This window comes from Sceloporus occidentalis, unplaced genomic scaffold (assembly GCF_023333645.1).
Source record: "Sceloporus occidentalis isolate IW3139 unplaced genomic scaffold, rSceOcc1.0.p SCAF_160, whole genome shotgun sequence".
NCBI classification, from domain to species: domain Eukaryota; kingdom Metazoa; phylum Chordata; class Lepidosauria; order Squamata; family Phrynosomatidae; genus Sceloporus; species Sceloporus occidentalis.
In genome coordinates, this window is record NW_028317140.1 from 445,514 (window position 1) to 507,500 (window position 61,987).

The window sequence follows — 61,987 nt, forward strand, 5'->3', positions numbered from 1 at the left end:
TGAGACCCTTCTAGAACGTTCTGCCTGATAACACAAGAGCGTCGGAGGCATGACGTGTGCAACATTTACAACATTCCGACAATTAAAGAGAATACAGCCGGAAGGTATGTGGTATGCCACTCTGAGCCCCCCCAGATTTGCCCCCCGTGCTCCCACTAGGGAGTGTCTAGTGGGTGAACGTTTTTGCGATGCATGTAGATAAACCTCTGCTGGTGGACGGCACTTTCACTGGAGCTTCTATGGCCGAGCACCGGAAGGTCATGTGACGATCATAGAAGCCCCAGTGGAAGTTCCGGCAGCAGCAGAGGATGTCCCCAGACGCCCAACGGCTGCCAAAAAGGAATATCCAGGTCCCCTGTAGTGGTGCGTGGGGATGCTCCTCTCTGGCAGTCGGTGGACGTCTGCGCGACAACCTCCGCTGCTGCCGGTACTTCCGCCGGGGCTTTTATGGTGGAGCGCCAGCGTGACGTTACCTTCCAGAGCTCCATCATAGAAGCCCCAGCGGAAGGGATACACGTTATATATTATATGTTATCGCAATGGCGGGGATGGGATACCTATGAACTGCATTAACTGGCTGCATTAACTCACTTTCCATCGAAAGACACGTGACTGAATAACTTACAGGGGGTGGGAGGGGGCGCCCTTGCGGCTTCCGTCTCCCGCAGGCAGCCTGTCCATGTACCTGTATGGATAAGGCAGCCACAGTCATTTAGTGGATACAGCCCGCATACTCCGGGGCATAGGCTGTAACATATGACATTGATGCTTGAAAAAAAAAGGTCTTTTTTCAATTTTCATCAATTTTTTTAAAATTAGATGACAATTGTCCTGAAAAAAAATATGATATATATGAAACTTGCATGGGTTCACTAAATGAAGAGAATTACAGCTAAACACGAGCTCCGCCAAAGTGTCAAAACATCCTCGGTCACGAAAGGTAACAAAAAAAACCAGTCTGGTGCTTAAAGGGTTAATTGTCTTTTATTACGTTAAACAGTGTTTATTCTTCTGTCCAAATATCCTCAACATTGTCATCTATTAACAAGTCACAAGTATTTCTATGAAGCATGCGCAACGTCAAAAGAAGCCCTTACTTCTTATGACTGCAGAAAGTCTCTTTGGAAGAAACCACTTCGTGTTAGGAGGCGGGGTTGTGGAATAAAACACTGTCATTTGTGAAAGCGGCAGCTGTATTGGTATTTGGAAGCAGGACAGAACACCCCCATGGCCTTTGCACTGTGGTACAGCCTGCCCTGACTGTGATGTCATAGTGCTGTGACATCACAATGCTGTGATGTTCTGTAAAAGCGCATCCAGACACTCTGGTTGTTTCAGATTGTGAGCAGTAGCAGTACTGAGCATAACAGTTACCTGTCCACGACAGGGAGCGAAACTGAGCTTTCAATTGACTTTAAAAAGACAAAATAGGCAGAGATTAAAAGGCCTTCATTCGTGTGCACGCAATAGCCGGCACATAGGTGCGAGTCTCTGCACCTGAACATCTTTGACTGACCCCCGACAGGTACACGTTTCAGCCGTCATGGAGCGCACTTGCTCCGGCACTCCTAGCCCTGGCACAAGCAGCAGAATAACATTCACGCTGTTTGTGTTTGGCTGGGCGCTCTTATGCGGCGGATCTCTACTTTCTGTCTATGGGTTTGCGACATGCCAGTCCGACAGCTGTATCACCTACAAGGCGACGGGCCCGGTACTTGCCGGGATAGGGCTGGCATATTTAATGATGGCAGAGTTTACTGCCCAACGAGAGAGGAGAAGGAGGGAATTAGAAGGAGACCCGACGGATCCAGATAGCAGCCTCCTCTGCGGGAAAAGCCGGCAGTTTGTGCAGTTCGTAATACTCGGGATCCTGTTACTGGCTTGCGGGGTACTGATTAGTATCCCAGGACTTGTGTTTCCAGCCTGCAAGCCGGTATCCAACACAGACAAACCCCCTAAAGTCTGTGAAACTCCCTTACTGCAGACAATCGTAATCATACTAATCGTCTTGTGTTACTGCCTGGCTATCTGTCTGAGTAAAAACCGTCGGGACGGCGACTCTGAGGAGGACCCAGAAGCCTGCAGATATCAGCCGCTTCCTGTAAGTGTGGGTGACGAAGTCTTCACGGTCCCGTCAGCCCCACCTCCACCTTTTGCAGGAGGAGATGATTGGCCAATGAGCAGGGACCCTCCTTCCTACGACAGCGTCCTGTTTGAAAGGGGCGACCGTGATTCCGGCGGAAGCGACGGGGAAGACATACACACCGTTCCATGGCGATGGGGGCCGAGAATAGAATACATCAACGAGCCTATCCCTTCGGAGCCACCTCCAAGATATGAGGACATATGCCCTTCTCAGCCGGATCCTGAAGAGAGCTCATCATCATCATCATCGTATTACTCGTTTTCCCAATCATCGGAGTCGAGTGACTATGAGCTCGCACCAGGACCCTAAACGTTGAAAGACTGAACTATTGGGGGTTTTTTTTTCTAACATTTCGACTCAGTACAGAGTTTGAGCCGGAAGCGTCACCCAAAACATCACATCTGACAATATCCAGGTCTGCAGATAAAGGACTGAAATCAGACCGGGTTTTTGGTCAGTGCCGGCACCGTACATGACGCCTGTTGAAATGTTTTTTTCCCCCCCGTGAGACTTCCACCTTAAATAACGGATAAATAAAATGACATCTTTTCATGGTTGCCCCTCAAACAGTATCTGTGTGCGTTTGTGTGTGTGTTGGATATACCGCGTGTACGAGGTCACATTATCGTATGGAATCTATAACATAAATCTCTTACATGTGAGATCAATGTGTTTATATACATATACTCCATACACTCTGCTGGATCCACTCTGCTGTCCATCACCTTAAAGGGGGAGTCCTGCCCTAAGTCAGCACCGTGTTCTTTATCCCTGGAGCCAGGTTACCGGCTCTAGGCAAGATATTTCCATTCAAATACAGTTGGGTGCGTGATCCCTAATCACACCAGGCGCTGATGATTTGAGTCAGTCTTTGTCTGACTCATCAGAATGTTTTTTATAATTTATTTTTTTAAATGTTGCTTTTATCATACAGAGTGCACTATTATTATATTTATTATATTATTATTAATTATTATTATTTTTTTTTAATGCCATTTATTCTATATAACCCATTGGGGTGAGGGTTAGTTACGTTCATATTTACTTCTGTCGTTGCACCACCAATATCTGTCTTTTTATCTTGTTGAAGTGTGGGAACGTGGGATTCCCACAGAGTGTTGTAGCGCATGTACACTTTTACCTATTGTTTTCTCAATTTTGAATGTTCCTGTTATGTTTGTAGAATCTGCAAACAAATCTCTAGATTGCCATGATGGATAAAAGCTCCTAATGATAGTAATTGCCGCTACGTTCCTTTGCTGTAAGATTATTCCTCCCTATTAAGTTATCGCTCCCTTATAAGTGGCTGGTTGTTGTTGATTGGTTCGTGCAGCCGCTGTAAGGATGGTAGGAGGAGAAGGGATCTTCATGATGGGTATTATATATTAATATGATGGGTATCGGATATATTAATCTTTGTCACTTTTTGCCACAGATCTCATCCTCAATCACATAAAAAATCCCTTTAAACTAAAAATGTCCAAAAGAGATATATTTTTTGATTTATATCCAAAATATATATAAAATGATTCATTGTGTTAATAAAAGAAGTTCCATAAAACATCATCAGTTCCCCTTAATGAAAGTGTACAGAACAAAAGACCAACGAGGGGTACGCGTGTTCCAGGGTGCACTCCCCCCGAGGAGCCTACAAAGGACTCGTGACCCCGTGGGCGATCGCAAGCTATTCTATTATTTATATATATATGTATACTAGGGCTGCAACTAACGATTACTTTCATAATCTATTCGTTGGCCGATTATTTTTTCGGATAAAAAAAAAAAATGCACATTTTTCATTTATTTAAAATAAAAACGTATAATTTAAATTAAGATTTGTCATTAACACTTTCATCTCTTTATCACACTGGCATTTCTCTATCCGCCTTCTTATTTTACTGACATAATAATTAAAGCTATATTTTACAGGTACAAGAACCCAAAACACATTATTTCTCAAACTAAGCTTTACCAAAATACCCAAAAAAGTTTTACTAGTAAATATTAATTCATGTAAACTATTTTTTCATATTTAATAAAAACTATTATGGAGAAAAATGCCTCTTGTTTATATTTTCTTTTATTTGCCAACCTGACGCCAGTTATGCAATCTCACCCCCAGCTTGCCACTCTGCCTCAGAAATGCCTTATACCCCCCTATATGCCACTCTGTCCCCTGATATCCCTTATACCTCCTATATGCCACTCTATCCCCTGATATCCCTTATACCTCCTATATGCCACTCTCCCGCCCTGATATCCCTTATACCTCTTATATGCCACTCTCCCGCCCTGATATCCCTTATACCTCCTATATGCCACTCTCCCGCCCTGATATCCCTTATACCCCCCTATATGCCACTCTCCCTCCCTGATATCCCTTATACCCCCCTATATGCCACTCTATCCCCTGATATCCCTTATAGCCCCCTATATGCCACTCTATCCCCTGATATTCCTTATACCTCCTATATGCCACTCTCCCGCCCTGATATCCCTTATACCTCCTATATGCCACTCTCCCGCCCTGATATCCCTTATACCCCCCTATATGCCACTCTCCCTCCCTGATATCCCTTATACCCCCCTATATGCCACTCTGTCCCCTGATATCCCTTATACCCCCCTATATGCCACTCTATCCCCTGATGTGCCTTTTACCCCTTATATGCCACTGTGTCTCCTGATATGCCTTTAACCCCCTATATGCCATTGTGCCCCTAGATATGCCTTATACCCCTGATATGCCACTGTGCCCCCTGATATGCCTTATACCCCCGATATGCCAGTGTGCCCCTGATATGCCTTATACCCCCGATATGCCACTGTGCCCCCTGATATGCCTTATACCCCCGATATGCCACTGTGCTCCCTGAGATGCTTTATACCCCCTGACATAAGAAAAACTGACAGCGCTAAAATAGGTATAAAAATATGCTTTCATTAATATAGACAAAAAAAGAATAGATAATACACAATAAAATATAAATATATATATATAAATATATGGTCAATGGAAGGTCACGTGACGCCGGCGTTCAGTAACAGAAGCCCCAGCGGAAGTGGAAGGGAGAAGCAAAGTGGAGGGGAGGGGAGAAGCAGAGGATGTCTCCGCGCATGGCACGGACCCTCACCGGCTGACAGAAAGGAGAATCCAGGTCTCCAGCAGCGCTGCGGGGGATCTGGATTCTAGAATTATAACCCGATCTCTATTTGAGGCCGGATTATAGAGGAGGGGAGTTTCTCAAAAAAAAAACAAAGTGTATATTCCTACCGAACTGCATCCAGAGACGGGCGGCTTCTTGCACGGTGTTGATGTTTTATTATTCTCTGCCAGTCAGGAAGGCTCAGCTCAAAAACAACCGGGATGTCGCTGCCGGCCGGCGTCCTCCTTTTATACAAAACAAAAAATGACCCTTCAAACAGCTGATGTTGAGCCAGATATCCGGTGCGGACTTTCTATCGGAAAATAAGAATAGAGCTATTAGTATAAGAGTTTACCTGATCAAGGGACTACTGCATCAATATTAAACCAAATATAGAAAAAATATTTATTAAAGAATAACTGGATTCTAATACAAACGTAATAATTCCCTGAAACCAATATATATATTTATTATACACACATATATACATATATATAATATATCACACACACATATATATATAATATATCACACACACATATACATATATATCACACACATATATATATATATATATATATATATATATAATATATCACAGACACACACATATATATATATATATAATATATCACACACACACATATATATATATATATATATAATATATCACACATACATATATATATATAATATATCACACACACACACATATATATATAATATCACACACACACATATATATATATATATATATATATATATATATAATATATCACACACACACATATATATATATATAATATATCACACACACACACATATATATATACATATATATCACACACACATATATATATATATATCACACACACATATATATATATATATATCACACACACACATATATATATAATATATCACACACACACATATATATTTATATATTATATCACACACACACACACACACATATATATATATATATAATATATCACACACACACATATATATATATATACATATATATCACACACACACATATATATATATCACACACACACATATATATATAATAAATCACACACACACATATATATATATCACACACACACATATATATATATATATAATATATCACACACACACATATATATATATACATATATATATCACACACACACATATATATATATAATATATCACACACACACACAAATATATATATAATATATCACACACACACATATATATATAATATATCACACACACACATATATATATATATATATGTGGAATTAAGTCCAATAAGTCTTCTGCCTGATGGAAGTGAACCCCGGGGAGGAATAACACCAGATCTGCTAGGAATGGCCAGCGATGTCAGTGTCTTCTTTAATTATAAACAGAAATAGACGCCTGTGCCCCTTATAATAAGTGAAAATAATATATAAAATATTATATAACCTTAAATGGATCCTCCAGTTGGTATTAAAAAGATCCAGGTATAATCATAAAAAATAGTAAATAAATATTGTGTAGAATGAAATATAACTTAATGGTAGAGGAAGAATACTAAGGACGCCCCTTACAATATTAAGGGCATCGATACGCCCAATAAAAGGTAGAAGGGGCCCTCAGCATCAGCCAAGACCCCCTCTACAGCGTCCCCCACTCAGCTGCAACGAAATCGGGAATGGCTGAGTCGGCGTCTTTCCGTAATAATGAAAGAATTGCCCTGAAGATAAGAGGGTCCCTCGCAGTCAGGCGGACCTGCGGTGCTGGGGTCTTCCAGAGATGGTAGACGTCACCTGTGGAGCTGGAGCCAGTAGGCTTCTTCCTGCACCTTACTGAGAAGGTAGAGATGGTAGATCAGTGGAACGACGTTCCAGCAGAAGTGGTAGAGGGTAATACAGTAAGGGGATGGAAACATGCATTGGATATGACTATGAACGGGAACTAATCAGGAAAACAGGCAGAGCAGACGCCCGATTGGTTCTTATCTGCTCCCAAATACTACGTTTCCATCTCCATTGCTCCAAAACCACCCGGACCGTCGCCTGTCGGCTTCTCCTTGTGAGCGGCGATCGATATACTGTCACGGCATAAGATGTCCGGATGCTGAAGTCCTTTCTAGACACAAGAATTAACCGAAAATGTAAGGGGGGGCATTCAGCCGGCTTGGTGCCGATTTACACAAAATCAACTTGGAGGGCAGGAGACGTACTGGACTCCAACCGCCCCTCCCCCCAAAAGATACAAAATAACACTTATAGTAACGCTTATCACGCAATATAACAATGTAACAAAATTACTTCCCAGATCTGGATACTTCTGTAAGTAACGTTCCGGTTGCCGTCTCCTGCAGACTGGGAATCCCTTTTGGCCGCGCCGTCTCTATGATGCCTCCTCAGCCGGGAGACGGAACATGTTCTGGTCTCTGAGCCGGACTTCCCTGCGCTCTGGCCGCGGAAAATCGGCCATCTCTGCCGTATCCTCTTCGCTTTCAAAACCGACTGCAGGAGGCAAACTGGGAAAATAATTATTATTGGAGCTTTCTAATGTTCAGAGTTTCAATACTTTTATTAAACGAAAATAAAAATGAGTTGTTTCTCGATTTGTCTCTCTTTATACTTTTTTTCTCAGATGTAATTGTTGAATTTATTCCTGTTTACCCCTAATAAAAATAAGCGTGGGGTAAAACGGCATTCTCTGACCTTTTTAATTTCCCGCATGGCATTATAATTATGTTAATGATATAGCGCCATCATAGTCAATAAGGTTGTAAAAATGGTAAATACCGAGGTTGGCGTCCCCTACCTGCCACAACTACCCACATCACTTATCTGCCCAACCAGCCCATTTATACCATTTCTACACCTCGCCCTGCCAACAGCCTCTATTACACCTGGACTGCAGTTATATGATATTTACTGGGGCAATAAGACATAAAAACGCACCTTTCTTCAGTCCTGCACCGCTTTGTACAGTTTTGCAGTTAAATTTATAACAAAAGGGTGTTTTACCCCATAAAGACTCAATCATGTTTAACCAATATTCCTCTTTTTGTGTGTTTGTGTACCTGCCAAAGACTCAATTATTTCCAAGTTTAATATTCAACCATTTTCATGTTATTAAATAGGATTTATTAGCACCAAAATATAAAGAGTAAAACGCGGCCAGAATACGTCACGGGCCGGATATACAATAAGGCTGCTTAGCATTAAAGAAAAGTGGCTTTTATCTCATGTGGTTCTATGGGCTGATTATTTACGGCAGTGGAACTAAAGCCTTAATATCTAAAAGTCCAATTCCTCATTTACTGAAAGTCCCTGTAAGACATCGTCTGGTTCCCCGCAGGCCGTATGATACGGAGTCCGGGGGCTTCTAAAGGACATTGTCTGAAATAACAGAGACAGAACTCAGACAAACGGCGAATATGCAGCTGCCCGGCATATAAAGAAACCCCAAAAACAAACTTTTACTGTAATAATAGTGAAGGATTTTTAACACCACGACGAACAGGAGATTAAAAGAAGTTAGGGCTCAAAATTGGGACGCCACGAAAAGAGGCAAATCGGTAAAAATAATAGAAAGTAAGAGGATTTATGGGTTTTTCATGCGGGGAAACATTTATATGCAGCATTTAAATTCACCAAACATTAACACCCCGGTCATTTTATATGATGGATACAAAAATGCCCCATCAATAAATTAGAAGAAATCCACCAGAGTATTTACATCCATAAAGCAGAAGCACGGAACCCTCACTATGCGGGTGAGTGAATTGTGACATCATACATGTCTGTGACATCACAACACTGTAAAGCCGGAGCGCGCTCCTCTGCTTGCTCAGTGTAGTTGGGCGCTCGCACTTGTAAGCAGCTATTCATAGCGGACTTGAAGTGTTGTTACCAACGGCATCAGAGATTGAGGAGATTTAAAAGTAGAACCTTTTAAAAAGGAGAGCTATGGGGGACTGCTGTCTACTCCATGGACTGAGGTGGATTGTAAGGAGATGCTGCCCCAGAAAAGTGAGGACGTTTTTCAAAAGAGTCAAAACAGCTTTCACCAAAACCGCTAAAAAGACTGAGGGTCAGAACAAGGAGCACTTGGCCAGTACAGACCCGGTCAACAAAAGGAAGAAAGAGAGTAGCAGTAACAAGGAAGAAAGAGGAAAAGCGGGGAAGAGGACCAAGCGTACTGCTAATGAGAGGGAGGAGAGCAGCCTGTGCCTGAGGGCAAAGCAGACAACAAGATGCCCAAGAACCAGCACAGGTTTCTCCGAACCGTGTAGCTCCAACGAGAAAAACATCCAGGCTCTGGGGCAGCAGGAGAAAGAAGGAGCGGAGGAACATCTGGAGGAGCGCACAAGGGGAAAGGTTCCCGTTAAAAGACGCAGAAGTGAGGTAGAAAGTGGTGTTATTGCGAAAAATCATCGGAGCCTCCTCCCCATGACGCCCTCCGGCTTCATCTTCCATTCAGTGCTGGGACAAGGGTCATTCGGAAAAGTCATGTTGGCTTCTGTACCTAGAAGAGACTCTATGGTAGCGGTCAAAATCATCCGCAAGAAAGCCGCTAAGCCCCCGTCCCTACTGAAGGAGAGGAGGATCCTGGAGATGGCTCGGGACAGCCCGTTCCTGTGCCACGGATATGCAGGCTTCCAAACACAGACCTGCGCCTTATTCACGATGGAGTATATGGCTGGTGGGAGCCTCCGGTCGTATATGAAGAGGGTGGGCTGCCTCCCCGAGACCACAGCTGCATTTTATTCGGCTGAATTAATCTGCGGCATCCAGTTCCTCCACGCTCGGGGAGTTATACATCGGGACCTGAAGCCGGCAAACATCTTGCTTGACGGAGAGGGCCACGCCAAGATCTGCGATTTCGGTATTGTCGCAGAAGGCATTCTTGGAGCAGCAGAGACAACAGGACGCTGCGGAACATTCATGTACATGGCCCCCGAAATACATCTAAACCAAGCATACGGTGTTGCCGTGGACTGGTGGTCCTTCGGGGTGATTCTATTCCACATGCTTAACGGAAGGTTACCGTTCTATCGCGGTAACTGCAAGAAGGCAGCGTTGGATTCCATTGTAAATGAAAGCCCTCGGTACGTCAAAGACATCTCCGAAGACGCTGCGGACATCCTAAAGCATCTTCTGATGAAAGATCCTCAGCATCGCCTCTGGATCACAGGGGGTATCAGGCGGCATCCATTCTTTCAGGACATTAATTGGGAGGATATAGAGAGCCGCCGTTCAACCCCCCCGTACCGGCCGACACCAGCATCAGATCTCCGCTTGCAGACACTTCAGGAGATTCCATCAGTCTTGTTGAGCACAAAGGACTCGTCCTCTTCATCGTCCTCTTCCTCGTCATCGAGCAGCCAGAGTCTTTCTGGCTTTACCTTTGTGACTCCAGACTGGATGGCCTGAAGGATGGACTAAGCCCCGGCCAAAAGCTGAAAACATAATATTCAAGAAGGAATTTTTTCCCTAGTTTGTGGCAAAATTGGCATTCTCTGACCTTTTTAATTTCCCGCATGGCATTATAATTATGTTAATGATATAGCGCCATCATAGTCAATAAGGTTGTAAAAATGGTAAATACCGAGGTTGGCGTCCCCTACCTGCCACAACTACCCACATCACTTATCTGCCCAACCAGCCCATTTATACCATTTCTACACCTCGCCCTGCCAACAGCCTCTATTACACCTGGACTGCAGTTATATGATATTTACTGGGGCAATAAGACATAAAAACGCACCTTTCTTCAGTCCTGCACCGCTTTGTACAGTTTTGCAGTTAAATTTATAACAAAAGGGTGTTTTACCCCATAAAGACTCAATCATGTTTAACCAATATTCCTCTTTTTGTGTGTTTGTGTACCTGCCAAAGACTCAATTATTTCCAAGTTTAATATTCAACCATTTTCATGTTATTAAATAGGATTTATTAGCACCAAAATATAAAGAGTAAAACGCGGCCAGAATACGTCACGGGCCGGATATACAATAAGGCTGCTTAGCATTAAAGAAAAGTGGCTTTTATCTCATGTGGTTCTATGGGCTGATTATTTACGGCAGTGGAACTAAAGCCTTAATATCTAAAAGTCCAATTCCTCATTTACTGAAAGTCCCTGTAAGACATCGTCTGGTTCCCCGCAGGCCGTATGATACGGAGTCCGGGGGCTTCTAAAGGACATTGTCTGAAATAACAGAGACAGAACTCAGACAAACGGCGAATATGCAGCTGCCCGGCATATAAAGAAACCCCAAAAACAAACTTTTACTGTAATAATAGTGAAGGATTTTTAACACCACGACGAACAGGAGATTAAAAGAAGTTAGGGCTCAAAATTGGGACGCCACGAAAAGAGGCAAATCGGTAAAAATAATAGAAAGTAAGAGGATTTATGGGTTTTTCATGCGGGGAAACATTTATATGCAGCATTTAAATTCACCAAACATTAACACCCCGGTCATTTTATATGATGGATACAAAAATGCCCCATCAATAAATTAGAAGAAATCCACCAGAGTATTTACATCCATAAAGCAGAAGCACGGAACCCTCACTATGCGGGTGAGTGAATTGTGACATCATACATGTCTGTGACATCACAACACTGTAAAGCCGGAGCGCGCTCCTCTGCTTGCTCAGTGTAGTTGGGCGCTCGCACTTGTAAGCAGCTATTCATAGCGGACTTGAAGTGCTGTTACCAACGGCATCAGAGATTGAGGAGATTTAAAAGTAGAACCTTTTAAAAAGGAGAGCTATGGGGGACTGCTGTCTACTCCATGGACTGAGGTGGATTGTAAGGAGATGCTGCCCCAGAAAAGTGAGGACGTTTTTCAAAAGAGTCAAAACAGCTTTCACCAAAACCGCTAAAAAGACTGAGGGTCAGAACAAGGAGCACTTGGCCAGTAGAGACCCGGTCAACAAAAGGAAGAAAGAGAGTAGCAGTAACAAGGAAGAAAGAGGAAAAGCGGGGAAGAGGACCAAGCGTACTGCTAATGAGAGGGAGGAGAGCAGCCTGTGCCTGAGGGCAAAGCAGACAACAAGATGCCCAAGAACCAGCACAGGTTTCTCCGAACCGTGTAGCTCCAACGAGAAAAACATCCAGGCTCTGGGGCAGCAGGAGAAAGAAGGAGCGGAGGAACATCTGGAGGAGCGCACAAGGGGAAAGGTTCCCGTTAAAAGACGCAGAAGTGAGGTAGAAAGTGGTGTTATTGCGAAAAATCATCGGAGCCTCCTCCCCATGACGCCCTCCGGCTTCATCTTCCATTCAGTGCTGGGACAAGGGTCATTCGGAAAAGTCATGTTGGCTTCTGTACCTAGAAGAGACTCTATGGTAGCGGTCAAAATCATCCGCAAGAAAGCCGCTAAGCCCCCGTCCCTACTGAAGGAGAGGAGGATCCTGGAGATGGCTCGGGACAGCCCGTTCCTGTGCCACGGATATGCAGGCTTCCAAACACAGACCTGCGCCTTATTCACGATGGAGTATATGGCTGGTGGGAGCCTCCGGTCGTATATGAAGAGGGTGGGCCGCCTCCCCGAGACCACAGCTGCATTTTATTCGGCTGAATTAATCTGCGGCATCCAGTTCCTCCACGCTCGGGGAGTTATACATCGGGACCTGAAGCCGGCAAACATCTTGCTTGACGGAGAGGGCCACGCCAAGATCTGCGATTTCGGTATTGTCGCAGAAGGCATTCTTGGAGCAGCAGAGACAACAGGACGCTGCGGAACATTCATGTACATGGCCCCCGAAATACATCTAAACCAAGCATACGGTGTTGCCGTGGACTGGTGGTCCTTCGGGGTGATTCTATTCCACATGCTTAACGGAAGGTTACCGTTCTATCGCGGTAACTGCAAGAAGGCAGCGTTGGATTCCATTGTAAATGAAAGCCCTCGGTACGTCAAAGACATCTCCGAAGACGCTGCGGACATCCTAAAGCATCTTCTGATGAAAGATCCTCAGCATCGCCTCTGGATCACAGGGGGTATCAGGCGGCATCCATTCTTTCAGGACATTAATTGGGAGGATATAGAGAGCCGCCGTTCAACCCCCCCGTACCGGCCGACACCAGCATCAGATCTCCGCTTGCAGACACTTCAGGAGATTCCATCAGTCTTGTTGAGCACAAAGGACTCGTCCTCTTCATCGTCCTCTTCCTCGTCATCGAGCAGCCAGAGTCTTTCTGGCTTTACCTTTGTGACTCCAGACTGGATGGCCTGAAGGATGGACTAAGCCCCGGCCAAAAGCTGAAAACATAATATTCAAGAAGGAATTTTTTCCCTAGTTTGTGGCAAAATTGGAAAAAGACACAAACTAGGGTTTTTTTTCCTTCTTTCCAAATAACATCTTAACATCATAATAAATTCGAGAAACACCTACACTTTTTGTTCTCGTTTCCTTCGTGTTGTATAACTACAGCTGCCATTGTCCACAGATAATTCTACAGAACTATGACCTCACAAGAGAGATAGTATAGTGTGATTTATGGAGATAAGAATGGCCCAAATAAAAGTGAATTTTAAGTAATCCACTTAATGTGTCCCCAAATCTAATTTCATTCACCTGATATCATGTAATAGTGGCCTATTGATCTTTGTACACAGAAAACATTTTAAAAGAGGATTATGTTTTTCATTTACATTTTATTGCAACCGGATCTGAAATACCATTCAAAAGTTTGGGGTCACTGAGCTGTTTTCATGGAAAATAAGGACATTTCTGGCTGTAACATAATTGAAGAAAAATATATATACGTTTTAGGTATATATATATAGTGTGTGAAAAAATCCCAGTTAAACCCAAAAGTAATAAATGTGAATAATTCCAGATGGAAATAAATATATATATATGCGTATACTCCCTCCTTCTGTTCTCACTGCTGCCACCCAACAACAACACTCTGCAAACGCTGAGCAGTACCAAAGGAAATCCACTTGGGGGCGCTCATGTAAGACAAAAGGAAAGAAGAAAGACCATAATAGTGTAGACAATTTCAACCTATAATTCAGTGTTAAGGTCAATGGTTGCGCTCACAAAAATAATGTGATTTTCAAGCCTTTTCTCAATATTTCTTGTATTCCCAGGCAGAGACTAGAAAAGAGAAGCAGAAACCCAATGGTGCAGTGTATCAATCTGATGTGAAATAGGTAATATAACAATTGCACTCACATGGAGTTTTGCACACCCAACCATGCGCAAAAAAGCCTGATCATCTCCCAGTGGTTTCTTGTCTGTGTTCTTCTTTTCTCTGTAGGTTCCAATAAAGTGCCAGTGAATAAATAATGTATTTAAAATATATTTATTCCGGGACTGGCCCAGCTTTAATAAATAAATAAAATATATCCAATAAAAATACGTATATGAAACAATAAAAGTCCATATTAAGATCCTCAACGCATTTCGCCACCAAGGCTTCCTCAGGAGATATTCGTAGTAAGTTATTTTCTTCTAGATGTTCTTCCTTTTATGCAGTTCCGTCCCGTTTTTATCAGCGGCAGGAAAATTCTCCCATTGAAATCAGCGTTTTAATAAAATCTATATATGTGGAATAATGTGAAGCGCAGCAGCCTTAGAGTTCATGTTTCTTATATTAGTTAAAGCGCAGAGGTGATTGTAACCTGCGGTATACATGAGTAATAAGCATGGGGGCTTTTAGGGCTGTAGAACCCCGTTATACCCTCATACCCAGCAAACAACCTGAGTTCCTAGAAAAGAGGGACTGGCAAACGTGAACAGGGGCACTTGAGTGATAGGATATATAGCAACTACCATCACAGCCACATCTGCATGTTGGAGCGTCTGGAACAATCTCTCTAAAACGATGACGTTAAAGATAGTTTTAGAGTGTTCCAGGGTATTAGTGACCGGTTGAGTTATTTTGCTGACATCATTCCTTCTGCTATGTGGAGATTATTACATACAAACTGTGCAGCAAATAAAATAGTACCTGACGTCACAGCGCTTAACCACACTTGGTTGCTAGGCCGCCACTCGTCTCCTACGCGGACTCTATGGTGGGGGCGGGCTGTCCACAGACTCTGCTCCTGTCCTGTGGTGTGAACTAAAGATTTGTGTCTCGCTTGTTTAGAACTCAACATACTGGATTTGGCGTCTGGAGCGGCGAAGTGCAGCTAGCTCCGCCCACTCGTTCTCAGGAAGGGGACTCTGGTTACGGAAGTGAGGTGCTGATGTGAGAATGGTGGAGGCAGAGTAACCACAGAGGGACTGTCTCTCTGAGACACGGATAGTTGGGAATTGTGTGGCAGTAACTAAGCACTTATTTATGTGATACTCAGGTGTCAGGACTCCTAAAGTGTTACCTTTTCACCATCTCTCCCTGTCGTAATAATAACAAAATTAAACTATGTTTAAAAAAGTTTTTTTCCCCCTAAATATGGATATTTACAGCCCAGAATATCAATAGAAGCATAAACTCCCTTTATCTGCAGCCCTGGAGCCGCCGTTGCTGTCAGTCATGTGATATTTTGGGTGTCTTTTCCAGCTCAAACACCACACTGAGCTGACGCTTTATGGCAATGGTAATGAAGTCCGTTCCCCCACAGACTTTCATTAGTCGGAGAGTCAGCTGGGTGATTAAGACTGAGCCATTCTATTGTTCCCCACAGGCAGTATGATAAGGAGTCGGGGGGGTTTAGTAGATTGGGGATCAGATAACAGAGCGAGAATCGTACAAATGGCTGATATGCAGCTGCCTGAAAGCGTTATATAATGGGGAAGTCAGCGGACGGAGATCTCTACGGTGACGGGGCGGAACAAGATGCAGGTGGAGGGTATTAGGAGGATAGATTGTAAGCTTCTCTGAACAGGTGGCGTTTTAGTGAGTGTTTAACACTCTAAGTGCCAGCTATATATGTTGCACGTACATGGCCCAGAAGGGCTAAGAGCTAACAATATGTATAGTGGCACCGGGGGGTCCTCCCTCTGCAATCGCTACAGCCTTTCCTAGACTGTGACAATATACTGCGGACGGGGGGCTGTTAAAAAACAGACGGATCAGCGGTCTCTAGAAATATGAATGGAACCTGGTCAGGCTTTCTATGGCTGCCTGTTACCATGGTAACAGACTTTGTGGGAGGGGTTGTGAGATCAGGTGTCCGCCACACTGGTAAAACAGAAAAAAAATGCTGATCCCTACTACGATGCAGGGATTGTGAGGTCACAAGTGCCCCCCCCACTCACACACACACTTCCAGAAAGCCCCAATAAAAAGACTGGGGGGAAAAAATCAAATCACACAAACATTAATTTAGTAAAATGGTTTTTTATATATATATTTATTTTTAGCAAAGAAATGGGCTGACTATATTTTTGTTGACTTTGCCTCTCATCATCCCCAGCCAAATTACTGATGGGTGATGCGATGCTCAAAAACTGGGTGGGCCAGAGATGGCCAAAGGTTGGCGTGTTTGCGGGGATATGCATTTTCTGCCAGAATTTAACCCTTTCATATATGCCTCCCCTGCTGGTCTATGTCTACAATCTACATGTATTTAGACCGATACCTACGATAAGAGCTGTTTCAGGGGGTAAGATGGCACAGAGAGGCTGTTTGGGGAAAATTGGCACTGACAAAGTTGACTCTTTGTGGAACTTGTTGCTTGGTGAAGTTTTGGGGGGAGGCTACGCGTTACCGGCAAGCTACATCATACCGATATTGTCACGCTCGGTAAAAGTATATAAGTATGGTGTATGTATGGACACGTACTTCTGTAGGTTCAACGCTCGTTGCTGACTTCACTTCTTATATTCCAAAAAAAAATAATCTCACCCCAATACTGTAGACTAAATACTAGCTATAGGCAGAATCTTGTCTTTTGGCATAGGGTGGTAGATAAGTGGAACAGCCTCCCAGCAGAAGTGGTAGAGGTTAATACAGTGACTAATTAAGGTCTGAGAATCTGCCGGAATTATCCGTGTTTCTATATTTTTGTCATTTCCAGCTTTTCTGAAAGCCGCAGCCTAAGCGCTGGATCTTCTCAAAGCCGGCGGGGAAGCCTCTACATAACTCCGAGATGACGGCAAAGGACGGGGGTGAGATAACCGAGAAGATCCTGAGGCTCACTTTGGAGATTATCTGCGTGCTGACCGGAGAGGTGAGATACACCAGGGGCCACGATAGCCACGGGCCGCTCAGAGCCAGCTCCAGCGCCGCTGCTGCTCGTATTAACGTTACCCGCATTCTCAAGCAACCGAAGATATCAGATACCTTCCTCATTGTTCATAAAATATTATATTCTACAAATAGTTTTCTTCCATTTATTAACCATTTTCAATGATCTATAGCCCTGATAATAAGGCAATCAATCCTGCTACTGTCAGACCCCAATGCCCATCATCCACAATACTCTTTATTCAAGCCGGACCCTCTGTACCTGATATATCGGGTCGTCTTAGTCTGTCGGTTCTGGTTCTGTCAGACCGTTTGAATGTAGGGACTGTAAGAAGTGCTGCGGGAATTGTTGGCCTTAAATAAATAAAATATAATTATAATATATTTATATAAACATATAGTTTCAATGTTCTTTGAAGGATAGATGCACCCGATATCCTTCTAATTTTATGCGTCATTTTATGTGTCCCAATCTCTCTCCCAAATATTTTTTTATATATATTTTTTTATTGGTATATTTTATTTGTATGTATTTTTATTTTATATATTTTAAATATTTATATTATTTTATCATTTTTATTTTAATACATTTTGTTTTGCAGCAGTGTTGTAAGAGTTAATAAGTGGAAAAGCTGCAGGTTCTCAGTGTTATTTGTTACAGAGCACACGGTTTGCTTTATATTTGGATATAATTTAATGTTATAAAATCGATAGTTATTGAATCGGATGAATTGATGGAGAGACGTCTGGTTCTCTTTCTGTAGGATTATATTGTCGTGAGGAAGCTCGGCGTCAAAGACCGCAGTAGGTCCTGTAAAGAAAAGCTATGCGCGGCCCGGGGCCCCGTCCTGGACCCTCTTCCTAACTCACCCACTCGTAAAGACAACCTCCTGGAACCCGCAAGCAAAATGCTTCACGTGCTGACCAGGGAGGTGAGTTCAGCTCATGTGTGATGTCATCGTGCCGTCTGACCTGACCCAACGCATTCTTCTTCCTGTTTGTGGATGGCGTGTTTCAGGTGCCTGTGAGGTATGAGGCCGTGGCAGTGATTTTATCGATGGAGGAATGGGAATATTTAGAAGGACACAAGGACCTTTATAAGGATGTGATTATGGAAAAGAAATGGCCTCTCAATTCACGGGGTAAGTGTGCTTTTTTTGGGGACGTACTAAAAAGAATGACAAAATGGAATGCCCATAGACTATAATGGGGAGGAATGCCCATAGGCTATAATGGGGAGCATTGCCCATAGACTATAATGGGGAGGAATGCCCATAGACTATAATGGGGAGGAATGCCCATAGACTATAATGGGGAGCATTGCCCATAGACTATAATGGGGAGGAATGCCCATAGACTATAATGGAAGGGAAAAGAATAATTGATTTTTAAATAAAAGCTTAAGAAAAAGCATTTAGATCTTTGACACACATACTCCCCTAGTACACACATGTGATCTAAAAACTGGATATTTCAATATGCTGATTTAGACATGTGTTAAGCTGGACCAAACTAGGCTTATTCGGCTGTTAAAACATTGACAAATCAGCCCTGAATAATACATAAATAAATTGGTAACATTTATTTAAGGCTGTGATTATGAGTTTTAGATCCTGTCTGTGCTCGGGGAGAATGTGTGCCAAAGATCTAAATGCTATGTCTTAAAGTTTTTTTTCAAAATCAATTATTCTTTTCCCTTCCATTATAGTCTATGGGCATTCCTCCCCATTATAGTCTATGGGCATTCCTCCCCATTATAGTCTATGGGCATTCCTCCCCATTATAGTCTATGGGCATTCCTCCCCATTATAGTCTATGGGCATTCCATTTTGTCATTCGTTTTAGTATGTCCCCTCCCTCACCCTCCCTCCTCCAAACTTACCGGTGCTTTTGAGTCCCCGGCGCTTAGTCCGGACAGCGTGTAGAGCTCTACGTGACGCCCCACTCGGCTCCATTGACGTGCCGGCCCTGAACATGGCCATTTTCTCCACTGTTTCTCAGCAAATCTAAACCTGCCAGCGGTCAGCACCCAAATTTTTGAAAATTCTAAAGTTACAATACTATAATTTTCTGCCATGTAATGTGTTTTTGCACCTTGAGAAGTTTGTGATTCCGGGGGGTATTTGCTTGGCACATCTTGTATCTGGAAAAATCTACTCGAGGTCTTGTAACTCTACAATCTGTAAAAGACGGTTGGAAAAACGTTATTTCTTAAGGTTCTATCGTGTAGTTAATGAGGTTTCGTCGATCTGCAATGAGCGGTATCTTCACCTCCGTATATAACCCTGGCCTCTCTGCCTTCACAGGAATCGATGTCAACCCCGTTTTCCGCTACAGCGAGGATCAGCGTCCCACCACATTGCCCATCTGGCCTTTTGTGTTCCAGCATCACTTCAGCAAGCCCAAGACACGGCCTTTGCAGAGCCACTTCACCGCCAGCCTGTCCCAGCTCTATGGCCTGTCCGGCAGCCGATCGCCCAGCCAAAACAATGTCTGCGACACAAGGAGGCAACCGGCAGCAATGCCAAGGTGATCAATGTACCACAGAAGCTGTGCCTGGATGGGGTGACCACCAGCATCAAAGACGATCAAAATAGGAAGCCGGCTCCTGATACGACTCGTCCGTCTCCTTTGGGCAGTTACTCTGCCATCAGGAACAATGCCATGTTTTTCCAGAGCATGGTCTCTGGTTCTTCTAGTTCTCCTTCCCCAGAGAAAGCCAAGGAAACACAACCCCCCCGAAGCCAGTCTTGCCCACTTTCTGCCAACCTCTTGCCCTTCAGAGCATTGCCTGCCAGAGGGACTACCCTCCCAGGGGCTGCCAAACCAAATACGAAATTTCCCCCAAAAAGGAGGTTCAGAGGCCATAGCAAAGCGAGAGCCGCTGAAGGAACCAAGCATGGACTTCCCCCCCATTGCCTCCTTGCCTCTCCTGAACACGATCCTGCGCGAGAGCAGCCAAAACTTGCCTGCCAAGAGCAAAACTCCAAACTGAGCTCTGAGAATATCGCTCTGTTACGGCCGGTTAATGGTATGAGTTACTTCACCATCATTATATAAATATCAATTTGTACCTCGAGAACAAAAAGCCCCAATTTTGCCTCATTTTTGTAAAATACCTTTGGGTGGCTTTTAACATAGCCCCCTAAGCCTCTTACATGGTACATTCTGTGTGATTGCTTTCATTCTGAGTGACATACAGTATGACATCATTTTTATGAAATTGGTTCAGGATTAAAATCTCAAAGTGGACCAAAAAAACTCCCCACACACAGTACTCAAGAACATGTTAAAATAATGGTGATATGCTTTGTTTTATTGTTATATTGGTTCACCAAAAAAAAACTGCAGTTGCACAATTGAATAGATATATTAATAATTATTATTATCCAATATAGATAATAATAATAATAGTTTATGTAAATGATTGTTATTTAATAACAATAATTATTCCTTTATTATTAGAAGTAGTAGTAGTACTACTACTACTACTCATAATCATCCTTAAATTAATTGTAATGTATAATTATTATTATTAGTAGTACTAATACTACTACTACTATTACTACTAATAATAATCATGATTATCATTAAAAATTAAGTGTAAGGTATATTAGTAGTAGTAGTAATAGTAATACTACTACTACTATTACTACTACTAATAATAATCATCATCATACAAATCATTGTAGTGTATTATTATTACTATTATTATATTATTATTATTAGAATTATTATTATTGTCATTATTATTTTTAATATTAGTTTTTATTTCTGTAGCCCCAACAATTTGCGCAGCTTTTCTTACAGTCCCTACATTCAAAGATTCTGACCAAACTAGGACAGACTAAGACTACACATTACTTTAGGGAAAGAGAGCTCGACCCGCGAGCTTACAATCTAGATATCATGTATCTGTCGCTGTGATGTTTGTAAACGAACGGCTTTTCTTGTTCCAGTATCGGCACAAAGGCGACAATCAGGTCAACAACAGAACGGTGCAGGTGCTCAGCAAAGGACAGTAAGTGTCAGACGGCGTAAGAAACGCATCCGGATCATTCCGTTACATTACATTTATTTATATGGCGCCGGCAGATTCCGTAGCGCTGTTACATTACATTTACTTATATAGCACCGGCAGATTCGATGAAAAGAAGCCATATTGTTACTTCTGATATGTGCTGCTCGGTCTCGTACCCCGAGCGTTTCATTGGCGGTGGGGGCATGGATCGTTGTTCCTTGTGTCAAATAGGGGGCAGGTCACCAGGATAGGACATCATATCCCAATACACAGCCGCACAGAACCGCCGCACAGTGCGCAAATATAGGGACTGTCCCACGAAAAACAGGACAGTCTGGAGGCATGCGGCCCAACCATCGTGCCCCCTGTAGTCACCAACTTATGGTGGAGAAGAAACTTGAGGCGGGACGGTCGGCTGCGTTTTGTCCGAATTCATTCTGATAAAACCCGTTTTCTGAGACTACAGAATTTAATATTTTTCACAAAATGATCACAAAAGGCAGTTTTTTCAGAAATATTCTGTGTCGCTGGAAGGTTTAGGGGACAGAAAATGTCGATCGCTTTGTTTCTGCATCATTTTTTGCAGATTCGCCAATGAGAAATGGATGAATATCCAAGTCGGCGATATTATAAAACTGGAGAATAATAATTTTGTAACGGTGAGTTCAACGCCGTCTGGGGATATAGTTTCAATCCCCTCACTGTATTAACCTCTACCACTTCTGGGAATCTGTTCCACTCATCTACTACCCTCTCGGTAAAGTAAAACATCCTTACATTACATCTCAGCCTCTGATCCTCCCATCCTCCGATTCTAACATTTCGATTGGTGTGAGATATGATGCCCTCGGTTGTTTGTGTTATTTTGCCCCACGTGGGGATTTTTGTTTAAATGGCTCTATATGTTTTCAGGCAGATCTTCTGTTGCTGTCCAGCAGTGAACCCAACAGCTTGATCTACATAGAAACCGCGGAGCTTGACGGGTAACTTTCTCTTTTATTATTTGTCTGGAATTGGAGGCCCCGCTGCTTTGTATAAGGTGAGCCACCATTCCCCCGAAGAGCTTACAATCTAAAAGATGCAATTTTTCCCCCAGGGAAACCACCTTGAAGGTGAAACAATCGCTGACAATTACAGGAGATCTGGGCGAGAACTTACAGCGGATTCCGCAATTCGATGGTAGGTTTACAACGGAGAAACAAGCCTTCGATAGTAACAGAGTAACATACAGTATATACAAACTAACAGAGTAATATATATTAGGGCTGCAACTAACGATTATTTTCATAATCGATTAGTTGGCCGATTATTTTTTCGATTAATCGATTAATCGGGTAAAAAAAATAATAATAATAATTAAAGCTATATTTAAACAAGAACTCAAAAAATACCAAAAAAAGCTTTACTAGTAAATATTCATGTAAACTATTTTTGCCCAGTTATGCACATCTCACCCCCAGCTTGCCTCTCTGTCCCAGAAATGCATATCAGGAGGGGTATAAGGCATATCAGGGGACAGAGTGGCATATAGGAGGTATAAGGGGATACCTCCTATATGCCACTCTGTCCCCTGATATGCCTTATACCCCTCCTGATATGCCTTATAGCCCCCTATATGCCACTGATATGCCACTTTGTCCCCTAATATGCCACTGTGCCCCCTGATATGCATTATACCCCTCCTGATATGCCTTATAGCCCCCTATATTCCACTGATATGCCACTTTGTCCCCTGATATGCCTTATAGCCCCATATATATGCCACAGTGCCCCGATATGCCACTGTGCCCTCCTGATATACCTTATAGCCCCCTATATGCCTTTACCCTTGATATGCCACCATGCCCGATATGCCTTTTACCCCTATATGCCACTGAGATGCCACTGTGCCCCCTGATATGCCTTATAGCGCCTTCATGCCACTGTGCCCCCTGATACGCCTTATAGCCCCTTTATGCCACTGTCCCCCCTGATATGTCTTATGCCCCCCCGATATAAGAAAAACTGACATCACTAAAATTGTTTTTTTATATTTATTAAATATAGACAAAAAAAATACACAATACAATATAAATATATATAAATATATGGACAATAAATCAAATATTCTAGACATAAAAAAAAACCACAAATGCACATAATTAATAGATCCCGCAAAAATTCTACCTGCCCCACCAGGGGTTAATATATCAACAGAAGAAACACAGGGCAAATGAGCATAAAAATAAAGATAATACTTACCCAGTGCTGCTTACTTGTCCTGTTTTTCTTCTGTTGATATATTAACCCCTGGTGGGGCAGGTGGAAGTGGCAGTACACAGTGCACATCGCGCACTAAAATCCAAATCCCCAGCAGGCGCTGCAGCGGGACCTGGATCCTCTCCGGCAGCCGGTAGGGGTCTGTGTGATGCGCGCAGACAGCCGCTTCTCCCCTCCGCTTCCGTTGGGGCTTCCATGATGGAAGCCGGACCGGAAGGTCACGTGACGCCGGGTTCAGTAATAGAAGCCCCGGCGGAAGTGGAGGGGAGAAGCGGAAGGGGAGAAGCGGAGGATGTCTGCGCGTTTTGCACAGACCCTCACCGGGTGGCAGAGAGGATCCAGGTCTCCTGCAGCTCTGCGGGGGGTCTGGATTCTAGAGTTATAATCCGATCTCTATTTGAGATCGGATTATAGAAGGACGGGAGTTTTTCAGAGCGTTTGCTCTGAAAAACATAATTTTATAAATCGATAAAAATCGATTCAACTAATCGATTATGAAAATCGTTGACAACGATTTTCATAATCGATTATTATCGATTTTATCGATTCGTTGTTGCAGCCCTAGGGGACACATTAAGTGGATTACTTAAAATTCACTTTTATTTGGGCCATTCTTATCTCCATAAATCACACTATACTATCTCTCTTGTGAGGTCATAGTTCTGTAGAATTATCTGTGGACAATGGCAGCTGTAGTTATACAACACGAAGGAAACGAGAACAAAAAGTGTAGGTGTTTCTCGAATTTATTATGATGTTAAGATGTTATTTGGAAAGAAGGAAAAAAAACCCTAGTTTGTGTCTTTTTCCAATTTTGCCACAAACTAGGGAAAAAATTCCTTCTTGAATATTATGTTTTCAGCTTTTGGCCGGGGCTTAGTCCATCCTTCAGGCCATCCAGTCTGGAGTCACAAAGGTAAAGCCAGAAAGACTCTGGCTGCTCGATGACGAGGAAGAGGACGATGAAGAGGACGAGTCCTTTGTGCTCAACAAGACTGATGGAATCTCCTGAAGTGTCTGCAAGCGGAGATCTGATGCTGGTGTCGGCCGGTACGGGGGGGTTGAACGGCGGCTCTCTATATCCTCCCAATTAATGTCCTGAAAGAATGGATGCCGCCTGATACCCCCTGTGATCCAGAGGCGATGCTGAGGATCTTTCATCAGAAGATGCTTTAGGATGTCCGCAGCGTCTTCGGAGATGTCTTTGACGTACCGAGGGCTTTCATTTACAATGGAATCCAACGCTGCCTTCTTGCAGTTACCGCGATAGAACGGTAACCTTCCGTTAAGCATGTGGAATAGAATCACCCCGAAGGACCACCAGTCCACGGCAACACCGTATGCTTGGTTTAGATGTATTTCGGGGGCCATGTACATGAATGTTCCGCAGCGTCCTGTTGTCTCTGCTGCTCCAAGAATGCCTTCTGCGACAATACCGAAATCGCAGATCTTGGCGTGGCCCTCTCCGTCAAGCAAGATGTTTGCCGGCTTCAGGTCCCGATGTATAACTCCCCGAGCGTGGAGGAACTGGATGCCGCAGATTAATTCAGCCGAATAAAATGCAGCTGTGGTCTCGGGGAGGCAGCCCACCCTCTTCATATACGACCGGAGGCTCCCACCAGCCATATACTCCATCGTGAATAAGGCGCAGGTCTGTGTTTGGAAGCCTGCATATCCGTGGCACAGGAACGGGCTGTCCCGAGCCATCTCCAGGATCCTCCTCTCCTTCAGTAGGGACGGGGGCTTAGCGGCTTTCTTGCGGATGATTTTGACCGCTACCATAGAGTCTCTTCTAGGTACAGAAGCCAACATGACTTTTCCGAATGACCCTTGTCCCAGCACTGAATGGAAGATGAAGCCGGAGGGCGTCATGGGGAGGAGGCTCCGATGATTTTTCGCAATAACACCACTTTCTACCTCACTTCTGCGTCTTTTAACGGGAACCTTTCCCCTTGTGCGCTCCTCCAGATGTTCCTCCGCTCCTTCTTTCTCCTGCTGCCCCAGAGCCTGGATGTTTTTCTCGTTGGAGCTACACGGTTCGGAGAAACCTGTGCTGGTTCTTGGGCATCTTGTTGTCTGCTTTGCCCTCAGGCACAGGCTGCTCTCCTCCCTCTCATTAGCAGTACGCTTGGTCCTCTTCCCCGCTTTTCCTCTTTCTTCCTTGTTACTGCTACTCTCTTTCTTCCTTTTGTTGACCGGGTCTGTACTGGCCAAGTGCTCCTTGTTCTGACCCTCAGTCTTTTTAGCGGTTTTGGTGAAAGCTGTTTTGACTCTTTTGAAAAACGTCCTCACTTTTCTGGGGCAGCATCTCCTTACAATCCACCTCAGTCCATGGAGTAGACAGCAGTCCCCCATAGCTCTCCTTTTTAAAAGGTTCTACTTTTAAATCTCCTCAATCTCTGATGCCGTTGGTAACAACACTTCAAGTCCGCTATGAATAGCTGCTTACAAGTGCGAGCGCCCAACTACACTGAGCAAGCAGAGGAGCGCGCTCCGGCTTTACAGTGTTGTGATGTCACAGACATGTATGATGTCACAATTCACTCACCCGCATAGTGAGGGTTCCGTGCTTCTGCTTTATGGATGTAAATACTCTGGTGGATTTCTTCTAATTTATTGATGGGGCATTTTTGTATCCATCATATAAAATGACCGGGGTGTTAATGTTTGGTGAATTTAAATGCTGCATATAAATGTTTCCCCGCATGAAAAACCCATAAATCCTCTTACTTTCTATTATTTTTACCGATTTGCCTCTTTTCGTGGCGTCCCAATTTTGAGCCCTAACTTCTTTTAATCTCCTGTTCGTCGTGGTGTTAAAAATCCTTCACTATTATTACAGTAAAAGTTTGTTTTTGGGGTTTCTTTATATGCCGGGCAGCTGCATATTCGCCGTTTGTCTGAGTTCTGTCTCTGTTATTTCAGACAATGTCCTTTAGAAGCCCCCGGACTCCGTATCATACGGCCTGCGGGGAACCAGACGATGTCTTACAGGGACTTTCAGTAAATGAGGAATTGGACTTTTAGATATTAAGGCTTTAGTTCCACTGCCGTAAATAATCAGCCCATAGAACCACATGAGATAAAAGCCACTTTTCTTTAATGCTAAGCAGCCTTATTGTATATCCGGCCCGTGACGTATTCTGGCCGCGTTTTACTCTTTATATTTTGGTGCTAATAAATCCTATTTAATAACATGAAAATGGTTGAATATTAAACTTGGAAATAATTGAGTCTTTGGCAGGTACACAAACACACAAAAAGAGGAATATTGGTTAAACATGATTGAGTCTTTATGGGGTAAAACACCCTTTTGTTATAAATTTAACTGCAAAACTGTACAAAGCGGTGCAGGACTGAAGAAAGGTGCGTTTTTATGTCTTATTGCCCCAGTAAATATCATATAACTGCAGTCCAGGTGTAATAGAGGCTGTTGGCAGGGCGAGGTGTAGAAATGGTATAAATGGGCTGGTTGGGCAGATAAGTGATGTGGGTAGTTGTGGCAGGTAGGGGACGCCAACCTCGGTATTTACCATTTTTACAACCTTATTGACTATGATGGCGCTATATCATTAACATAATTATAATGCCATGCGGGAAATTAAAAAGGTCAGAGAATGCCGTTTTACCCCACGCTTATTTTTATTAGGGGTAAACAGGAATAAATTCAACAATTACATCTGAGAAAAAAGTATAAAGAGAGACAAATCGAGAAACAACTCATTTTTATTTTCGTTTAATAAAAGTATTGAAACTCTGAACATTAGAAAGCTCCAATAATAATTATTTTCCCAGTTTGCCTCCTGCAGTCGGTTTTGAAAGCGAAGAGGATACGGCAGAGATGGCCGATTTTCCGCGGCCAGAGCGCAGGGAAGTCCGGCTCAGAGACCAGAACATGTTCCGTCTCCCGGCTGAGGAGGCATCATAGAGACGGCGCGGCCAAAAGGGATTCCCAGTCTGCAGGAGACGGCAACCGGAACGTTACTTACAGAAGTATCCAGATCTGGGAAGTAATTTTGTTACATTGTTATATTGCGTGATAAGCGTTACTATAAGTGTTATTTTGTATCTTTTGGGGGGAGGGGCGGTTGGAGTCCAGTACGTCTCCTGCCCTCCAAGTTGATTTTGTGTAAATCGGCACCAAGCCGGCTGAATGCGCCCCCTTACATTTTCGGGTAATTCTTGTGTCTAGAAAGGACTTCAGCATCCGGACATCTTATGCCGTGACAGTATATCGATCGCCGCTCACAAGGAGAAGCCGACAGGCGACGGTCCGGGTGGTTTTGGAGCAATGGAGATGGAAACGTAGTATTTGGGAGCAGATAAGAACCAATCGGGCGTCTGCTCTGCCTGTTTTCCTGATTAGTTCCCGTTCATAGTCATATCCAATGCATGTTTCCATCCCCTTACTGTATTACCCTCTACCACTTCTGCTGGAACGTCGTTCCACTGATCTACCATCTCTACCTTCTCAGTAAGGTACAGGAAGAAGCCTCCTGGCTCCAGCTCCACAGGTGACGTCCACCATCTCTGGAAGACCCCAGCACCGCAGGTCCGCCTGACTGCGAGGGACCCTCTTATCTACAGGGCAATTCTTTCATTATTACGGACCAAAGACGCCGACTCAGCCATTCCCGATTTCGTTGCAGCTGAGTGGGGGACGCTGTAGAGGGGGTCTTGGCTGATGCTGAGGGCCCCTTCTACCTTTTATTGGGCGTATCGATGCCCTTAATATTGTAAGGGGCGTCCTTAGTATTCTTCCTCTACCATTAAGTTATATTTCATTCTACACAATATTTATTTACTATTTTTTATGATTATACCTGGATCTTTTTAATACCAACTGGAGGATCCATTTAAGGTTATATAATATTTTATATATTATTTTCACTTATTATAAGGGGCACAGGCGTCTATTTCTGTTTATAATTAAAGAAGACACTGACATCGCTGGCCATTCCTAGCAGATCTGGTGTTATTCCTCCCCGGGGTTCACTTCCATCAGGCAGAAGACTTATTGGACTTAATTCCACATATATATATATATATATATATATATGTGTGTGTGTGATATATTATATATATATGTGTGTGTGTGTGATATATCATATATATATGTGTGTGTGTGATATATTATATATATATTTATGTGTGTGTGTGATATATTATATATATATATGTGTGTGTGTGATATATTATATATATATATATATATGTGTGTGTGTGTGATATATATATATGTGTGTGTGTGATATATTATATATATATGTGTGTGTGATATATATATATGTGTGTGTGTGATATATATGTATATATATATATGTGTGTGTGTGATATATTATATATATATGTGTGTGTGATATATATATATGTGTGTGTGTGATATATATATATATGTGTGTGTGTGATATATATATATATATGTGTGTGTGATATATATGTATATATATATATGTGTGTGTGTGATATATTATATATATATATGTGTGTGTGTGTGATATATTATATATATATATATATATGTGTGTGTGTGATATTATATATATATGTGTGTGTGTGTGATATATTATATATATATATATGTGTGTGTGATATATTATATATATATATGTGTGTGTGTGTGATATATTATATATATATATATATATGTGTGTGTGTGATATTATATATATATGTGTGTGTGATATATATATATATGTGTGTGTGATATATATATATATATGTGTGTGTGTGTGATATATTATATATATATATATATGTGTGTGTGATATATATATATATGTGTGTGTGATATATATATATATGTGTGTGTGTGATATATATATATATGTGTGTGTGTGATATATATATATATATGTGTGTGTGATATATATGTATATATATATATATGTGTGTGTGTGATATATTATATATATATATGTGTGTGTGATATATTATATATATGGATATATGTGTGTATAATAAATATATATATTGGTTTCAGGGAATTATTACGTTTGTATTAGAATCCAGTTATTCTTTAATAAATATTTTTTCTATATTTGGTTTAATATTGATGCAGTAGTCCCTTGATCAGGTAAACTCTTATACTAATAGCTCTATTCTTATTTTCCGATAGAAAGTCCGCACCGGATATCCGGCTCAACATCAGCTGTTTGAAGGGTCATTTTTTGTTTTGTATAAAAGGAGGACGCCGGCCGGCAGCGACATCCCGGTTGTTTTTGAGCTGAGCCTTCCTGACTGGCAGAGAATAATAAAACATCAACACCGTGCAAGAAGCCGCCCGTCTCTGGATGCGGTTCGGTAGGAATATACACTTTGTTTTTTTTTTTGAGAAACTCCCCTCCTCAATAATCCGGCCTCAAATAGAGATCGGGTTATAATTCTAGAATCCAGATCCCCCGCAGCGCTGCTGGAGACCTGGATTCTCCTTTCTGTCAGCCGGTGAGGGTCCGTGCCATGCGCGGAGACATCCTCTGCTTCTCCCCTCCCCTCCACTTTGCTTCTCCCTTCCACTTCCGCTGGGGCTTCTGTTACTGAACGCCGGCGTCACGTGACCTTCCATTGACCATATATTTATATATATATATTTATATTTTATTGTGTATTATCTATTCTTTTTTTGTCTATATTAATGAAAGCATATTTTTATACCTATTTTAGCGCTGTCAGTTTTTCTTATGTCAGGGGGTATAAAGCATCTCAGGGAGCACAGTGGCATATCGGGGGTATAAGGCATATCAGGGGGCACAGTGGCATATCGGGGGTATAAGGCATATCAGGGGGCACACTGGCATATCGGGGGTATAAGGCATATCAGGGGGCACAGTGGCATATCAGGGGTATAAGGCATATCTAGGGGCACAATGGCATATAGGGGGTTAAAGGCATATCAGGAGACACAGTGGCATATAAGGGGTAAAAGGCACATCAGGGGATAGAGTGGCATATAGGGGGGTATAAGGGATATCAGGGGACAGAGTGGCATATAGGGGGGTATAAGGGATATCAGGGAGGGAGAGTGGCATATAGGGGGGTATAAGGGATATCAGGGCGGGAGAGTGGCATATAGGAGGTATAAGGGATATCAGGGCGGGAGAGTGGCATATAGGAGGTATAAGGAATATCAGGGGATAGAGTGGCATATAGGGGGCTATAAGGGATATCAGGGGATAGAGTGGCATATAGGGGGGTATAAGGGATATCAGGGAGGGAGAGTGGCATATAGGGGGGTATAAGGGATATCAGGGAGGGAGAGTGGCATATAGGGGGGTATAAGGGATATCAGGGCGGGAGAGTGGCATATAGGAGGTATAAGGGATATCAGGGCGGGAGAGTGGCATATAAGAGGTATAAGGGATATCAGGGCGGGAGAGTGGCATATAGGAGGTATAAGGGATATCAGGGCGGGAGAGTGGCATATAAGAGGTATAAAGGATATCAGGGCGGGAGAGTGGCATATAGGAGGTATAAGGGATATCAGGGGATAGAGTGGCATATAGGAGGTATAAGGGATATCAGGGGACAGAGTGGCATATAGGGGGGTATAAGGCATTTCTGAGGCAGAGTGGCAAGCTGGGGGTGAGATTGCATAACTGGCGTCAGGTTGGCAAATAAAAGAAAATATAAACGAGGCATTTTTCTCCATAATAGTTTTTATTAAATATGAAAAAATAGTTTACATGAATTAATATTTACTAGTAAAACTTTTTTTGGTATTTTGGTAAAGCTTAGTTTGAGAAATAATGTGTTTTGGGTTCTTGTACCTGTAAAATATAGCTTTAATTATTATGTCAGTAAAATAAGAAGGCGGATAGAGAAATGCCAGTGTGATAAAGAGATGAAAGTGTTAATGACAAATCTTAATTTAAATTATACGTTTTTATTTTAAATAAATGAAAAATGTGCATTTTTTTTTTTTATCCGAAAAAATAATCGGCCAACGAATAGATTATGAAAGTAATCGTTAGTTGCAGCCCTAGTATACATATATATATAAATAATAGAATAGCTTGCGATCGCCCACGGGGTCACGAGTCCTTTGTAGGCTCCTCGGGGGGAGTGCACCCTGGAACACGCGTACCCCTCGTTGGTCTTTTGTTCTGTACACTTTCATTAAGGGGAACTGATGATGTTTTATGGAACTTCTTTTATTAACACAATGAATCATTTTATATATATTTTGGATATAAATCAAAAAATATATCTCTTTTGGACATTTTTAGTTTAAAGGGATTTTTTATGTGATTGAGGATGAGATCTGTGGCAAAAAGTGACAAAGATTAATATATCCGATACCCATCATATTAATATATAATACCCATCATGAAGATCCCTTCTCCTCCTACCATCCTTACAGCGGCTGCACGAACCAATCAACAACAACCAGCCACTTATAAGGGAGCGATAACTTAATAGGGAGGAATAATCTTACAGCAAAGGAACGTAGCGGCAATTACTATCATTAGGAGCTTTTATCCATCATGGCAATCTAGAGATTTGTTTGCAGATTCTACAAACATAACAGGAACATTCAAAATTGAGAAAACAATAGGTAAAAGTGTACATGCGCTACAACACTCTGTGGGAATCCCACGTTCCCACACTTCAACAAGATAAAAAGACAGATATTGGTGGTGCAACGACAGAAGTAAATATGAACGTAACTAACCCTCACCCCAATGGGTTATATAGAATAAATGGCATTAAAAAAAAAAATAATAATAATAATTAATAATAATATAATAAATATAATAATAGTGCACTCTGTATGATAAAAGCAACATTTAAAAAAATAAATTATAAAAAACATTCTGATGAGTCAGACAAAGACTGACTCAAATCATCAGCGCCTGGTGTGATTAGGGATCACGCACCCAACTGTATTTGAATGGAAATATCTTGCCTAGAGCCGGTAACCTGGCTCCAGGGATAAAGAACACGGTGCTGACTTAGGGCAGGACTCCCCCTTTAAGGTGATGGACAGCAGAGTGGATCCAGCAGAGTGTATGGCGTATATGTATATAAACACATTGATCTCACATGTAAGAGATTTATGTTATAGATTCCATACGATAATGTGACCTCGTACACGCGGTATATCCAACACACACACAAACGCACACAGATACTGTTTGAGGGGCAACCATGAAAAGATGTCATTTTATTTATCCGTTATTTAAGGTGGAAGTCTCACGGGGGGGAAAAAAACATTTCAACAGGCGTCATGTACGGTGCCGGCACTGACAAAAAACCCGGTCTGATTTCAGTCCTTTATCTGCAGACCTGGATATTGTCAGATGTGATGTTTTGGGTGACGCTTCCGGCTCAAACTCTGTACTGAGTCGAAATGTTAGAAAAAAAACCCCCCCAATAGTTCAGTCTTTCAACGTTTAGGGTCCTGGTGCGAGCTCATAGTCACTCGACTCCGATGATTGGGAAAACGAGTAATACGATGATGATGATGATGAGCTCTCTTCAGGATCCGCCTGAGAAGGGCATATGTCCTCATATCTTGGAGGTGGCTCCGAAGGGATAGGCTCGTTGATGTATTCTATTCTCGGCCCCCATCGCCATGGAACGGTGTGTATGTCTTCCCCGTCGCTTCCGCCGGAATCACGGTCGCCCCTTTCAAACAGGACGCTGTCGTAGGAAGGAGGGTCCCTGCTCATTGGCCAATCATCTCCTCCTGCAAAAGGTGGAGGTGGGGCTGACGGGACCGTGAAGACTTCGTCACCCACACTTACAGGAAGCGGCTGATATCTGCAGGCTTCTGGGTCCTCCTCAGAGTCGCCGTCCCGACGGTTTTTACTCAGACAGATAGCCAGGCAGTAACACAAGACGATTAGTATGATTACGATTGTCTGCAGTAAGGGAGTTTCACAGACTTTAGGGGGTTTGTCTGTGTTGGATACCGGCTTGCAGGCTGGAAACACAAGTCCTGGGATACTAATCAGTACCCCGCAAGCCAGTAACAGGATCCCGAGTATTACGAACTGCACAAACTGCCGGCTTTTCCCGCAGAGGAAGCTGCTATCTGGATCCGTCGGGTCTCCTTCTAATTCCCTCCTTCTCCTCTCTCGTTGGGCAGTAAACTCTGCCATCATTAAATATGCCAGCCCTATCCCGGCAAGTACCGGGCCCGTCGCCTTGTAGGTGATACAGCTGTCGGACTGGCATGTCGCGAACCCATAGACAGAAAGTAGAGATCCGCCGCATAAGAGCGCCCAGCCAAACACAAACAGCGTGAATGTTATTCTGCTGCTTGTGCCAGGGCTAGGAGTGCCGGAGCAAGTGCGCTCCATGACGGCTGAAACGTGTACCTGTCGGGGGTCAGTCAAAGATGTTCAGGTGCAGAGACTCGCACCTATGTGCCGGCTATTGCGTGCACACGAATGAAGGCCTTTTAATCTCTGCCTATTTTGTCTTTTTAAAGTCAATTGAAAGCTCAGTTTCGCTCCCTGTCGTGGACAGGTAACTGTTATGCTCAGTACTGCTACTGCTCACAATCTGAAACAACCAGAGTGTCTGGATGCGCTTTTACAGAACATCACAGCATTGTGATGTCACAGCACTATGACATCACAGTCAGGGCAGGCTGTACCACAGTGCAAAGGCCATGGGGGTGTTCTGTCCTGCTTCCAAATACCAATACAGCTGCCGCTTTCACAAATGACAGTGTTTTATTCCATAACCCCGCCTCCTAACACGAAGTGGTTTCTTCCAAAGAGACTTTCTGCAGTCTTAAGAAGGGCTTCTTTTGACGTTGCGCATGCTTCATAGAAATACTTGTGACTTGTTAATAGATGACAATGTTGAGGATACTTGGACAGGAGAAAAACCCTGTTTACACGTAATAAAAGACAATTAACCCCTTAAGAACCAGACTGTTTTTTGTACCTTTCATGATCGATGATGTTTTGACACGGCGCTCGTGTTTAGCTGGGATTTTCTCCTCTGCCACTTAGGGAACCCACGCAAGTTTTATATATTGGGGTTTTTTTTCAGGACAAGAAGAATTTTTTTGATCTAAATATGAGTACATTTTATTTGAAAAATATTTTAGCTAATTAAAAAACCTGCTAAATAGATTCTATTTGTCTTGAGTTTAGATCCAATGTTTTTATGTTTTTTTTTCAAGTTATATGGCAAGTACAAGCAGCATATTGCTATGTTGATGCAATTTTTTTCCCAAATCTGGTCATTCTGTCTCATGTGCTATTTGGGGCCTTTTTTGAGTTAAACACTATCTTATTGTGTGCAACGAATATCTGGGTGCAAATAAAGTTATTAAGCGCAATCCACAAGCTGATAGCAAGAACTACAGTGGATTCATAGGGCAATTATGGAGGTGATTAATAATAAAAAAAAAACGCAGATAAGACGTGGCTACAAACCCCACCAGAAAAACTCATTTTATAAGTTCTGCAGACTCAACCCCTCCATATGTGTTTGGCTGAGTGATTATTGGCATTCCGCCACCTTTACAGATTATTGCTGCGTGCCAAAGAGCTAATATTCCTCGAAAGGTCCCAGAAACAGCAGATACGACTGCCTAGGAGGAGCAAAGATCCGCGTGTATTCACACCACGGAGACTAAAGTGCCCATCATCCGTAATGCTCACACTGGAAACGGGCGGCATCTAAATGACCATGCTACATTTATTAGCATACGATAGATTTTGGAGTAAGTGAATAGCCCGATCTTATTCCAAGGAAAAATAGCTTCCCACCTAACACCCCCTCTGTGGATATTATGGTGCTTAGGCCAATGGAAGCATCGTATGTGTATACGTTACACATCTTCACTGTAGGCGGCAAACGCAATACCTGCACGCAATACACACAGATACGAACGCGTCACGATGTTTCAACGCAGACTTCACAAACACACCAGAGTGACAGCCATGTTTTCACACATCAGTCTCATGTGTTACAGACTGTGCCCCGGAGTATCCGGGCATTATCCCCTAAATGACTGCGGCTGCCTTATCCATGCAGGTATCTCAACAGTCTACCTGCAACACCCCCTCCAACACCCTGTAAGTAATACAGTAATGCAGCCCGATATATAAATGTAATATTCTTTCATCGGCCCCCGGGGGTGTAAAAAGATTGTCTGTGCCGTCATTGCCCACCCCCCCAAACAGACTGCCTGTGCCGTCATTGCCCCTTGCAACGTACACGCTGGCACACAGAGGCCTGCAGTTACCCCACTGCCAGTGGAGGGTATTTAACTGCTGATGTCCCTGATTTGCTTTTTTTTTTTTTTAAATACGTTTTTATTGAACTTTTTTAAGGCACAGACTTAGTTTAAAAGCTAAGAATGAAACCCCCCCCCACCTCACTCTCAGCTCTTATTGGTGAATTCCTAATATCTGCCCAGGGTAAATATATGGGTATATACCCCTCTTCCTTGTGCCGGACTCTAATGCGATGCATTTTCTAGAAAGAATTATACACAAATGTGAAATTACAATTTCAAAATCAATTTTTATTTTGGCTGCAAGCCATGATGTCATAAGCCAGAAAGGCCAACGGTAACATTAAATTATAATATATAATGAAAGCGTTATTGCTATGTACATCAGTATGCTAATTTCTAAAGCCGCAAGAACTTTGCACATAAATAGCGTCTCGATAACGATTTAAAAAACAACAACAGCGGCTTATTATATAAAATACACGGGGTACGAAATACATTCATAGTCATACTTCGTAAAGGAAAGTGCTGGAGACTACAACACCCATTATCCATCTGTGCCAGAGGTTAGAAGAGGTTTCCACTGATTGAAAAGTTATAATATCCATAAAAATATTTTATTCAAAAAAAAAAAAATCATGTTCGTCCTCCGTGCACGGAATCATATTGAATTAAGCATTAACGAAATTCAGAAATTCATGATTACGGTAAAAAACGAAAGGGTTAAAGCTCTAGCTAAAATTGCTTAAAACTACACACAATCCTCGGATTGTTAACCAGGAAGACAGAGGCAGCAGATTGCGGCACATTGACGCAAGCAACGTTACTATTTGGAGTACAAAATAGAAATTTTTTTTTACCAGCGGATAGAAATTACCGTCTATTAAACTACAGTCAAATATTAAAACAGAACATTAAACACTAAAAACAATCATTGATTCCATGATGGGAAGCAGAAGTAAAAATAAATATATTTGAAATGGAAGTAAAACAGTAACGTTTCCCAGATGTGCGCCTTTTAACGTTGGGTTTTATGTTTATGTAAATTCGCAAACTTGGAACTTGGGGTTCGATCATTGGAGTCCACTATTAAGTTGACCTAAAAGTCTGATTACCCTTAGACAAAACATCCAAAAACTATAATAAGATGCTCCGTTTAATATACCAGGTGATAAAATGCTACTTCCTCTTTGTCGGGGTTTTGTAAGTACTCCCCTATGATGTCATAATTCACCCCTTAATTCAACCCTTTGGTTGTGCTTTCCCAATGCTTCCCAGTGGTCTCCGTCGTTTCTATTAGGGATTCATTAATGGGGGGATAAAGTCCAACGTTCAACGTCCACCCAACAGCCTTCCTTTCCTCGTCGGACTGCGTGGTATGGATGTTGGGGGCGCACCAGAACGAGAGACACGTGGAAAGTGAGCCGTTCCAGAGGGCGAGCGGAGGTTTCTTACAATGAGATTCTTTTCTTTGGCCGCTGCTTTTAGAAGCTTCTCTGGTGGTTTCCTCAAGTTCTGGTCGATGGCCATGCCGCCCTGTGACCACCCAAAATTACATTAAAATGACATTACCTTAAAATTGGGTTCTTCGTAGGATCGTAAAACAACCCAAATCACCCGTTCTAGCTTGTGTCTAGAAAGGGCTTTGTCGCATTGTGCAGAACGTCAGTATTACTATGCCATCGGGAAGCTGCGAATGGACGTGACATTTAATGACTGCTTAACGGTTCCTTACTAATGCATATAAAATATGTCAGGCCGGATGAGCTTCACGGGGAGAAAATAAATCCCACCCCAGCGTGAACATCACTTTACAACTATGATAGCAGCAAAAAGTGTAGTAGTAGGAGGAGTGTAGATGTAGGAGAACCCAACAGATGAGAACAAGTACAACTCTAGAACCACCGCACCCAACTGTCCCACCCTTCCATGAAGTCTTCTCAATGTGTCCATGGTTCCAAATGGTGTAAAATGACCTCAAGTGATCTGTGATCCAACGACACCGATATGAGATCCATTATGACCTCGCCAGTCGGAAGCCTCATTTAGTCTCGGCACAACCGAGGCTTTTCGTGTCGCATTGCACCGCTGGAGATGTGGGTTGACTTCTGCCATATCCTTCTTCTGACAGCGACATGTCAAGCTCTGCAAAACAAGAACATGACATCATGACGTTGTGGTGACATCAGACGTCTAGAATGTCTAGACATCTGGATGTCTGCAAAGGGGAACCATTGAAAGTGATGTCATAGGTTACAGGTGACAGGTAAGCATCATTCAATAAAACCACTTAAAGCCAAACAAAAATGTTTATTAAAAGGCAGAAAATTTAAAGAAACAAAAATAGCTTTGGTTCTAAAATATATATTTGTTTAACACAAAACAAAATACATTTTTACTAAATTGTGATCCTGAAATGTATTATTATTTTTGTGTTTGGAATTTGGATTTTTAATATTTTCCTTACAAGTAAGTTTAAAGTCTGCATAAAAAACATTGATTTTATACTTTTCCTGACAATAATGATAAAGAATGTAGTCCTGTCTGTCATATATAGAATATTTAAATGTATTTTATAAAACAATGTTGTGCGAGTCGGTCCATGCCATTTGCATTCTCTAATCATTCCAGCAGGGGGCGATAATAAGCAGCGAGGGAGATTGCCCTAAATTGGTGTTGAAAAGGAAACAAGTTACAATTTTACTTAGAAATATAAAAATCTACCTTCAAGCAGGCCGTTGTTTTCGGGGCAACATGATAGTCCTCTCTCTCGCCACCTGACATAAGGTGATAAAATGTCATTTATGAATTGGCCAGACCAAAATGAATAAATAAATACATAAATACACCAAACTTAGAAATCCTCGTTAGCGAGTAGCATAAAATGTGTAATAAAAATAAATGAAATGAATTCACGCCTCCAGCCACACACCCCTTATACAAAAGTTTTGGGTCTCTTTGGTCATTTAAAATGTGTAGAAAGCACAGGAATCTGCCCTTTTACCCCAAAACCCAGTCCTGTTATTTTCGAAAACCCAAGAGTTTGGGTAAATTTTGCGAGAATTCCAAACTATGGCAACAACAGAGTCCAGCAACGGAATGCCACGTTACCAGAGGGCGAATGGTGCAGGGTACGGATGATATTAACCCCTTTAGTGCCAAAGCTTTGAGTTATACTTTTGTTTCGACAACGTATCCCTCCGCCAACTGGAAAGCGAGAAATATAATGTCACGGCAGCGTTTAATCGACCCCTTTGGAGAATCTGAGACATTCGCCGTTATTTTGGCGGGTTTTGGGTAATTTTCACTGGGTAATGCGTGAAATGGTTAATGGAAGGAATGCTAATGAGATTATGGGATAATATTTCCGACGTGTCAGCAAATTCCATTTTGGTGCCGAAAACGCTCTCCCCAACAGCCTCACGCTTTATGCTGATTATTAAGGAGGAAAAAAGGAGTCGGGTGTTGCAAACGGAATAATGCCGGGCATCTTCTTATTCTGTCGTTCTATCTCTTCCGGCTACGAGCAGGAGCGTATTACGGGAGGGTTGTGGCTACTTTTTCTCTCCTGACCATGAGTGGGCGCCCTCCGTGGCTCACCCCTGTCCATGGTGCTGGAAGTAGAAGCAGATAAGGGGGTATAGACGCTGCATACATAACGGCGAGGATATCAGTATATATAAGTATATATATATACACAGGGAGCTGCCATCACAGGGGTACAATGACTACCCCTATATGGGCCCTGGCTAGCCGGGGGGGCCAACCTCCCTCATTGGTCATTGTGGCCCGCTACTGGTGTCTGGGTCCTGGCAGGCTTTAGGGCCCAGGTGGCCCCTTATTGGGCATTAAGTCCTTGTTGCTCCTATCAACAATAGGGCAGGATAGTGGGAGGAGAATGGGGCCGGGCAGCGAATGGAATATGGGGTGGTGGGAGGAGCATAGAATGGGAGGCAGGATTTATATAGGGCCCCAAGATTCCCGTTAGTGGCCCTGGACCCCAATTCCAGAGGCAGTGTAGGTAAATAGCATTTATCACCCTAAACATGGGACTTGTAGTCAGGATAATAAATGCTGCCGGTCCATATTCCACCAAAACGCAGCCATTCCCGGGGCCTCCTCTAGATGGCGCTCGTCGGACTCACCAATGCAGAAGAAAGATCAGCGCGATCAGCAGCGCGGAAACGGAATCTGTGAGAATCCACATTAAGCGGTATTCCGCCGGAGTCTGAAAAATACGGCAAACACATCATAGAAACGTGGAAATTACTGTCAGGCGCCGGCCCCATGCATGTTAAAAAATCCCCTCACGGTATTAGCCTCCATCACTTCTGCTGGGAGGCTGTTCCACGTATCTACCACCCTCTCAGTAAAGTAAAACTTATCTCAGTTAGCGATCCATACTGTGACAGCTCACTTGTTGTTACTCACCATGAGAAATAACGGCCGATCCATCCGTTTCAGGGCCAGCACATCATTCGTGGTCACGGAGTAAGCTCCAGAGCACCACGCCAGAGAGAACAGCCACGACTCGCTGACCACGTACAGATTGGTGGATATATTGGCAGCGGCGTACGTCCTGCGTCACAATATGGAGCGTTAATTCTGTGCAAACTATTAAAGGGAACCCTGGAAAGGCCCTGATTGGCCAAACAGATTTAAAGGGACAGAATCAAGGGGAAAAAAATCTTGTCTGTGCCAGGGCTGTCTCTACAACACAACAGGGGAGCAATTCTGGAGCTTTTCACGTCTGCACTTTCCAAAAAAAACTAAATGTCAGAATCCCCAGAAATGTAATGAGACCGAGGCATTCTATTGTTTCCCACAGGCAGTATGATAAGGAGTCAGGGTCTTTGTCAAGTAGATCTGGGGTCAGCTGCCTGAAAACATATTATGGGGCAAAAACTACAATTAGTTTAACGGAAAAAAGCAATATTTTGGAAAACATATTTTTAATTTGATTCTAGTAGGAGTAAAAAAAATGCTGGGAGATTCGTTTTAAAGAAGCTGCAAATTCAAATATTTTTTAGATGGGCTGTCCCAAAACTAAGAAGTTGAGTCAACGTCAGGGGCGGGCTGGGCCGGGGGGCAGGGGGGCAGGCCGCCCGAAATCTAATCTAAACAGCCGCTGGGTGCTGATGCCGCCGGCCGGCGCTACTTTAATACTTTTTTTTAAAATTGAATATGGCAAGCCGGATCGGCTATTAAATGGAAAAAAAAAATAGTATTAAAGCAGATCCGGCCGGCGGCATCAGCACCCAGCGGCCGTATGCGATGGCCGCCAAGTGATGGGAGCAGCGTGAGGGGTGAAAGCTCCGCCCCCTCGCACTGACCTTTCACCCCTCACGCTGCTCCCATCACTATGCGGCCATCAGATTGTTGGAAATCGAATCTAAACGGCCGCTGGGTGCTGATGCTGCCGGCCGGCGCTACTTTAATACTTTATTTATTTATTTTTAATATGGCAAGCCGATCCGGCATATTAAATAAATAAAAAAAAGGATTAAAGTAGCTCCGGCCGGCGGCATCAGCACCCAGCGGCCGTTTAGATCAGTTTTCCAGCAGTCTGATGGCCGCATAGTGATGGGAGCAGCGTGAGGGGTGAAAGGTGAGTGCGAGGGGGCGGAGCCACTTCACTTGACTTGCCCCCCAGGCCTTAGGCTGCCAGCCCTCCCCTGGTCAACGTCTTAGTGATCCATCATCCTTGAGACGTTACAAATGACATCAGACCTTCCTACTCATTTCATCGACTCGCTCGGATAATTCTACTACATTTTAAGTTGTAAAAATTAATAAAAATTCATAAATTTTCCTCCAATTTAACCAAATCTTAGCAAAAAGCCCCCCACCAAACGTGTTTTTTTTTTTTTTACCTGATATCGTCAGAGGACATTTCGTTGTATGGAAGGTTGAGTTTCACAACGCGATTGGCTACGAGCCTTTTGACGGGTGCCTTGCCCCCCAGGGTCTTCTGAAACTCGGGTGACATGGATTGGACATCTAACGTCACATCATTGGTTAACCAACAGACCTGAAATACACAGATAATCAGTCGGAACGCAGGGTTTCCCCGATGCTCCCTTTTTTTTTGATTACGTTATTTCCTTATTATTTAATCCCAATGACATCCCTGACGGAGGAGAAACTGAAAGTGTTGTAGATACGGGGAACAGCTTCCCAGCTGAGGTGGTAGAGGGTTATACAGTGAGGGTATTAAACATGCGTGGGATAGACATACGGCTCCTGAATCTAAGACGAGACCAGTGATTAAGGGGTTAAAATGAGTGCAGATAATAGCAAAAAAAAACTCTTGTACCAGCCGAGGATCAATGGACGTCTCGTTGAGGATGACCTTCACGATCTGGCCAGTCCAGGAATCGCTGTAGGGATGGCCGTCTGGGGGCCGGTAGAGGTCGAACACAACACTCTTATTATTCCAATGAGCCAGTTCCAGAAAATCGCTCAGTTTGTAAATCGACTGGTTTAACGCTCTTTTCCGATCTTCCGGTGTCAGAGACGCCACGTTGGAAAAAGGCTTGTTCTGGAAAGTAGGGAGGAACAGGAGAGGTCATTTATATCGTCCCCATGAGGTTCCTCGCGCATGGCTAACAATTTAACACATCTGTCTGACGCCTGGGTTCCCCAAAAGCAAGTGGCGGAATGCTCCTCATTTTCCTGTATGCAGGAGCCGCCATCTTGCTGCCCCATCACAGGATGTAAATCGCCCCGCACCCTGTGATATCTGTGATAATAGCGTTACGGAGGGACCTGCGCGGCTGGAAACAATCTCTAGCGCTAGAGGCTTCTGCGCCGTCCGCTAAAACAACATGGGGAGAGAACAGGAAGCGGCTTCCAACTTCCTTCTCGGGCTGACGGGACGGAGAGAAAAGGAAGCAGCTTACAACTTCCTGCTTGGGCTGACGGGAGGGAGAGAACAGGAAGGGGCTTCCAACTTCCTGCTTGGGCTGACGGGATGGAGAGAACAGAAAGCGGCTTACAACTTCCTGCTCGGGCTGACGGGAGGAAGAGAACAGGAAGCGGCTTACAACTTCCTGCTCGGGCTGACGGGAGGGAGAGAACAGGAAGGGGCTTCCAACTTCCTGCTCAGGCTGAGGGGACGGAGAGAACAGGAAGCGGCTTCCAACTTCCTGCTCGGGGTGACGGGAGAATTCCGATACAGTCCGCACTGAGGGATCATGGGACATTTGATCTGTGCATCTTGCTCAAGGAATCCCTCTCTCAACTCAGTGGTTGGTGGGAGGCTGGACCCTCCTCGGCCAATGACACGCCAGTCTGAAAGCAGAGGCGCTCGGGGAAAAACTCTGCAGGGCCACCAACGGCTGATTCCAGAGGCCATCCGTGTCATTCGATCAGTAACATTTTCTAGCGCCAGTTTTTGATCTATACAGTCATTCTTATGATGACAGATCCGAATATTACAGCGACGATAAAAGCCGCCGGATGGCAACAAGACAGACGCAAAAACCCAGTACCTTCAGGAACCAGCTGCCGGCATTGAGCTGCGAAAGCTTGTCCCAGGATAACGTGGCAGCGTTGACCTCGGCCAAGTCGGGGTAGACGTCTTGTACATCGGTCGTTCTCTTCAAAGTGCGGTCGTGCATCAGAAACGGCACTCCATCAAGGCTGAAGGGAGAGGAAAACATTCACAAGAAAGCTTGTTACATTGTATTCCTGAAGAGTAAAGCATAAGAGGTATAAGCTTTATGGTAGATGTGTGGAACAGACTCCCAGGGGAAGTGGTAGAGGCTAATACAGTGAGTGAATTTAAACAGCCAATCGATGACAGGAATCTGAGGGCAGCTGCAAGTGAATCTAATTAAACTCCTGCGACCTCGATCAGTAAAATGCTTTAGAATTTTAGGAGCCCATAAAGGTTCCCCCCCGAGGGGGAGGGGCAGCGTCTGGGGCAGTTAAACGCAAACAATGATGAAAATAAATATTATTTATTATTAGATTTATATTACAGTAAGATTTGCACCGTAAGCAGACGCAGAAATGTGTTTTTTTTTAATCTAAGAATATACAAAGTTTCCTCTTTTATCCTAAATTGCAGGAGGCCAAAACATTTATAGAACCCAAATCTTTTTATATCCTTAACTGGTGGCGGATAATTAAACGCGGTCTATCCAGAAATACACGGGGTGGAAATATCCGACCCGGGGACTCCTCTCAGAGGTTTGGGGTTAAACCGAGTATTTCAATATCCATCAGAATCATCATAGCTTTATTCCCCGTATCAGATAAAAAAACACATTTTCAGAAATCTCGCTCTGTTTTGTTTTTTTACCCCAGTTATAGTTTTTTACCCCATAATATAATGTTTTAAGGCAGCTGCATATCAGCCGTTTCTATGATTATCGCTCTGTTATCTGATCCCCGATCTACTAACCCCCCCCGACTCTTTATCATACTGCCTGTGGGGAACAAGAGAATGGCTCAGTCTTAATCACCCAGCTAGACTCTCTAACTAATGAAAGTCTATGGAGGAACGGACTTCATTAGCATCGCCATAAAGCGTCAGCTCAGTGTGGGGTTTGAGCCGGAAAAGGCACCCAAAATATCACATGACTGACAGCAACGGCGGCTCCAGGTCTGCAGATAAAGGGAGATTATTGGGGCAAAATGAGATACAAAATGTATAACTGCATACAGCGCTGGGGGGGTATATATTTTTTGCCTTAAAGAATGTAATGAAATTTGATTTCCTGCACCAACTCTGCTGGGAAGCCGTTCCACTTATCTCCCACCCTCTCAGTAAAGTAGAAAGCAGAAGCATTTGGTGCCAAAACACAACAAAACTGTGACATTTTCAAGCAATATGTTAAGGAGATTCACCAGCAAAGAGGAATCATTAGCTATTCTGCAATAATTGAGTGATATAGCACCGCCATATTCCGCAGCGCCGTACAATGGGATCACGCAGAGAAAACATCAACGTGGAAACGCTGAGAAGCTGGCCAAGCCGCGGTTTCGTATAGATCTCGCTCGCTGCGGCTGTTATAGAGCGAGCCGCCCACACAAACGTGTATTTTTAGGGCACGATCGTCAGTAATGGATGTTTTTTTTTTTTAAAGACCTCCTTTTGTAGAAACAAAACATTTAAAGAAAACATGAGAAAAAAAAAAGGAATCTACGGGATTTACCAGCATTAAACACATTTCAGTGAATATAGTTTCACTCCACTCTCACTTCATGCCACTGCTCTATCTGACTTTAGAACTGGCGCGGGACTCGAAGCAGCGGCATTACTAGAAACCACATAGTGCCCCAGACCAGTCAACTTCACCAAGCAGCACGTCCCACAATGCCAGCTTTGCCCTCAAACTGCTTGTGAGTGCTGCCTTTCCTCCCCAAACAGCTTGCCTGTGCCACCTTTACCCCAAAAAGCTTGCCTGTGCCATCTTTACCCCTGTCAGATATTTTATGATGGAAAAAATGTATTCCATATATATATGTATTTTACATGAAAACAAAATGAAGTCAGAGCCATTTTATTTTATTTGATCATATAGTGATTATTTGTTTTTGTCCTTGTTCTCTCTATAATAGAGAACAAAGAAGTATTCATGTATAGAGATGTTTCAGTATGTATGATACAATTAATGTTATCTTCCATGAGAAAGTTAAGGAGTAGACGCTGCATATCTTTAGAAATGTAACTTGGAATGGGGGATACATGGTAAGACTACCAAGGCCTGAGTTACTATCTAGGAGGTAACACCTGGCGATTAGGGTAACCAAGGATAAATTCCAAACACATATTTAATGGTTTTAAGTTAATTCTTAGACCAGAGCGTCTCTCACAGGTAAATTAAAAAATTACAACGGTGTAAATATGAGTAGAAATCCTAATTTTAATGGGTAAAACCCACCATTATGATTGGAGAATTCCAATCAAGAGGTGGAGGCTATGATAATAAGCTCTGTTTTTAAGCTTATGTCTTGGATAATTAAAAAAAGAAACGGACCTTAAAAAAAAAAATCGCACCCTGAAACAGACAGACCCGGACGGACTTATTCACCAAAGTTACCCCAGAGGATGGGAATCTTAAGATTCTGGCACCATATTTCACTCTTGGAGTTACTTTGAGTTCTAACCTATATAACTGGTAGAAAGTTATTTTCTTTTCCACTTAATTTTTTGCCAATGAACCTGGATTAACTTCTACAAGTACCAGTTGGACAACAGCAACAAGTGGTGGTAATTATAATTGTTTTATTATTCTGAATAGAGATGAATTTTGTCTTCTTCGTATAGAATTCCCTGTTTCTGGGAAGTACTATATTGCATTATTGTATATGGCGGCTTGTGAGACTGCAGCTTATAACCCGTGATAATAACAATAATGAAAAGGTATTTTTACCTATAGATGAAGTTTGACATCATTTGCATCTATTAGGAATTTCACTAATACTCGTAGACATTATTAAATTAGTTTTTAATTTGTTATATTAATTGAACTAATATTAGAGAGATAGTGATATTTTTATTACTGCCCTGATTATTATACATTTTTGGTTGCTGAGTGGACTGGAAATTAATTGTGTGTTAGACTCATATAGTACTAATTCATATTGATAACTATCGATAATATATTGTATTTGAATTGATTCAATTTTGACATGTTTTAAGAACTTTGTGTTTTATATTATGCACTGCGTGACCCATATATAGATTTTATAAATTGTATTCACAATAAATAAATATTTTTGATTGACTATCGTGGCGATATCTATCTAATTTGAATTATAATTTTCGGCGATCTGAAAGAATTTAGGATCGGAGATAAAATATAGGGTATCTCCTTAAATTCATATTGTGGATGTGGTACTACAATATTTGATAGCGTCGTTATTTTGTGTGTGTGACGAAATATTGGTTTTGCCTATTTTGTCTCATTAATATCCCTAACATAATTGGAGGCACTGCTGAGATATTTCACGTAAAATAATAGTTCCAATTCTTGATATACGGTAGTTTTCTGTTTTTTCACATAGTATATTTTTGGTACTGTGTATTGCATACTGATCAGTGCATAAAACATGTTTGTGTCCAGCAAATCGAGTGCTACTTCTGGTGAAGATGTTTTGCTGTCTAAAGCACAACTGCTGGTACATGTTAATAACATTAAACAGGATATTATGAGAGATTATAAAAATATGAAAATCAAAGAGAATTATGGAGAGTGGCTCCAATCCCTTAAGGGTGAAGTACAAATGACCCTAATAAATGAATGGTCTGAAGGATCACCCTTTGTCGGAAAATTGAATGCTATTGTTCAAACATCTGATTTGAAGGAGAGAGAAGGGTTAATCTTTTCATCCTGGCCCTATTTTCTTGTATTGGCTTCTCAGTTGTTGCGAGATCGTGAAACTAGAGAAAAAGAAGTGTCTAATCTCCAAAAAGAATTGCAAGTTCCCAAAGCAGCCCTGGATCAGTTAAATGATACCCAGGCGGAGTACAAACAGTTGAGACTAAAGTTTGATGATTTGACTGATAAGCATTTGGCACTTCATGGCCAGTACTTTGATGCTAAGAGCAGGGAAACGGATTGTCGCTATGATCTGGATAATTGTCATAGGGAGATACGAGAACTCCAAGTCCAATTGTCTAAACAGGATAGTGTGCAAATGCCTAAGCTATCTTTGTATGGTGAAGGTGATGAAGGGGTTAAAACCCACACCACCGTAACAGAGTCTACTGTTCTGAGTTTAAGTAAGCAATTACAAACTCTACAAGAACAGGTTAACCAGGTGGTTTCTGTCCAATCACAGCGGAATCAGAAGATTAAATGTTCTGATACACGTGATTCCTCTGACTCTGATGAGAATCAGGAGAGTGATAAAAGTGATAGTGAATGTTCCGTTTATTCAGAAGGTCATGTTTCAGGTGAACCCTCTGTGATGTTACAAGGTGCCAATACGGCCAGAACACACAGATCAGACGGGCGCTCCCGTAACTTTAAAGGAGCAGTAAAGGGTACTAAGAAATTACCCGTACCTGTCTATGATGCCCCTAAGGTAATTAAATTCCTTAAGGAGACTGTTGCTGAATTTTCTAGAAAAGGCACAGCTAATATTGCTGATCATTTAGAATCATTTGAAAGGGCAATGCAGTTTTTGGGGATGGATGATGATTCCAACAAGAAACACTATGTGTCGTGGACTTTTTCAAGTCATCACAGACATTACTTTGAAGGTTTACAAAGTATGCGAACCCTATCTTGGTCTAAAATGAAATATGAGATTAAGATTGAGTTTGGACAGTATAAAACTGTCTCCGCTGCTAAGAAGGCTGTGTATAATCTCAAATGTAGGCCTCACCAAAGTCCTAGAGAGTTTTTAACTGTTCTCAAGAACGCTTATTCTCTTACAGAACGTAAACCCAGATATGATTCTCGAGAATTCCGTGATCTTTTCTTCTATGCAATGCCTTCTCCAATTCGGACAAATCTTGCTAGAGATTATGATAGCGATTGCTCATTAGACTGGCTTGTTAATGAATGCATGACGCTGTATACAGTACTGCATGCCAATGATGATTTGCCTGATAAAAAGAGTCAGAAATTTCATGGACAAGAGGTGGCAGAAACCCAAGCCCATCTGGGATTAGAATCTCAGAAAAAGAGAAGCTATGCTGAGGTGGTTAAATCCCCAAAACCTCAGAAACAGGAATCGGCTACAGCCTCACCTGTTGTCAGGCCTAAAAGTCCTAATGTGGAATCCCAGGATAACAAAGGACAAAGTCCTACTGCCAAAAAGAATCCACAGTGGAGGAAGGGTAATTCCCAGTGGAAGAAAAACCCTCAGGCAAGGAGGAAATTTTACAGGACTAATAGGGACAGATCCAGTCAGTCTGAGTCTGATAACTCCCAACAGCCTCAGCCAAATAACTCCAAACCTAATAGGCAGTACAGGAATGGGAAAAACAATTTACGTCATCATGTCAATCAAATGAGTGACCAAATCAAATTGTTAACGGAGCAAATGACTAAATTTAGTCAAACTATGGCTACAGTGACCACCAATCCTTTTTTAGGGGCAGGTCCTGCCACAATGCCAGCTCCCCCGCAATAGATCATAACGAAGTTAAAGCCGATGTGGCAATGCAGGGATGGTTATCAGATGATATAATTCCTAACCCTGTTTTACTTCCAGATCCTCATCATCTATCAAATGATTGTGTTAATAATGATGGTAAAACCTATGTGGTCCCTCCACTTTTGGCTAGGGGGGACGTGTCTGTAACTTTATCTTCTATATTGCAGCCAGACCAAATGAGTCCGCAAGCTAACTTGTCTTTAAAAGCACCTAGTTCCCAGGAGCCGACTCTGAAGGAGTTAACCGATGAGATGCCGACCGCTAGTAACAGCTTGAATGCTCAAGACATTCCTGAGAAAGAAGAACTAGTGGGTAAGGATGTGCACACATCAGTACAGGTTGGAACTACTGCCGTGACAGGTAACGTATGGAAGACAAGTGATATGCTGACACATTCTAAGTTCTTATGTGAACTAGAAGAATATGAAGGAAGATATTATGTCTCTGTAAATGTACAGGATTCATTACCACATCCCTTCATGGGGTTAATTGACACTGGGTCACAGGCAACTATATTGTCAAATGTGTACTTTCAGAAGGTAATGGATTTAGCAGCGGAAAAGCCAAAGCTAAGAGATTTTCCAAATACTCTGCTGAGTGTTGGAGGTAATTCCCTTCATGTCGTAGGTTCTACCTGGTTAAAGTTTACCATAGGTAATAAGACCTTGAGACACCCGGTAATAGTGGTAAATCTCCCCTATGACCGATTGATTTTGGGTATAGATCTACTCAGAAGACTTAATGTAATCATAGATTGTGTGAATGGGATTGTATGGTCACAAACCAAAGTACCCATTCCATATGATAAGTCTCATCAGCAATCCAGGCGTAATTGCCATGTGATTGAGGAAAGGCCGGACTCAATTGAAATTCATTTTAGGAATAGTCAGTCATCTGATGTTACTGTTTTGCAGGTTAACGATTTTATTTCCCCTGCAGATGATCATTCCATAAAAGTTCAACCGGAAAGGATCCGAAATGTATCTCTGGAAGGCGATATTTTAACCATTTCTCTTCACAGGGATTATGTGGAATCTGTGGAATCAGCAGGTCATGTTCAATTCCTTGATAAAATTGAAAGGGTTAATAACAATTTATTTTTTCCTGTTCAAGTGAATGATTTAGGGAGAAGTAAGAATGCCAAGTGGAACTTGGAGATCGAAAACAGCTATATCAGCAAAAGTCTGTTAAAACAGATCGCTAATCCTAAAATGATCCGGTATCTTTCTCCCCAAGACAGGTGGATCCATAATCTGGACGGCGAATCGGATAGCCATAATATTATTGCAAAATGTTTGTTATCCATTTCTATCGGAAATAAGACAGCCAAACATTTGTTTCTGGTGTTGGACGAACCTCGTTACCAGATTTATGTAGGAAATGATGTCATACATCGCTTTGCTATCCATCTGGATCTGATTAATTCTAATCTTTGGACCAGGTTAAAAGGCGATCCTTGTGAATTTCAGGATGAAGATGAAGCACTGAAATCGGCACAGTTATTGCCATATGCAGTCAGTGTTCAAGTACCTGAAGATGTAACCATTCCACAAGGGAGTAGTAACTTTCTTCTACCCATACAGATTAAGAAAGGCCAGAGATTGAGAAATCTCAATGCATTTATCTGCTTATCCAACCGGATGCAACAGCTAGGTATCATGGTAACACCTACACCAATGGTAAATATTCATGGAAACCCTATTTATGTTGTTATAAACAACATTGCACCTCATAATATTACCTTATCCAAAGGTACTGTTGTAGGTTTGGCATTGGATTCAGAATATTATACTTTTGGATTTCAAAATCATGTAATAGGTCTCATTCCTGAAGAATACTTGACAGAAGAACAAATAGTGGAACAAACGTTTAATTCTATTCCAGAAGGTTTATTTACTATCCAATCTGTTTATCCTTTCAATATAGGTGAAGGTTCGTGCAGGATTGAAGAATCCTCCATCATCTTTGACCACCTAATTGATGAACAAGAATATCATGACCAAAAGAAAATTAATCCACCTGGAGAGGACCTAACCTCTAAACTTGAGGAATCCTTTGAAATAGGTCAACCTAAAGTTTTTCCTGGATTTCAGGAAAGGGTGGAAGAACAGATATCCATGGCTGATGCTTGCTCTAATGACAGTGAACGTCAACAGCTAAGGGAAATTCTAATGGAGTTCCAAGAGATCTTTGCCAAAGATTCTTATGATTGTGGTTTTACTAACCTTCATGTCGCTAGGATCCAGACTGATCCCGATCTACCACCCGTATGTATCAAGCAATATAGATTACCTTTAGCGTCCTATGATGCGCTACAGGATATCATTCGGAATTTAAAGGACCGTGGCATTATCTGTTCTGTGCACAGTTCGTATAATAACCCCATCCTAGGAATTCTGAAGCCTAATGGTCAATGGCGTTTGTGTGCTGATTTAAGACAGCTAAATAAACGTGTGTATATGTCTGGATGGCCTGTACCCTACATAGACCAATACTTGGTACAAATGCAAGGATCCAAAATATTTACGGCCGTAGATTGTGCCCAGGGATACTGGACTATTCCGGTACACAAGGAGGACCAATACAAGTTGGCCTTTACATTTGGAAAACAGCAGTATACTTGGACCCGGATGCCTTTTGGTTACATAAATTCTGGTCATGAATTTGCTGTATTCATGCATAAAGTTATGCCTGATGCATTTGAAAGGGGAACCTTGGCCTATGTGGATGATATTTTACTCAAAAGTACTTCTTTTGATAAATATATTCTGGAGATCCGATATGTTCTTACTCAATTAAGAGAGGCAGGAGTTAAACTCTCATTACAGAAAGCCCAATGGTGTCGTACCAAAGTCAACTTCCTTGGACACGAGGTAACTTCTGAAGGGTTAAGTCCACAGAAGAAGAAAGTTGAAGCCGTTCTGAATGCCAAAACTCCTACCAATGTCAAAGAATTAAGATCATTTCTAGGAATGATTAATTATTCCCGTAAGTTTATTGATAACTATGCAGAACTAACAAAACCTCTTTTACAGCTGCTTAAGAAAGACGTAAGATGGAACTGGGGGGAAGCCCAGGACAAAGCCATGGATGAGCTGAGGAGAAAACTCACTCAGGCACCCTGTTTGGCATATCCGGAGGGAGGTAAGCCTTTCTATCTGGAAACAGGATTTACTAATTTAAGCATAAGTGCGGTTTTGTATCAAAAACAGGATAATCTGAACAAGGTCATCGCATATGCAAGCAAAACCTTGTCACCGGTTGAAGTGAAATTCAACAACTGTGAGAAAGCTTTATTGTCTACGGTATGGGCATTACAGAATTTTCGGAGCTATATCCACGGCGAGAAGATCATTGTAGAAACTGCTCACCAACCTCTACAATATTTGCAGAGCGACAGGATACGAGACGGTAATCTTTCTAACAGTAGAATTACTGCATGGACTTTATTCTTACAGGGATGGCCGTTAGAAGTCCGTTATAATCAAAATAAGAAGAACGTAGTTGCCCAGGGACTAGCAGATCTACATGATTGTGCTGCTCTACCTCTGGATGATAACTCTACCGGAGATGATTTCCTAGAGGAACAATTACTTTCTCCTTATAAAGCGTATGACGAGGAATATTGTCGACTACTATCATGTGTATACATAGATGGTTGTTCATATCATATCACCATTGATAATGAACGGAAATTGGTAGCAGGTATTGGAATCACCTGGACAGGTGATTATCCAAATATATCTGTAGGATACAGCATTGGTCCTAAAAGCAGTCAGATAGCTGAACTTTGTGCCGTATATAAGGCCATTCAAATGGCAATTGAATATGGTGTTAAAGAATTTGTTATCATAACCGATTCTAACTACGTGCGCAATAGCTTCGTCGAATATCTGCCTAGTTGGAAACGTAACCAAATGCTGAGAAGTAACAACAAACCTGTGAAGCATGGTAAGCTGTTTTGTAAGATTGATGAATTGGTAATCAAACATGATTTGACCATTTATTGGAAGAAAACCAAAGGTCATTCTAAGATACAAAGTATCGATAAAGAAGGTAATGATTTGGCTGATTCATTAGCAAAACAGGCAGCCATCAATGGAGAACTTTTTAACATTGATGATCTTATTGGATCAATTCAAATTGAAGCCATAACTAGACAGCAAGCTAGAAATGAAGTGGACCTTAATGTTGCACAATGGAGTCAAGAATTTCCCAATGAGGATCTGATCACTAGTCAAAAGAACGATCCCGTTATTGGTCGATTTTATGAGTATATAAAAGATCCTATTGCCAATCCTATCACTGATGATGATTGTAAGGATAATGAAGACTTGCGAATCTTAATGAGATATAAAGTCCAATTCAATTTGATGGATGGATTGCTGATCAGAACATCCAAACATGGCATACAACAATGGGTAGTTCCTACCACCTTTAGAGGTTTAATGTTGCAACACGCACATGATGCACCTACATCTGGTCATCGTGGGGATAAGATCACCTACGAAATATTGCGTGATTATGCCTATTGGCCACATATGCTAAGAGATGTGCAAACTTATTGTCGAGGATGTTTGATTTGTCCGCAATTCCAACCTCATGCTCCAACTCATCGTGCACCACTTCAGAAACGAGGAATGTCTCTACCTTGGTCTGACATACAAATCGATTTCATTGGACCTGTAACTAGATCCTCAAGAGGTAACAAGTATATGTTAACTGTTACATGTATGTTTACCAAATGGGTAGAATGTATCCCATGCAGAGAGAACACTAGTTCTATGTGTGCAGCATTACTAATCAATCATGTATTTTCCAGATTTGGCCTTCCTCAGAGAATCGAGTCAGATCGTGGAAGTCATTTCACAAGCGAAGTGATGACAAAAATGTGGAAAATCCTAGGTGTGAAACGCAAGTTACATATCGCCTACCGTGCAGCTTCTAGCGGAGGGGTAGAGCGTTATAACCAGTCCATAGTAAATATACTCAAAAAGTATGTGAAAGAATCTGGCAAGGACTGGGATGTTAAATTGCCTTTAGTTCTAATGGCTATTAGAGCTACACCTAGTACCGCCACTAAGATGTCACCTTTTGAATTGATGACAGGCAGGAAGATGGTTTTACCACAACATTTGCTATATCGCACATCTGATCATAATTTGATCAACGCTGCAACAACCCATCAGTATGTTGAAAATCTACGTAAACATCTTCAATATGCATTTGCTTTTGCACAAAAGAATCTAGGAAAAGCAGCAATCAGTGCTAAAACCTACTATGATCTGAAGACTACTAAGAAAGAATATGAAATCTCCGACCAAGTTTATCTGTATAACTTTGCACGAAACCAAGTAAAGGAAAAGAAGTTTCTACCTTCTTGGAAGGGTCCATATGTCATAATTGACAAGATTTCACCAGTAGCTTATAAGATCAAGATTCCTAAAGATGGTGATTTTGTTGAAAAATGGGTTCATATTAACCAATTGCGTTCTTGTCATCCCAGATCTCAGTTAAGAATTATAGATAATGATTCTGAGTTAGAAGACTGAACATCGGTGTGGAGTCAGAAGATCCAAGTCAACAATGTGGTATCGTATACAACTTGACATGTGGTTATGTTATGTGATAATGTATATCCATAAAGTTGATTTCCATACCATCCAGCAACTATATCAATATCGATAGGTAGATTGGATAGCTATGTTTTAATGTCAAGTAATATTACAAGTACGTATTCTCATACTATTCTTCTTTTTGAAGATTAAGACAAGGATTCGAGTTCTGAAAGATGTCCAAGAAGGATGTGACGATCGTCTGGATCGTATTACTCCTGTGTCACGAGATGCGGATGGAACCGATCGCAGAGCCTGGACCATCTTCTGGCATTATGATCCAAGAAGCTCCTGGATTTATCCTTACAGAAAAGAGGATCCTAACACAACGTGTGTTTGTCAGCTTAGACCCGAAGATCTCCATCGAAAAACAGTACAATGTTTCGTCAATGCAGCTCCCTGAATTAAAGGCCTGGTACCAGATGCATCTTGAAAGAGCACAAAGACGCGTTCAAGAAATTTTGGAACAAGCCAGGAAGCCGTTTGTATCGAGCTCCATTACAATGAATCATCGAGCTAAAAGATTCCTTGTTGCCTTAATTGTTGCCTTGGTATGTACAGCCATAGGTGCAGTCGTTGCAACCGGTATGTCTGCCGCAAACTCTGTTTCTGTTCAAACTTTGGAGAACGAAATTCGAGGCTTAAAAGGAGAAATCAATGCTATTCATCGGGAAATGGAACGACAAAGAGAGTATCTAGTAGACTTAATGGTTATGGTAAATGATACCATTGTAACCACAAACATGCATTCCAAATTAATCTCTCACTCCATTAATCTGCACCAAAGTCATGAACAATTCAAACGTGAACTTTTGTTTGTGCACGACCCGATACTATTCCACACATTTTCATTTTTGGACGAAGTGCAATCTGGAATGACTGATTTAACCAGAGGACACATTCCTTTATATTTTGTTTCAGAGACATCGTTCGTAAAATGATTACTAAAGTGGATATCGATATAGAAAGTTTTCATTAATGACTTCTCTTTCAGGAGCAAAAGTGTTCCAACCCGTGCATTATACCCCTGCATGTCCCATGTCGGACAACATGATTTGAAGTTGTTAATATACTATCTGATGTTTGTTTAGATCATTCTAAAGCAAACTGGACTTTGCTTTGTCATAATCTAAAGGGGGGATTATGTCAGATATTTTATGATAGAAAACATGTATTCCACATATTCTGTATTTTACATGAAAACAAAATGGAGTCAGATCCATTTTATTTTACTTAATCATGTAGTGATGATTTCTTTTTGTCCTTGTTCCCTCTATAATAGAGAACAAAGAAGTATTCATGTATAGAGATGTTTCAGTATGTATGATACAATTAATGTTATCTTCCATGAGAAAGTTAAGGAGTAGACGCTGCATATCTTTAGAAATGTAACTTGGAATGGGGGATACATGGTAAGACTACCAAGGCCTGAGTTACTATCTAGGAGGTAACACCTGGCGATTAGGGTAACCAAGGATAAATTCCAAACACATATTTAATGGTTTTAAGTTAATTCTTAGACCAGAGCGTCTCTCACAGGTAAATTAAAAAATTACAACGGTGTAAATATGAGTAGAAATCCTAATTTTAATGGGTAAAACCCACCGTTATGATTGGAGAATTCCAATCAAGAGGTGGAGGCTATGATAATAAGCTCTGTTTTTAAGCTTATGTCTTGGATAATTAAAAAAAGAAACGGACCTTAAAAAAAAATCGCACCCTGAAACAGACAGACCCGGACAGACTTATTCACCAAAGTTACCCCAGAGGATGGGAATCTTAAGATTCTGGCACCATATTTCACTCTTGGAGTTACTTTGAGTTCTAACCTATATAACTGGTAGAAAGTTATTTTCTTTTCCACTTAATTTTTTTGCCAATGAACCTGGATTAACTTCTACAAGTACCAGTTGGACAACAGCAACAAGTGGTGGTAATTATAATTGTTTTATTATTCTGAATAGAGATGAATTTTGTCTTCTTCGTATAGAATTCCCTGTTTCTGGGAAGTACTATATTGCATTATTGTATATGGCGGCTTGTGAGACTGCAGCTTATAACCCGTGATAATAACAATAATGAAAAGGTATTTTTACCTATAGATGAAGTTTGACATCATTTGCATCTATTAGGAATTTCACTAATACTCGTAGACATTATTAAATTAGTTTTTAATTTGTTATATTAATTGAACTAATATTAGAGAGATAGTGATATTTTTATTACTGCCCTGATTATTATCAATTTTTGGTTGCTGAGTGGACTGGAAATTAATTGTGTGTTAGACTCATATAGTACTAATTCATATTGATAACTATCGATAATATATTGTATTTGAATTGATTCAATTTTGACATGTTTTAAGAACTTTGTGTTTTATATTATGCACTGCGTGACCCATATATAGATTTTATAAATTGTATTCACAATAAATAAATATTTTTGATTGACTATCGTGGCGATATCTATCTAATTTGAATTATAATTTTCGGCGATCTGAAAGAATTTAGGATCGGAGATAAAATATAGGGTATCTCCTTAAATTCATATTGTGGATGTGGTCCTCCAATATTTGATAGCGTCGTTATTTTGTGTGTGTGACGAAATATTGGTTTTGCCTATTTTGTCTCATTAATATCCCTAACAGTCCGAACCGAAATTCGTTGCCAGAAAACTAAATGAAAAAATTGTCCAAATTGTTTTTGGTCCATTTGCACAAATCTACTGCTTCCCAGGGAGTTATCTGATCTCCCGATCTGGCCCAACGAGAAGTGGTCCCCTGGGCAGCCTGATCGGCTTATAGGGTGATCTGGCCCCCAGTTCTGTGGAAGAGGGGCTGCCGCTCCCTGGAACTGCTACCCGTGGCCAACTCAACCTAGGTAAGAGAATACACCGCTGGGGGTGCAACTTCTCCCGGAGATGGAGGACGGGGGTCAGCAGGTGCCCCACCTCGTGGTCAGCGAGTCTCCATGAGACCCTTCTAGAACGTTCTGCCTGATAACACAAGAGCGTCGGAGGCATGACGTGTGCAACATTTACAACATTCCGACAATTAAAGAGAATACAGCCGGAAGGTATGTGGTATGCCACTCTGAGCCCCCCCAGATTTGCCCCCCGTGCTCCCACTAGGGAGTGTCTAGTGGGTGAACGTTTTTGCGATGCATGTAGATAAACCTCTGCTGGTGGACGGCACTTTCACTGGAGCTTCTATGGCCGAGCACCGGAAGGTCATGTGACGATCATAGAAGCCCCAGTGGAAGTTCCGGCAGCAGCAGAGGATGTCCCCAGACGCCCAACGGCTGCCAAAAAGGAATATCCAGGTCCCCTGTAGTGGTGCGTGGGGATGCTCCTCTCTGGCAGTCGGTGGACGTCTGCGCGACAACCTCCGCTGCTGCCGGTACTTCCGCCGGGGCTTTTATGGTGGAGCGCCAGCGTGACGTTACCTTCCAGAGCTCCATCATAGAAGCCCCAACGGAAGGGATACACGTTATATATTATATGTTATCGCAATGGCGGGGATGGGATACCTATGAACTGCATTAACTGGCTGCATTAACTCACTTTCCATCGAAAGACACGTGACTGAATAACTTACAGGGGGTGGGAGGGGGCGCCCTTGCGGCTTCCGTCTCCCGCAGGCAGCCTGTCCATGTACCTGTATGGATAAGGCAGCCACAGTCATTTAGTGGATACAGCCCGCATACTCCGGGGCATAGGCTGTAACATATGACATTGATGCTTGAAAAAAAAAGGTCTTTTTTCAATTTTCATCAATTTTTTTAAAATTAGATGACAATTGTCCTGAAAAAAAATATGATATATATGAAACTTGCATGGGTTCACTAAATGAAGAGAATTACAGCTAAACACGAGCTCCGCCAAAGTGTCAAAACATCCTCGGTCACGAAAGGTAACAAAAAAAACCAGTCTGGTGCTTAAAGGGTTAATTGTCTTTTATTACGTTAAACAGTGTTTATTCTTCTGTCCAAATATCCTCAACATTGTCATCTATTAACAAGTCACAAGTATTTCTATGAAGCATGCGCAACGTCAAAAGAAGCCCTTACTTCTTATGACTGCAGAAAGTCTCTTTGGAAGAAACCACTTCGTGTTAGGAGGCGGGGTTGTGGAATAAAACACTGTCATTTGTGAAAGCGGCAGCTGTATTGGTATTTGGAAGCAGGACAGAACACCCCCATGGCCTTTGCACTGTGGTACAGCCTGCCCTGACTGTGATGTCATAGTGCTGTGACATCACAATGCTGTGATGTTCTGTAAAAGCGCATCCAGACACTCTGGTTGTTTCAGATTGTGAGCAGTAGCAGTACTGAGCATAACAGTTACCTGTCCACGACAGGGAGCGAAACTGAGCTTTCAATTGACTTTAAAAAGACAAAATAGGCAGAGATTAAAAGGCCTTCATTCGTGTGCACGCAATAGCCGGCACATAGGTGCGAGTCTCTGCACCTGAACATCTTTGACTGACCCCCGACAGGTACACGTTTCAGCCGTCATGGAGCGCACTTGCTCCGGCACTCCTAGCCCTGGCACAAGCAGCAGAATAACATTCACGCTGTTTGTGTTTGGCTGGGCGCTCTTATGCGGCGGATCTCTACTTTCTGTCTATGGGTTCGCGACATGCCAGTCCGACAGCTGTATCACCTACAAGGCGACGGGCCCGGTACTTGCCGGGATAGGGCTGGCATATTTAATGATGGCAGAGTTTACTGCCCAACGAGAGAGGAGAAGGAGGGAATTAGAAGGAGACCCGACGGATCCAGATAGCAGCCTCCTCTGCGGGAAAAGCCGGCAGTTTGTGCAGTTCGTAATACTCGGGATGCTGTTACTGGCTTGCGGGGTACTGATTAGTATCCCAGGACTTGTGTTTCCAGCCTGCAAGCCGGTATCCAACACAGACAAACCCCCTAAAGTCTGTGAAACTCCCTTACTGCAGACAATCGTAATCATACTAATCGTCTTGTGTTACTGCCTGGCTATCTGTCTGAGTAAAAACCGTCGGGACGGCGACTCTGAGGAGGACCCAGAAGCCTGCAGATATCAGCCGCTTCCTGTAAGTGTGGGTGACGAAGTCTTCACGGTCCCGTCAGCCCCACCTCCACCTTTTGCAGGAGGAGATGATTGGCCAATGAGCAGGGACCCTCCTTCCTACGACAGCGTCCTGTTTGAAAGGGGCGACCGTGATTCCGGCGGAAGCGACGGGGAAGACATACACACCGTTCCATGGCGATGGGGGCCGAGAATAGAATACATCAACGAGCCTATCCCTTCGGAGCCACCTCCAAGATATGAGGACATATGCCCTTCTCAGCCGGATCCTGAAGAGAGCTCATCATCATCATCATCGTATTACTCGTTTTCCCAATCATCGGAGTCGAGTGACTATGAGCTCGCACCAGGACCCTAAACGTTGAAAGACTGAACTATTGGGGGGTTTTTTTTCTAACATTTCGACTCAGTACAGAGTTTGAGCCGGAAGCGTCACCCAAAACATCACATCTGACAATATCCAGGTCTGCAGATAAAGGACTGAAATCAGACCGGGTTTTTGGTCAGTGCCGGCACCGTACATGACGCCTGTTGAAATGTTTTTTTCCCCCCCGTGAGACTTCCACCTTAAATAACGGATAAATAAAATGACATCTTTTCATGGTTGCCCCTCAAACAGTATCTGTGTGCGTTTGTGTGTGTGTTGGATATACCGCGTGTACGAGGTCACATTATCGTATGGAATCTATAACATAAATCTCTTACATGTGAGATCAATGTGTTTATATACATATACTCCATACACTCTGCTGGATCCACTCTGCTGTCCATCACCTTAAAGGGGGAGTCCTGCCCTAAGTCAGCACCGTGTTCTTTATCCCTGGAGCCAGGTTACCGGCTCTAGGCAAGATATTTCCATTCAAATACAGTTGGGTGCGTGATCCCTAATCACACCAGGCGCTGATGATTTGAGTCAGTCTTTGTCTGACTCATCAGAATGTTTTTTATAATTTATTTTTTTAAATGTTGCTTTTATCATACAGAGTGCACTATTATTATATTTATTATATTATTATTAATTATTATTATTTTTTTTTTTTTTAATGCCATTTATTCTATATAACCCATTGGGGTGAGGGTTAGTTACGTTCATATTTACTTCTGTCGTTGCACCACCAATATCTGTCTTTTTATCTTGTTGAAGTGTGGGAACGTGGGATTCCCACAGAGTGTTGTAGCGCATGTACACTTTTACCTATTGTTTTCTCAATTTTGAATGTTCCTGTTATGTTTGTAGAATCTGCAAACAAATCTCTAGATTGCCATGATGGATAAAAGCTCCTAATGATAGTAATTGCCGCTACGTTCCTTTGCTGTAAGATTATTCCTCCCTATTAAGTTATCGCTCCCTTATAAGTGGCTGGTTGTTGTTGATTGGTTCGTGCAGCCGCTGTAAGGATGGTAGGAGGAGAAGGGATCTTCATGATGGGTATTATATATTAATATGATGGGTATCGGATATATTAATCTTTGTCACTTTTTGCCACAGATCTCATCCTCAATCACATAAAAAATCCCTTTAAACTAAAAATGTCCAAAAGAGATATATTTTTTGATTTATATCCAAAATATATATAAAATGATTCATTGTGTTAATAAAAGAAGTTCCATAAAACATCATCAGTTCCCCTTAATGAAAGTGTACAGAACAAAAGACCAACGAGGGGTACGCGTGTTCCAGGGTGCACTCCCCCCGAGGAGCCTACAAAGGACTCGTGACCCCGTGGGCGATCGCAAGCTATTCTATTATTTATATATATATGTATACTAGGGCTGCAACTAACGATTACTTTCATAATCTATTCGTTGGCCGATTATTTTTTCGGATAAAAAAAAAAAATGCACATTTTTCATTTATTTAAAATAAAAACGTATAATTTAAATTAAGATTTGTCATTAACACTTTCATCTCTTTATCACACTGGCATTTCTCTATCCGCCTTCTTATTTTACTGACATAATAATTAAAGCTATATTTTACAGGTACAAGAACCCAAAACACATTATTTCTCAAACTAAGCTTTACCAAAATACCCAAAAAAGTTTTACTAGTAAATATTAATTCATGTAAACTATTTTTTCATATTTAATAAAAACTATTATGGAGAAAAATGCCTCTTGTTTATATTTTCTTTTATTTGCCAACCTGACGCCAGTTATGCAATCTCACCCCCAGCTTGCCACTCTGCCTCAGAAATGCCTTATACCCCCCTATATGCCACTCTGTCCCCTGATATGCCTTATAGCCCCCT

At 42.2% G+C, this 61,987-nt stretch overlaps 5 protein-coding genes across 5 annotated transcripts in view; 2 read left to right on the forward strand and 3 right to left on the reverse strand.

The window, feature by feature from the left end:
* The window catches only part of LOC149279808 (glycerophosphodiester phosphodiesterase 6-like), a 21,289-nt gene extending 19,744 nt beyond the window's left edge, over nucleotides 1-1,545 (reverse strand). Inside the window, exons 1-2 of the mRNA XM_089500801.1 lie at nucleotides 1,517-1,545; nucleotides 626-685 (exon numbers count right to left, since the gene is read on the reverse strand). Of these exons, the coding sequence (XP_089356927.1) occupies nucleotides 626-685; nucleotides 1,517-1,545 (89 nt within the window). The remainder of the gene's footprint in view (nucleotides 1-625; nucleotides 686-1,516) is intronic.
* LOC149279809 (transmembrane protein 171-like) lies at nucleotides 1,544-2,455 on the forward strand. Its single transcript, XM_089500802.1, has one exon. It carries the CDS (start codon nucleotides 1,544-1,546, stop codon nucleotides 2,453-2,455), a length of 912 nt encoding a protein of 303 aa, XP_089356928.1.
* Nucleotides 2,456-33,121: 30,666 nt separating this feature from the next.
* Nucleotides 33,122-37,461, reverse strand: LOC149279810 (transmembrane protein 171-like). Its single transcript, XM_089500804.1, has 2 exons — nucleotides 37,387-37,461; nucleotides 33,122-34,051 (listed from the first exon to the last, which is right to left on the reverse strand). The coding sequence occupies exons 1-2, from the start codon at nucleotides 37,459-37,461 to the stop codon at nucleotides 33,122-33,124; spliced, it is 1,005 nt and encodes a 334-aa protein (XP_089356930.1).
* Nucleotides 37,462-37,908: 447 nt separating this feature from the next.
* LOC149279811 (glycerophosphodiester phosphodiesterase 6-like) lies at nucleotides 37,909-59,183 on the reverse strand. Its single transcript, XM_089500805.1, has 10 exons — nucleotides 59,155-59,183; nucleotides 58,264-58,323; nucleotides 43,425-43,575; nucleotides 42,248-42,472; nucleotides 41,805-41,962; nucleotides 40,363-40,510; nucleotides 40,077-40,159; nucleotides 39,532-39,545; nucleotides 38,656-38,708; nucleotides 37,909-38,076 (listed from the first exon to the last, which is right to left on the reverse strand). The coding sequence occupies exons 1-10, from the start codon at nucleotides 59,181-59,183 to the stop codon at nucleotides 37,909-37,911; spliced, it is 1,089 nt and encodes a 362-aa protein (XP_089356931.1).
* Nucleotides 59,182-60,093, forward strand: LOC149279812 (transmembrane protein 171-like). Its single transcript, XM_089500806.1, has one exon. It carries the CDS (start codon nucleotides 59,182-59,184, stop codon nucleotides 60,091-60,093), a length of 912 nt encoding a protein of 303 aa, XP_089356932.1.
* The last annotated feature ends 1,894 nt before the right edge of the window (nucleotides 60,094-61,987 follow it).

Coding starts and splice junctions, on each gene's coding strand:
- LOC149279811 (XM_089500805.1), bottom strand. CDS start 59,183: ATGACGGCTGAAACGTGTACCTGTCGGGG. Junction 42,473..43,424: donor CCGGCAGCTGGTTCCTGAAG/GTACTGGGTTTT, acceptor CCTACTTTCCAG/AACAAGCCTTTTTCCAACGT. Junction 40,511..41,804: donor ATGTCCTCTGACGATATCAG/GTAAAAAAAAAA, acceptor ATTGTGACGCAG/GACGTACGCCGCTGCCAATA.
- LOC149279812 (XM_089500806.1), top strand. CDS start 59,182: ATGGAGCGCACTTGCTCCGGCACTCCTAGCCCTGGCACAAGCAGCAGA.
- LOC149279810 (XM_089500804.1), bottom strand. CDS start 37,461: ATGGCCATCGACCAGAACTTGAGGAAACCACCAGAGAAGCTTCTAAAA. Junction 34,052..37,386: donor CCAAAGAAAAGAATCTCATT/GTAAGAAACCTC, acceptor GACCCCCGACAG/GTACACGTTTCAGCCGTCAT.
- LOC149279809 (XM_089500802.1), top strand. CDS start 1,544: ATGGAGCGCACTTGCTCCGGCACTCCTAGCCCTGGCACAAGCAGCAGA.